Here is a 54,751-nt window from a genome sequence, read left to right as displayed (position 1 = left end):
TAAATTGTGCATGTCAAACGTGGTAAGTAAGAAGGAAGTAATCACTTATAAGTGAAAGGGGCTAGAATCAAGGTTTAAAGTGTTGATATCAAAATTACCGGATGCAATAAATATTTGAGAGTTTGAGTCATGGTTTTCAAAACCACATCGGACCGGAAAATTTGAGAACTGGTCACTTGATCAGTTCTGTTTTATCTTAAAATCGTCTTTTTGGCTAAAAGGCTTCAAACCGTTGATTTGATCAGTAAATCATTGACTCGGGTGGTCGAATTGTTCAACCCGGGAATTTGACCCTTAAACGGTTTGTTATCCAATTTGATTTTAAAAACCTTGGTTTGAGCATTTTAATGGTTTCCACTTTCCAGTGTTAATGTCCATCCTCATTTACACATCCATTAATAATCATGGTGAAAAAATTATATATATATGGGGAGAATGACCGTTCAACCCAGGGTTAGAATTTTTAGGCCCAAAGTACAGTTGGGGTGGGCGCCAGCTCAGAATTGATACCAATTTACCGGTGGGCATTGGAGTGTAAAGTAAGGGTTTTTGACCTTTTGAATGTTTGAAAATCAGAAATCTGCATTGGGCTTGTCCGTATTTCTCCATATATATTATTGTTAGAAAATCTATAACTTTGACTAAAAAGGCTACGAAATAAAAAAAATGATTTAAATACTTATAATTTATGAATATGACAATAAATAGAACAGAATAACAAAATAGGATTCAGGTAACCCATCCCATATATTTGAGAAAAGGATTAGAAGATGATGAGATGAAACTTGGTGATGGATAGTTGAAAATTCCCTTTGGAACTATTTATTTGATTAACTAGACCCTTCCTTGAAAATCCAAATAAACTTCTCTAGGCCTGATACTTGGGCCACTTCTTCCTCTTTTGTTGTAATAAATGAAGACTTTATTTATGAGTAATGGAATTGACCCTAGGGTCCATGATATATTTTTCTCTCAATTTAGAGGAGGTTGCAACTACATACACAGAGAATAATATCAGTTAAAGTATTAAGCCAACTCATACAATCCAAGCAAAGCAAAAGACTGTGGAAAGAATCAATATAATCTAAGACAAAGGAATAAATAATGGCAGGGACATATCTGCACAAGTGACGGGTTGCTTTACAAATACCACAAAGTATAACGCGTTCCAAGACAGACCCAATTCCCATGGAGGCTTCCAAATCCTACTCCATTATTGCCCTTATCCAGTGGAATGAAGAAAACGCACAAAAGGAAGAAAGATAAGAATCGCTTCCATGAGAGGCGAAGGTGCAGAGCAGAAGAGGCCTTTGTATAGTTGTATCTTCTTTTCAATGTTTATTTTTTTTCTTGGTCTTTTGGTAGCCTCTCCGCATCTCCTTCCCTTGACTTGCATTTCTTGTTTTTTGGGGTTGTGTATTTCATGTTGCATAGAAGCTTCCTAGCTCCTGAGTGGTGGGTGGGCCATCTCATCAATTATCAGCCTAAGCTCACAGCTAATCCCATGCACAAAAGTGTGGTGGTGATTAATCAGTTCAGTTTGGCATTTCTTGAAGTGATGGACCATGGAAATTTCATAGACTGAATACATTTCTGTTGAATTAATTTCATGCTTGATTGAGAGATGTCACCTTCCCCTAATGAAGCAACCAAAAGGCAATTTGATTTTTTTAATAGATGGTGGGTATATCTGAGAAGACCCATCTAGAGAAATGGGGCCAAAATTAAAAGCAAAGGGGGGATGGCTGCAAATTTACTAAAACCTAGGGCACCCAAATGTAATGACAAAATTCAAAGCACAGACACAGGAGAATAAGGTTAAAATCTCTCAGCAAAACAGAAGTCTGTAACGGTCTAACTCAAACTGCGCCATTCACTCAAGCCAAAGATACAAATATCTTCAAAAACTGAAACCCTAATATTTGATATTTCTATCGGACATTGACATCATTCTTTGATTGTTCTCTCATTGCTTAAGATCCTCAGAGGAATGCAAACCCAACACGTGTTTGGCCTTCAGACAACCCATTAAAGATTGAACCCCCATTTGATCACTCTTGACGACACAATAATTATGGCAAAAGTTGGTCCATTGGAATGTGACGCACACCTCCTCCTCTTCCCTCTTGTCCACTAACAGAGGTATAGCAGTGTGAAACAGAAGAAACTTCGGTGTGTAAAACTACGATTAATCTCTGCCCACATGTATGTATTGGACCAAATGATGCAAGCTTTGTCTTTAGTTTGTTAAAACATCTTTTGCCCTGGAAAATGTCTGTTTCACTGAGATTTTATTTGAAGAAAAATCTGCTTTGATCTCCCTTGATTTATTTGCTTGTTGGAATCTGGGTTTCTTTTTCTTTCTTTTTTTTTTTTTTTGTGTCCACGGCGTTGGGCAGAAAAAGGTTTCTCTGTTTTCTGTTTTAGGTTTACCTAATGCTAACATTGCAGGGATCGCTTTCAAGTTTCAATTGCTTGGATTGCATAGCGACACGCAATGTGCCCACAAAACATTACAAGCGGAGGCAGCTTGACCCATAGCGTGGCTTCATGTCATCCAACAGAAGTGAAACTTCAAATCATGCACCGTACAGCTTTTTTTAAACAAGTTTTTCGTGGTCTTGATCTATTTGGGTTCTCACTTTTTATCTGACCCAAATGGGTGTTCGGGTCAATAAATCCACCATTATTTAGCATGTGTTTGGATGCCTGAGCGTAATAAACGCTGTCATATAAGTACCATTTCAGCATTTTCCCTATTATGTAAATTCATATACAGGGACTTGCAAAAGTAGAATTCTGTTTATGTGTAGGCAGCTTCATTTTAATACTACTTCCAACAAATAGGCATTTATTCACTGTATTGCTTATATGGTGCCTAATGACACCTAAGTAAAGTGTCAATATAAATAGATTCATCATTGTTTTTCTCGATTTTCCAAACAAATCAATTACAAAACGTTTAGTCAATTTGTGTCCATGGTTCCAAACACATACTTGGACATTGAAAAGGGTCAGTTTGGGAAGAGTGCAAATATAAATCATGTATATCATAAAGCTTTGTAGATGGTATATCTAAATCTTGTACGTGTATACACTGGTATTTGTATTCTTTATCAAACATAGCCTGAGAATGTAAACAGTGTGAATTCAAAGCAAATCAGGTCACATCCAAATTCAAATCCAATAAAATATAAAGGGTTCAATTATGATCCGAAAAAGGTAGCATAATGATTTGAATTCGACTTGATATCTGATAAATCTTTAAAAAGGCTACTTGAATTGGAATTCGAATGAAATTTGGAATATTTGAATTCCAACAATTAATTCAAGTATCTGAATCTGAATCAAATCTAATTGAATTACTTTACCATTATAAGTTTCATAAAATAAAGAAGATAAATAGCAGGTATTTAGATAATCCCATATGTTGTAATTAATTTAATCAATTACTGCATTCAAATTATCCAAATTTGATTCGATTATGTCAAATCTTAAATACAATGTCAGACTTTTCCCATATCGTTCACACAACCTTAATTAAAATGCTATGTAGACCTTGGTACTGAGATACATGGTGCATGGTGGGATCCATCAGGACCAAAGAGAGAGTGCTTCAGGTGAACCAGGATAAATGCCATTTAATCTTATTGGACTTTTGCGTCACTTTATGCTATTCTCTGCATTGTACATGTTCTCCAACCAAATCTTGCTTTGTTCTTTTTCTGCTTCAGTGATATATGAATTGTTAGGTCGTCTTTTCGCTTAGACCACAATAATAGAAGCATTCAATCAAATTAGTTTTTTATTGGAATATTTTATTATATTTAAAAAGGCACACTTTGTACGTAAGCAAATGATATCAGCTTCTGATTGGAATCCGAGGTGATTCAAGCAAATACACGTCGGATTCCAATCAAAAGGTTCACAGAATTTTCTTACGTAAGAACGTGCTTCCCACGCCATAAAAAGATAATGCCACCTTATCTTACTATTATTATCTATCTTTATTAATAGTTTGGAACATGAGAAATACTTGGGATTTGGGAAGTCATGATTGAAATAGGTCCCTCAGAAACCGTTAGATTTCAAAAATATATTATTATTTGAACATGGTAGGTAGGGCCGTTAACTGGATTCCCATCTGATGGCTCTGGATAGTGCCAGGCCATTTGATAACAGCTGAGGTGGCTGAACATTCATTGATCTGAAACAACAAAACCATATATTGATATGGCCCCACTTTAAATTAGAGAAAAATGACAGCACCAAATCCAAAACCATAATTCTTGATTTTAGCCCTGCACTAGACATTGTCGTAACAAAAGTAAACTCTATTTCTTTTGCTCTAGTTTTTAAAGGAAAAGTTGTGGGTTCTTTAATGGCTCAAGCTGAAATTGGGTAGACTACCATACACCCAAACAGGCATACTTTTAAGGGGTTGGTTTTAGGCCAGCCTAATGTCTGAAACTGGTCAAAATCCGAAACGCCCCTTTTATTTAGAATTATGGGGGCCAGCTGATTCAATACGATATGTCCGATATAGAAATTTTAAACCTTGATTTTATTCACGAAAGACAAAAACAATAAGTCCTTCAGTACAGAAACTCCCCTAAGGCAATAATATTTAATCACATTTTAGCTTGCGCATTCCACACCTTCCTTCTTATTGCTTATAAAAAAACAGCTCAAATACAACACAAGCAATATAACTCGATTTGTTCACGACTGCCGAACACCAAAGCTTTTACTCTTGATGAAGATACAGTTTATGGAATATAATCCTCTTACTGCCAATTTTCAGCAATTGGGGTTCATGATTTTCAACTCCTAACAGCAGCCGCTCTTTGAGAATCAACTGCTTTTAGCACTGCTTCTCCCATTTCTTTGCATCCTACCAATTTCTGAAGACAAAAAATTGTTGTCAGTGATAGAAGAACACGAAAATAAAGTACTAGAGAAGAAAAAAGTAAAGCTTTTTACTGATATAGAAAAGAATGTTTGGAGGTGCTGAATGGACAAAACAAGCATGGAGCCTTGGATGTTGGATCTATGTTTAGTGTCCAAATTCTTTCAGATACTTTTTTAATCTTAGAAACTAATTCACATTTCCTTTGAATATGACACATCGCTCAAGATATAATCTTGGCTTTGGAGACCAACTAGACACAAATGAGAAAAGGTCGTTCACAATCACTCTCAAAATATCCAAGCTATATGACAAAGCAAACGTCCTATCTAATATCATTACCAAAGTAGGGAACAATCATTGTATCTCCACAATCTTTCTATACTCCAACAAACCCGATCTAGCCTATAAAAAATAATGGCAAGACCATGATAACTTGGCCATAAAATGAGAAAAGAGACCACTGCTCAAAAAAAAAAAAAAAAAAAAAGCAAAAGGAAAAGGAAAAAACAGCCCCATGGGTAACTGTCAATTTTAATGATGCTGGAAATAGTACAAGGTTGTCTTAAACCCCAAAAAGTGCGGTCAGCCTCGGTTAACACTGTCCCTCATTGCCCCTTGTTTTGCCAAACCATCTGCCAGCCCATTTGCAGATTGCGGAATCCAATTCACTGCTACGCTCAATTCCCCTATCATCTTTTTGATTTTTTTTATCAGTAAAACAGAATCAAAATTTTATTTATTATGAGAAACAACAGAATACAACAAGTTGTGAGGAAAGCAAACCCATCACAGAATTAACTGCGCCCCCCCCAACTGAAACTGCAAATATGCCCAAAACATTTGTTATCTCTGAACCCCCTGCTTAGCAAGACTGTCTGCCAAGTTGTTAGTAGATCGTCTGACCCATCTAACTTGAACACTCATGTCTTTTGCAAGTCATTTAAAGCATCGGAACACATTTCTCAACTGCCAAGTCACTCCTATTCCGTTTTTAGTCATCCCACTACAATTTTCAAGTCACCTTCAATGATCAGCCTATCAACTCCCATTTCCTTGGCTTTCTCAATCCCACATACAGCTGCCAGAAATTCTTCTCTGGCTGAATCACCCTGCTAAATTGGACCTGAGAACAATGCACAAATAACCCCACCCTCATTTCTTAAGTACTCCAATTCCTGAGGGACCTGGGCTACCCATACTGCTTCCATCAAAATTCAGCTTCAGCCAACCGACCGCACCTCTGAGACTTTTTGTTTCCTAGAGGTCTGCTATAGGCCCCCAAATCCTGAAAAAGTCCTCCACTTTGAAGTTCGTGAAGAGTTTCAAGGTCTTAATCCAATGATCCACACTAAGGGTAATGGTCTCTATCATTGTCTCCTCTCTTCCCTAAAGATTCTTGAATTTCTTTCTTCCCACATTGTCCAGACCACTACTGCTCTTGTACATCTCCACAGGATCCTGCCACTCCTTTTTTGCTCCTAAACACAATAGGGTTAAACAACCTCTCCAAACTGGCAGGAGGGAACCATCTGCAACTAAAAAGAGAAAAGAACCATTCCCAGATGCAGCAAACAAAGGGACAGGAGATTAAGAGATGAAAAGCAGTCTCACCATTCAACTTACAAAGAATACACCAATTGGGGGACAAGGACACTTTGGCCATTTCCTCTTAAGCAAGTCACAGGTGTTGATGAAGCCATGGACAACCTCCCAACAGAAGGCACTAATCTTTAGGGGAATAGGAACGAACCAATAGGATAGGAGGGAGAGAAGGGAGTAGAAACAAGAGATTTGAAGGAATTATAGGAGAAAGCCCCAATAAGATTAGGGGACCAAAATTGGGTATCTCTACCCTCCACATCAAAGAAAATAGAGCTAAAAATGTTCAATAAGTTGGATACATCAGGGATTTCCAACTCTCTAAGGTTTCTGGTAGAGCCCAAATTCCAATTCAGCCTAGAGGAAGAAGGACGATGTTGAACGAAATCAGCCACAACCCTATCTTTAAGGCTAGAAAGAGCAAAGAGGAGGGAAAGTATCTCTCAACGGAGATTCCCCAACCCAAACATCAAACATCCTCCAAAATCTTATCTTGTTGAGAGAAGCCAAATCATATTTTACAAAACTAAGAAAACAAGGGAGGATACTATGTATAGCTTTCCAAGGTCCAATCAGAGTAGCTCTATATAGACAACCAGCATCCCATCCATTCCTTGATTGTCCATGAATACTAGACACAACTTTATGCCATGAGATCATGTAGGTTCCACTAGCCATCCGATTACAACTCTTGAATCTCCTTCAACAACCAGAGTTTTGGTGATCACAGATTTTGCCTCTCTTGTGTCATGGAGAATTACACAAGTTTCTGCCTTGATTGAGTCTCCAATCTCTATAGGACCTGAGAACATTAAAATAATGTTTCCTTCCTCATTTCTGAAAAAAGGGTCCACTATACACTACCAAACAAGAAAGAAAAGAAAAAAAAAAAAAAGAATCTCATTGTCTTTTCAAGACCCATGCTGCTTATCAATAAAAAATTGATCCATACTCTGCTGTTAATTTAGATAATTGCATTAAAGCATGCCATCCTTCAGTTCTATGCAGTTTGCACCGTAAAACCCAATATAGCTGGTCCTGAAGAAGACTAATAGGAAGAAGGAACTGAACAACTAAAGTACCCATCATTGGTCACCTTACACAAAGCAATAGCCACACCCTCATGAAACTTTGTCTGAAATCCAGGAGTGGGCTCAAAGCTCCCAAAAAGTTGAACCTGAGAAACCTAGAGCCCGTTTGGGAGGGCTTGTGCGGTGAATGAACAGCATTGACAGAGCTGCTTCCAAGAAGCTGTGTACGATAGCTTCTCCAGAAAGTTGATTTTTGGGCTCATGTAAACCTATTTTTTGCTTTCCAGATTTTTACCAAACTTCATGACTTTCTGGGTTTCTTGGCTCATACAATGCCAGAAGACGTTGCATAAAAGCCCTCCCAATTGGGCACCTAAAATGCAAAATGGGAAGCCAAAAAACAGTACCAAGATGTCTAGAAAATCAGAGGCAAGATGTAACAGGAGCATACACTACCACCCAAAAGATTTCCAATAGTCAACTAGTAAGTGCCTGTCTTGGTCACCTTATGAAATTTGGCCTGAATTCCAGGAGTGACCTCTTCCTCTTCCAATAATCAACAAATTATCTACCATGCACCCTCATAGCAAGGATAAACAAGAGGAAGAGGTGATCACCCTGCTGTGCAAAGTATCGAGTGGATCATATTCGTACCCAAGGCCATGGATACATTGATAAACACAGGGTTTGAAGGATTAAAAAGCTTGGGATGATGGGCATCCCTCTGAAGCTAATAATCCATAATGGGTGTATTGTACCCATATCCATGGTCATGGATACATTGATATATACAGGGTTTGTGGGCTTTGAAAGTTTGGGATGATAGAGGTCATCCCTCTATAGCTGATAAAAAATAAAAAAAAGAAAAATAAACAAGGGTATTGGTCTCTATTAATATGCGCTGATACCCAATTTTTGGTATCTATTGGTGTCTATCGATGCTTTGATCTTTGCATGCACCTATAGAGCTTCTGGAGAAAAAAAGACCGAAGTCATACTAGTTCAGCTCAACTCATCTCAGCCTTAATCCCAACTATTTGGCGTCAACTGCATGAATTCTATCCCACCATTAAACTCCATCAAGAGCAACGTTTTCTGTCAATGATAAACAAGGGAGAGAGGCCTGCTTGTTGTTATTAGGAGAGAGAGAGAGTTTTGTGATTGAAACTAAGACTACCCATGACTCCAATTCCATATGCTCAACCTATTGTTCAGGAGTTGTGATCCCCACCAACACAACAAAGAACAAAACTGAACTTTGATGGGAGCTTTAGAGGTAATCCGGGCCCTTCAGGTATAGGGGGAGTATTCAGAGATGAAAATGGCAGAATTGTGGCTATGTTTTCAGGGCCAATAGGAGTGGGGGACTCGTTGAGAGCAGAGGTGATGGCCTTGCTTCAAGGTGTAAGATATGCCAAACAATTGGGGTTACACCAAGTTGAGATAGAGGGAGACTCTAAACTGTCAATTGATTGGTTGCAATCAGGTAAGTTGGGAGCCTTGATTTATAGACAGCCAGCCCATAAGGGAAATCCTCAATATAACAAGGGAGATTGGTGCTTGCTTCAAATGGACAAAAAGATCAGCTAATGGCTTAGCTGATACGTTGGCTAAACAAGGGACTGTGAGGGAGGGTATGTTCTGGGCAGTTTTGCAATAAAGATTACTGGGGACTCAATATCTATTTAGGGGTTGACAGTTGTACTTTATATTGTATTAATGAAGTTACCGTTTCCAATAAAATAAATAAATAGTTGGAAGCAGGACTTTTGGGCACACCGTACTTGAGCAAGAAAAGGAGACTAATTTTAGCCTAGTCCTAGATAGAAATAGTTAGAAGCTGATAAATACAAGGGGTATGGGTAGACCCTAAGGCTGGAAGACTCAAACTCAATTTTGATGGATGCAACCTAGGCAACCCTGGGGAATTTGGAATTGGAAGGGGTTGTTAGAACAGCAAGATTTGCCTCAGTTATTCTGGACCAATTAGACAGGGCATTGTACTAAAGGCAGAAATACGAGCACGCATTCAAGGTCTCAAGCTTATCTCTGTGTGGATAGAAGAATTTAATAGTGGATTGCATGGATGCAAACTGATGGAGACATCCTTGGAGTTACAGGCCACTGGTTAGACAGGCTCAAGCATTGGGCAGACAGTTGAACAGCTTGCTCAAGTGGGTAACAAATGTCATGGCTGATGCTCTGGCAAGAACATGGCTAACAAGAGATTGCCTCCTATGGAGAGCACCTGGACCGGGTATGAATGTGTAAAATTTATCATGTTAAATTTTGGTACTGTCAAGGTCTGCCTTGTACTCCAAGCAAGGGGTAAATAGAAATCAGGTTTTCTAGACTGAATTGTATTTGGGTAGGGAGGTAGTTTTTGATGTTTGGCCTCATTGGGGTTTAACTATACTGGGGTTTCTTCACAATTGTGAATTTTAATCAATGAAATGTTTTTGCTACCAATAAAAAAGGGTCTGCCTTGTACTCTCCTTTTCTGCTCTGCTTTTGAGTAGGAAGTGTTAATTTCATGATTGAATACAAATAATTGTTATTGACAAAAAATATCACAGCATCTGAGGGACAATGCAGTGCCCATCATCTGGAGAATAATCTAGCATTGCACAAAACAATTCAGGATCACAAAGGATTGGCTAAAAGTTATCTGTCATACTGCTAATGGAGTTAAATGGAGTCCCACTAGTGAGGCAAAAGAAGCCATAGAACATACCTCACCTTTTTTTCAAAAGAAAAAAAGGGCATGAATCTAAAGCATTTTGTCAATTTTCTCCAATTTAACTTGAAGCCTAAGGGTCTGTTTGATTGCTGAGAAAATTGGACTGAGAAAGGATGGGATGAGAAATGTTGGGATGAGAAGAGGAAAATTTATTTTCTCAGTTAGTTATAATGTGTTTGTTTGCTAAGAAAATTTTTGTTAGAAAATCCACTTTCTAGTGTTTGTTTTGCAAGAAAATTTATAGGAGAACCACCCCATGGTGGTTCTAAACAAACTACCAATATCTAATTACATAATTAATCCAAAATTTACTTAGCAAATATGATTTTAACTGAAAACAAGAGCATATATCAGACATTAGCAAATTTAAAGACAGAAGCACAGAAATGGAATAAGACCTGTGATGAATAGATTTTATTCAACTGGAATGAAAATTGTACTGAACTGCAGTACTAGATTATGAATATAATTTCAAAATCCCTTCTTTCAGAGTCATCAATTATGAAAATTTATATCCAAAACAGTAATTAGAAGAGACAGAACAAAAGAAATCAGAACAATTAGATATTGACTTCCTAATACAGAGTTCTGCTTACATCCTATCTACCATGGACAACCATTAATTGCTACCCAGCTACAGATAAAATTTTAATCAATTTGCACTGCGAACATTAGTACTCACTCTCACAACAACTAAATAACTTCACAGCCTGATGGTAACAACGCAGAATTATTTGTCATGCGTAGGAAACAAACGATAACACAGCAAGGAAAAGGCGATGGGATTAAAACCTTTAACATTTGCCCGGAGATAAACCTCATTGCTATCTGGGCTAAGATCAACTTCCTCTACAGGCTTGTAGATGACACGTTGGGTCTTAAAGAACGACCCCATGGTAGAAAAAGCAGAGACCCTTCAAAGCCCAGACCCTGAAACACTCAAAACAGAGGAGAGAATGAAGCAGAGAAATCAGAGGGAGATGAGCAGGCTTAAAAGGGAAGGGAAAGAGAAACCCCAACTGAAAGATTTAAGAAGTAGGGGGAAAGCGCCAGAAATTGAAGAAATTAAATGAAAGCCCAACTGAAAATGTTGGCTTGTAATTAAGGAACGAAAAGTGAACAAGCAGAGAAGAGGGAACAGGGAAGTGGTCGACTGGTCGCTTTCCAGTGCAATCGAGAAAAGGAGGATAGCGAAGAGATGCATCTTTCTTCCTTGTGGCTCGCGGGCTTCTCATCAATTTCTGGACTTGAGACTGAGAAAAAGGGCTGAAGCGTTGTTGGCCACTTACGCCATCACATGACGGGCTGTGTCGAGACCCTCTTCTCTTTGCTTTTGATTTTGGTAAGGTCGGTTGCCCGCGTCCGCGTCCAGCGGCGATTGGGAGGAGTAAGGTCGATCTCCCTCTTCTGTTATGCTCTGCAATGGTGATTTAGGGTCGGGACGCGGGCGTGGTGCGTTAGGGTCTCGGCGGAGGGCATGGAGTGGGGGTTCAATACAGAGGCGGCGCTTCCGGTGGCGATGCTCAGCAGCAACCTCCTCCGCTGAGGAGTGGGTGAATGAGCGAACAGAGAGGAGGTTATGGTTGGGATGCTGGAGGAGGATGTGGTGATGATCGGCGGTGGTGGTGGCGGTGGTGGAGGTGCTGATAACAAGAAGAAGATGGTTAGTGGTGGAGAGAGAGAGTGGAGATGATCGACTTCTCTGACAAAGCCCGAGTAATTTTCTTAGTTTTCTTTTCTCATTGGGGTCGCACTGTTTTGGTGCGACCCCGCTCACTTAATTTTGGGATCCCGCGTCCCTCTTGTTTCTCATCACAAAACACTGTTTACCAGTAAACAAACACAAGAAATGGAGAATAATTCGGGAATATTCCTTTTTCTCATCCATTTCTCAGCAATCAAACAGACCCTAAGTGCCTAACTTATGAATATAAGCAAAGAAATTCCAGTTTGTCCACTAACAAGATTTCTACGTTATTGTCTGATCTCGAGACCAAAAGTGCATCAATTCCCAATATTCCTAACCATTTATTTAATTAGAAATAAAGAATTAAAACCAAATTACTCAATTTTTGTGTTAAAATACTAGTTTCTTTGGGTTCAACCCACATGTATGCTGCCTTGAACCCTCAAAGAGGTTCAAAACCTGAACTGAAGCAAAAAAGAACTCAAAATCATGTTCACAAGCAACAAATGTTGATTATTTTCTTGTTCTTTTTCTTCGTCTCCTAGGACAAAAAAGGGGCTCAAACCCTCTATTTTCTGAAATTCTTTTCTTTTTTCCATTTTTTAAGGATATGTTGATTTTTTTATGTTTCAAATGAAGTTTAATGCATTTTTTGCAAAGATTATAGATAATTAGGCCCAGCAGCAGTTTAAAGCTCAACTCAGCATCAACTCAGGCTAGCCCAGCTGCAGGATGCACCACTTATATTTTCTCAAGAAAGCTATGTCACACCAGGCAGTGAGGTCCCAGATGTATGAATTCTGTTATAGCTTCCCCGTCCAGATCAGATCTGAGATCATGAGTTCACATAAATACCAACCTGATGGAGAAATGGCCAAATGGGATAGTCTTGAAGTTCAAATAACTCCTCTATTTCCGAGGAGGTTGGCTCTCCCTTGAAGAGAACCCTGTGTTAGGCAGTATCCTAATAGGAACATAGGAAATTACCCTAGGATTCATGGTTTTTATTAAAAATAGTCATCACCTAGCCTAGCCAAAAAGAGAGAGCATTAAAAAAACCTGAAATTATAAATTTGGAATAAATATGGAGGTTGGATGGGGTAGATTGGACACATCAGGTGACTTTATTTATTTATTTATTATTTTTTGGAGTTCTGGGGAGGTACTGGTTTAGGGAGGCATGAAAATATGCTGCTACTGAGCTACTCATAGAAGGATATTGCCGCTTGAAAATGTTGATATTGATTATGATTTTTGTTTGAAATTATATAACAAAGAAGTGTCTTTTCTTATGGGACATTGGTTTAAAAGCCTGTTAGGTGGCCTGGAAGCGTACTTATGATGGATATGCTTCATAAGGAGTTCTTGTTATTCATTGGGTTCATAGTTATTTCAGTGTCTTATTATTACCTTTGTGATCTCTTATCACCAGCTATTGTATCTTCTTATTATAGTTAAAATTTCCCTTTAATAAGAAAACAGATAATAAAGAAAGGTCTTTTCCAGGTAATAAACTTTTGTTAGTGCTTTGTTATACTAATGCTTAGACCTAACCAATCAAGGATGTTAGTAACTTAATCTTGTTTTCAAGGAAGTTAGGACTATTTAGATGAAGGGAGGAACATAATTGAGTAAACTAAAAGTACATATACCTTTCCAGATGAGAATATGTCACCCGTTCGAAATCCTTTATCCAAAGTCTCCATCACAGCATTCTCAATTCTCTTTGCAGCATTTTCTTCCCCTAGGCCATACCTTAAAAGCATAGCAGCACTAAGCACCGTTGCTAGTGGATTTGCCTTGTTCTGCATAATAGGCAAGATATACTAAATTGTCAACTTCAATTACCCCAAAAAAAAAGCTAATTTCTGATGTTGTACTAAACAGCTGAATCTCATTGTTAACTGGAAGAAAACACAGAAAATGAAGGACAAAATGAACCTTCATCTATGTGATTCAACCAATTAAGCATGGCAATGTAGGTGCGTAGAACCCTAAGTCACCACACAATTGGATGGACTGAATGCGCAGAATGGGATGGAACCATTGGAGTGCCGACTTTGACAAGCTCCAAGATTTTGAACCATGAACAGTGTTTTAAAAGTGTATGGGCCAATTTGCGCCCGAGGCGCAAGGCAAGGTGTGCACCTTTTTGAAGCAAGGCGCAAAAATACAAAAAATGCCAAGAAGATTAAAAAAGCAAGGCATGCGCCTTTTGAAAATGCTGCGGCTAGGACCTAGGCAAGGCACATACCCTAAAATGTGCCTCACCTGTTCTAGGCGCATCTCAGATGGGAAGAAGAATATGCATAAGCTCCTATCAATAAATAGGTCTATTTTGACCGGTGTTTCAAAAGCGCAAAGCACAAAAAAAGTGCAATGGCCATTTTGCGCCCAAGGCACAAGGTGCAAGGCGAGGTGTGCACCTTTTTGAAGGAATGCACAAAATTGGAAAAAAATAAAAAAATGCAAAATACAAAAAAAAAGTAAAAAATCAAAATAAATTAAGAAAATATTTAAAATAATATTAATTAAAAAAATTCAAACTTTAATTTTAAACTAAAAGTTTTAAAAAGCCAATCAACTCAAATTAAAATACATAAACATAGCATAAAACATATTCAAAGTGAAAAATGCAAAATAAAATAAAATTAGCATAAAAAACATATTCATGCATGTCAAACTTTTTATTTCTTTCCATTTGCATTATTTCAAATAACTAATGTGATGTTAAAAATATTTCATTCCTGATTCTACGAGCCACCTTTATACCAAGCCCCTCGAGGCAAAGCCCAAACAAGTCCATGTCCGCTTGCTGTGCTCGCTCACCGAAACTCAAGAATGAAGAGCCCCCTTATTTACTAATGTTGTCTATTCATTCATCCTGATAGAATATAATTTAGAAGATAATTAAAATTTTAAAATCAATTTTTTGTAGGGGTTAAGAATTTAAGACCCTAACATGGATTTGTTTGGGCTTGCCTCAAGGGGCTTGGTTGGGGGTCTGGGGGCGGAGCCCTTGGCCCAACCGCTAGGCTTAAAAATAGCAAAAAAGCACAAATTTTGAAAAAGGTGCACACCTGGGCTGAAGTGCAAGGTGCACCAGGCGCATGCCTTTCGAAAGTGCTGCACTTGGGGCCTAGGCAAGCCTTTTAAATCACTGATTTTGACAATAAATTGGTCTTATACAAGTAAAGCATCAAGAATTTTATGGACTGGTGGTGGCTAACTTTAGACAGCTATTGTGACTAAGCAACAACCACAGGATAAATAAATGCATTTTCTTGTAGCAATGAGAAATATGAATATAACAAGAGTATTACCTGTCCAGCAATATCAGGAGCAGAACCATGGATAGGTTCAAAAAGTCCAGGTCCCTGCAGGAAAAGCACGGAATCAAAGATAGTAAATCTAAATAGATAATACAAAAGGTATTAGAGTTCAGTCAATTGTCACGAGAAAAGTTGGGAGGCTTTTAGACAATGTATATAATACCAAGAAAATAGAATTTTGAAATTGTAAAAAAAATTCTAGAATCTGCAAATACCGATTCACCAAGACTTGCTGATGGAAGCATTCCTATACTCCCAGTAAGCATTGAAGCCTCATCAGACAAAATGTCACCAAAGATGTTGTTTGTCACAATTGTATCAAACTGCAATAATTAAAACTAAGCCAGCATGAGATACTGTCTTCCATCAAGTTTCAAGATCAAAACCATTTTCTATCACTGTGCACAAGACTTTTGTTATTCTGTTACTTTCATTGAACTTCCAAAACCCCAAATGTTATAAGTAGAGAAAGAACAAATAAATGAAATGAAAAGTTTTGTACCTGCTTTGGATCACGAATAAGTTGCATTGCGGCATTGTCAACATACATGTGTGAGAGCTCAATGTCTGGATATTCAGAGGCAACCATTGTCACTCTTTTCCTCCATAGCATTGATGCCTGCCAATTTCCAAATGACATAAACTTATTTAGTTTCTTTTTTGTGTTTTTTGACTATGTATTTATCATATGTTCCTACATTAGCAGTACAAAGGAATCAGTTACAAAACCATGACGGCAACCATCTTTTGGGGGAAGACGAGAATGAGGGGGAGGAAGTCCTAATGTAGGGGTGATCATGGACCAGTTTGGGCATATGGGCTTTCCGGGCCTAATGAGCAATGGGTTTGGGCCCATGATATCCAATAATAAAAAATTAATTATTTAAATTTTTTAATTAAACAAAATATAATACATGCAAAAAAACATGGCACAAGCCCAAGTTAAATTGGGCTTTGGGTCCATGAAGAAAAAAGACATGGGCCTCATTTAATTCCTAGAGTTGGTTTGGCTTGGCTTACCTATCCTTTTATAGATGAAGGCAAGGCCTTCCCCTTCCCATTCTTGAGCAATGTGGAACTTGGAACAATACTAAATAGTGAGTGCTACCATTGAGTGTTTTTCCAAGTCCCACATTGCTTAGGCAATGAGAATGAAGGCATTGCCTTCATCAATATAAAGCCTTGCCTAGGAGGACAATTCACATACTTGAGTTGGCTCTAGTGTTCACACATGAAATATAACATATGCAAAATATATATAACATAAAATATAATATATAATATGTATAATATATAATGTATATTTAAAGATATATTATATCATATTACAGGCTGGGCTTGAAGTATTTGGCCCAAGTCCGGCCCAGAATTTTTTGGGCTTGATGCAGGCCCAAGCCAGGCCCGGCTTGCACACAAAAACCTGGGTCCAGGCCCAGAAAGTTGCAGGCTGGTCCGGGCTGGGCCAAGAATGATCACCCCTATCCTAATGGTAGACAACTCATAGAATGGCTAAAACAGCAAAGGTGGGCATTTTACATGGTAATCACACCCTATAGAATATGTCTGTAACATGGAACATTGACTATATATAGACACACACTCATAAAAGATAAAAGGTGATTTATCAAATATTCAGAACCAATAGTCCCTGCATAGAGTATCCAAAGGTAGGTAACACAAGATGAACAACCAAAACCAAAATCCAATTTCAACCAATGATTTGCTGCCTGCACAGCAGAAAATGACAAGAATAAGCCAAGATGTTTTCATTATTGGACATAAACTCCAAAACACCACTGAACTGTTTTATCCTTTTGTGTTCTCTGCCAGCCACTGAGATAAGATATGTCAAGAATTTTGGCATTTTGAAAAACGCATTGGGGTAGAATTATATGGAAAGGGATTTCCAGATTTTGAAAGGTTAGGCCATTACCCAATGTATTATGCAACTCACGGAATTCTAGTAAACAAGTTTATGGAACGCTTCAAAACTTCTCCCTATAGACATGTAGGACCCATGAAAAGACACCAAGACAAAGTCAGGCATCTTTTCATGAGTCCCACCTGACCTGTAAAAAAGAAATCTAAGAGTTGCATAAACTGATTGTTTACTAGCAATGCATTATGTAACTCAGCATTAACAAATAAAAAAGAATCCTATTAGCTTTTTAGAACACCAAGTTTACATTCTTAGCTGTTCTTTTAACATGTACCACACAATGTATGAAAAGAATGTACAAGCAAAGAAGATCCCCAATGCTTAGAAAATATTCAAATAAAAAACCTATTAGCTTTTTAAAAGACCAAATTTACATTTGTTTAGAAAATATGCAGTGATAATATTTCTTAGCTGTTCTTTTAACATGCACCACATGATGTATGAAAAGAATGTACAAGCAAAGAATCCCCAATGCTACAAGGTTACCTCCAAAACATTTGCCTTGTCAACAGAACATAGTTTTCCACGTCGCTTCCGAGCAGTCTCAAATGCAACATGAGCAATACGGTCAATCTGATTGCATTTCTAACGATCTTTAGTACAAACTTACAACAGAAAGGTATTACAAAGGGGGAAAAAAGACATAAAAGAAAGAAGATTTCTGCATAAACACCAAAGGAAAAATAAGGAGTAACATAAAAGATTTATTACAATTGAGAACACCTGTGGAAGAGACATCAGATTTTACGGTTACAATGGGTCTTCACCAAGGTTTAGCATTGAGTCCTTATTTATTTGCACAAATCATGGATGAATTGACTAAACATATTTAGGAGGTCCCACGGTGCATTTTGCTTGCTGATGATATCATTTTAATTAATGAAACTAAGGCTCAGTATGGAAGGAGTACAAATACAAATATGTACAATATAAATACATACAAAATAATACAAAATGTAAGGTTTTGCACTCTACATATTTGTATTTGTACTCCTTCCAAACTGAGCCTAACGAAGGATTAAATGCAAAGTTAAGCTTAAGGACAGATTCCTTAGAAATAAGAGGTTTTAAATTAAGTAGGACAATATGTATGGGAGTGCAAATCAAGGTACACTTAGGATTGGAGACCAAGAGATAACTCAATGTGACCTTTGTTGGTATCTTGGTTTGATAATTCATAACAAGGTAGAGATTGAAGAGGATGTCACATTGGTCATCCATAGAATTAGAGCTGAACGGGCAAAATGGAGGGATGCATTTGGGCTGAGTTTTGTGTGATAGGTGAATACCACTTGATTAAAAGGAAAAGTCTATCAAACAGTTGTAAGACCAACTATGTTGTATGGTGCAGAGTGTTGGATAGGCAAGAAATATGTCCAAAAAATAAGTGTGACAAAACTGTGCATATTGAGATGGATGAGTGGAAAAACTAGATAGAATCAGAAATGAAGTCATTCATAAGAACTTAGAAGTAGCTCCAATAGGTGATAAAATGAGAGAAAGTAGACTAAAATGGTTTGGTAATGTGCATGGAAGACCATCAACAGCACCCATACAATGAATTGGTTTGTTACAAGTTTGAGGGGCTAGAAGGACAAGAGGTAGAGCAAAAAGGACATTGGTAGAAATAGTATGAAATGATTTAAGTGCCAATAATTTAACAACGGATATGGCTTTATACAGAACGGACTGGTGAAACAGGATTAAATGTAGCTAACCCCATATAGTTAGGATAAGGCTTGAATGGTGATGAAGAATTGAGAACGCTCTGATGTTGTTGAAGCATTCCAGTTCCACTTGTACATCTTTTTTTTTTTTTTTTTGACGAGTAGTTCCACTTGCACATCTTAAGCACCAAGAATATATACAATCGAAACTAGGAGAATTTTGAAAATATGATGCAAAATACAACAAAAGGACATAGCCATCTCAAGTTCTGCTAATATAGGAGCATATTCTAAAGAGTGGCATTAAATGAAATCAATAAAACTTGTTCTTTTCATATTACCAAATTTCTTTGTTCTTTTAGTGTTGCTTTTTACCTTTTGAAAAATAACCTGGCCCAAGTTACCTGGATCCCAGCATATCAAATAGGGAGAAAATGATAACATGGGCTTTATCTCAAATTCATTTCACTGTGAGGATTGAGGAGTAAACACCACTCAATCTAAATAGCAAGTGGAAACTGTCTTGCTTTTTCCATCTCAACATGAAGGCAAGCTGAAATTAGACAGTATTGCTAAAATGGGTAGTTTAATGGCAATAGCAACTTGAATTTGGAAGATTGACAAGAAAAGAAAATGAGAAATTAAATGGTATATTTTCTAGATTATCAATAAGTTTATTAGGTTAATTTCATAACAATAATAAACAAAGAAAAAAAGATCACATCCAAAATCAAATTTTTGGATTACTAGGGAAGTACCCGATCAAAGTTCAACCGTTCTGGACAATCATAAGAAATCCATATATGCATGCATTAAATTCTTCACTTACAATTTTGATCAATTTCAGATATTGAACATTATCTATCTAAATTGGATTCGGGATATCTTTTAAATGGCAGCCCCTATATGGTTGCCAAATATACAAATCTGTCAATATCTCCAGCATACAAATCAAGAAGAGAGAGACAGCCATTTCCTGTCGTAGTCTACTCCAAACTTGTGTGTTATTTGTCTAAGATGTTTTTCAACAGATTGTTCGTTTATGGGGGGCATCTCTATGATGGTAAAAGCCTGCAGTTCTTGAAACGAACATCACAGGAGTGCTTGAAAGCACATAGAAGAAAATCATTTCAGTTTAGATTATATTGTTATCTGAAACCATAACTTTTCATAGAAGTAAAATACTAATTGCTTATTTTGTTTAAAAAAATATAAAAATGTTGACTTTTTTTTAAATCATGAAATGACCTCGTTTCTCTTTTTTGTTGGCATTCCTATCATGATCCCAATTTAGATGGCAAGCCTATGTCAGCAGTAAAAAAAAAATCATTTCACTACATACAGTTACCAAACACCCAGCATATTTTCCATTTAAATATGGTCAGTACAGGACAAATAATTTACATATGAGACAAGTAAGCTGTATAAGACAATTCTGTCACCTCATAAGTAGCGTACACCTCGGTGTTGAAACCAATCTCCTCACCTTTCTCATTTGTTCCAAAACCCCTTGGCTTTCCAAAATAAATTCCTGGTGACATGAAAGAGAGAGAGAGAGAAAGAGAAGAAAAGAAATGGTGAAATTTTCAATACAATAGTTGTTATAAGTTATCTAAAAACAGCAGTATTGTCAGTAACATATAGAAACCTAACCTCCAGTAAGCTCTCTGACAACCATGAGGTCAACCCCTTCAGCCACCTCTTTCTTCAAAGTTGACGAGTCAACTAACTGGGATTTTAGCAGAAAAGAAGTAAGCATATAATAGTAAAAACAGCATGTTATTGTGAAACAATCTTCATATGTAATATATCCCTCATTATCAGGGGTGCTAAAGATAAAAAAGGGATTCTTGTTAAAAAAAAGTGAATATAATCAATATATGCAGTTTTTTAAAATCAGAACGTTTTTATATTAATTATTCTCTTACATGGCTACATGCTCATAATAATGTTGTTATTTGTCATTAAGAAATTAAAAATACAAAAGAACAAGAGAAACATAATCCAAACTAAAAATACAAGGACAATATGTGATATGAACATCCATGTTTAAATTCCTATTTGGTTGCAATTAGGATAACTTGGACCATTAGTTAAATCAAGAAGTTCTTCATTAAACTATGATTTGAGCAGATGATCAAATAGCCACACAACAGTAAATGGTGCCAAGCACCAAAGCATGCATCATCTTGTCTTTTCTGAAGGGATGAGAGATCCATCCCATGGACGCCCAAAGATTGCGGAATAAGGGGCGAATTTCAAAATTTTTTCTCTCCCTTCAACTGGAAATCACATTCCCTATTTAGAAAATCATATTTTCAAGGATCATTCTTGAACCTTAAACTGAATCAGATCTGAACCAAAAGGAGTAGGAGAGAATTATACCTGATACGGAGAAACTGTATCTCCCAACAAAGGTGTTCACGCCCAAGGAAGGAACCAAAGACTGCTCCCACTGAAGATGGCGCAGTGCAGATGGAGCAGAATCAACAGTGTTCTTCTCCAAGAACTCTGTCCTTCGCAAGGATCAGCAAGATGGTACGTGAGCACAGCTTCCTTTTAATCCTTTCTCAAAGAACTGACGTCAAGATCCAATCTTGACTTCTCCCACAACTGGAGATCGAACTGGCAAACAAGGTGGCAAGAGCAGGGAGCAGAATTCTCTCTTCTTGATTTTTTGCACTAGAGGAAATCTGTTTTCTGTTTAAAGGCTGCCGCCCCCTTCTTCTTTTATAATCTTAAAGGGATCAGCTCCTAATCAGATTAGGAGTTGCTAATCCAAATCATATTTGGGTTAGAAGTCCCTTTAAGTGATAAGGGATAATCCTTATCTTATCTACAGATCAGATCAACCATCTCCTAATCTGATTAGGAAGTTTCTAGATCTAAATCTCATTTAGATCTTGGACTCTCTAAATAGATGGGGTCTAAGCCCAATCCTATTAGCTGATCCACTTCAGAATTCGCCCCTTTATTAACTAAATAAACAGCCTAGTTCGAAATGAGCTTTAGGCCCATTAAGCTTATGTGCTCACTTAACCTTCCTGACTGCTGCCCAGTTGGGCTTCCTTATATGGCGTGGGACCCAAGCATTGATCTACACATCAGCCACATGGGTTCGGCCCAGCCTTTGTTACAAGGCCTGGCCGAATACACTGTTAAAGACAGTGCACCCCCTGAAACCCATCGAATGGGCTCTATGGGCCCAACACTTACCCTAAGTGGTCCCTGGGCCAAACCACCTTGTAACACCCAAGGACTGTGGGCAGATGCAAAATTAGCCCATCAGGTATTATCCTCAATGGTCTTACACTTAACCTCTCAGCCCATAATGATCATACACTGCCCGACAAGAGAGGACCTCTCCCTTGGCTACAAGGAACAGTGTTGCACTCTTCACTTTTATGGATCCTAGGAATTAAAACCTTTTGCAAACATTTTAGAAACTATAATATATATACTTTTATATCTCATATAAAATATACTTTGCAAAACAAATCTCAACGGTTGAAATCGGCTGCCGGCAGTCTTGGTTTCCATCAGTGAGAGTGCATCCCCGATCATTACCTTTGTCCGACAAAGGGGCTGATCCTGTCACTATGATCACCCACTCAGATGAATTCTCGGACTGTCCCAACATACCCAGGTTTTGACCCCCGCTAAGGATCTCACTGATTGGCATATCAAAGACAGCCCAATCCGACACCTAGTGCAATATCATAATCGAGTCTAGGGGTCGGGTGTAACTTTCCAATTTTGCCCATCAATCTCCAAGGTCCAGGGCAATACTGGAAATCTGGTCCAGTTCAAAGATTCAATTAATCCTACACTGTATGTGCCTAGGGTCTCACCCTGGCAGCTGAGACAGGCCACTCCAACCGACTTGGTGGCACCACAGTGTCAGCCTTGTCAAGATAGGTCTCCCTAGACCGATCCACTGGCTGTGAACATTCTAAACTAACACGAGTCTCAATAAGTGTCCAGTTTAAGGGTATTGCACAGAAACATACCAAGGGAACATGAATCAAATATGTATCTTTATTCATTTACAATAAACTCATAAAGTACATCATTCTGATTGAAGCTAAGGGCATACAAAACTGTCTAACATTTTCCTATGCATACAGAGTCTGAGTTTTAGACAATGAAATCTAAACCAGTGCATAACTGTATATATGGAATATATATTTGCTTTCCCTTTGTCCCACGCAAGTCCCTAACCGGCACAAATATGAATTTAAAACTTTGAAAAATACAAATGAACATAATATCAAGAACTACAGAGTCTACAGACAAACTAGTCCCGGTTATTTAAGAAAAACAGGAAGGAAAAATGCGACATTTATTACTTGTGGCAAAACAGTAGCTGGCCTCAAGTTTGCAAAGACCCCAAGTCCCGCCCGAAGCTGAAGCAAACCCGTTTCTGGCTTCAAATGTTTCTCATTATTGTCCCACTTATATCTACCAAAAAAAATCAAATTCGTGGGAAATTTATAATAAAACTTAATTTAAAATATTAAAACAAATATAAAACTAATAAACTCAAGGAACAACAACTGAGAAAAGAAAAATTCACCCTCCAATTGCTCCGAGAAGAACTGCATCAGATTGCTTAGCTACCGAAAGTGTTTCTTCCGGCAAGGGAACCCCAGTCAAGTCTAGCGCAGCTCCACCTACAGGCATCTCCTGAAACCTAAACTCGATTCCTGGAAAAATTAACACTCTAATAAGTTGATACTACACCTTCTGAAACTCTAAAACCCTAAACCCCAATTAAACATGGAAAGAAAAAATGAACATCAATAGAAGAAGAAGCTTCATTGTACCTTCTTGGGATCCTGCGAGCTTAAGGACGTCTTTGGCGACGGAGATGACCTCGGGACCAATGCCGTCGCCGGGAAGCAGAGTAATGTTGTAGCGTTTGTGTGTTGAGGTCACAGAGCACTGAATCCTTCCGCATTTTGGAAGGCAAGAAGGTCTGGAAGGAACTATGGCCCTGAACGGCCTCACATTGAACTGGAGAGAAGCCATGGATCGACTCCGCCGTGTCAATAGCTAGAAACTTCGACATCAGTTTTATTACAGGCTCTAGGGCGTTGTCAGTGATGTCGACGGGATCTCCTGAACCAAAATTTGTGTACAAATCCTGAGAGCACAGCATCCATCCGCACATACAGAATATCTTCCCATGAACTTCACACACGAGTTCGGGAGATATCCCCGATGGGCGGAAAGATGCTGTGCTTTAAGTTTGTACACGATTCCTTATTTCAGCAGAATAGAAAAACAGAAAAATTATATATTTTGCATGATGTGATTACATGGCATAATTTATAATGCTCTTTCTACGGATGATTTGTAATTTTTATATGATATATGTACGGGGTGGAGTTGAAAATAAAAACTGATTTATAAAAACTAGATTTGATGCTTATTTCAGTTTTAGAAGGTTAACCGCAAATTCGATTTCTGAGGTGGAGGGATCGGTAAAAATCCCCAATTTCAATGTGTCTTGAACGAGTACGGATCTCTGCGCACGAGAATAGAGGATTAGATCTTCTCCTTGTGTGGTGGTGTTCACTCGACCTATATTTTTGCCCTCTTTTTATTGATAAAATATAAGGATCTGTTTGATTATTGAGAAAATTGGACTGAGAAAGGATGGGATAAGAAATGTTGGGATGAGAAGAGGAAAATTTATTTTCTCATTTAGTTATAATGTATTTATTTGCTGAGAAAATTTTTGTTAGAAAATCCACTTTCTAGTGTTTGTTTTTTAAGAAAATTTATAGGAGAAAATGGCTGAACTTTCGGTCATTGAGAGAAAAACATGGGGTTGGGGAAAAAAGAATATAATAGTAAGAGTCTTCTATCAAACTAAAAGAGTAGGATGATCTTATTTTCTAGATATTGTTAAAGATTTGTTCAATCCTTTCGGTTGAGGATTTAACAACATTTTCAACGTCTGGACTTGCGGAATATCCTTCACCAACGACACCTTTTTTCCAGATAAGAGTCCGTCGATGCCTTTTTCTCTGATCGCTGTGAAGGCGCTCTTCACCAACGATGCCATCGCATGGCGGGCTGTGGTAGAGGCGTCGTCGTAGAAAAACGCGGCGGCGTGGGACGTGGGCGACCGACCTTACGCCATCGCATGGCGGGCTGTGTCGAGACCCTCTTCTCTTTGCTTTTGATTTTGGGAAGGTCGGTCGCCCACGTCCGCGTCCGCGTCTGACGGCAATTGGGAGGAGTAAGGTCAGTCTCCCTCTTCTGTTATGCTCTGCAATGGTGATTTAGGGTCGGGACGCGGGCGTGGTGCGTTAGGGTCTCGGCGGAGGGCGTGGAGTGGGGGTTCAATATAGAGGCGGCGCTTCTGGTGGCAACGCTCAGCAGCAGCCTCCTCCGCTGAGGAGTAGGCGAATGAGCGAACAAAGAGGAGGTTATGGTTGGGATGCTGGAGGAGGATGTGGTGATGATCGGCGACAGTGGTGGAGAGAGAGAGAGGAGATGATCGACTTCTTGCTCTAATAAAGCCCGAGCAATTTTCTTAGCGTTTTCTTTTCTCACCGAGGTCGCACTGTTTTGGTGCGATCCCACTCACTTAATTTTGGGATCCCGCATCCCTCTTGTTTCTCATCCAAAAACACTGTTTACCAACAAACAAACACAAGAAAGGGATAATCATTTAGGAATATTCCCTTTTCTCATCCCTTTCTCAATAAACAAACAAAGCCTTAGGTTAGAGATGGTGTTCTATAACATGAATGTTTTGCTTATTAAATTTCACTAATTTCTAATGAAAGAATTTCACTAATTAAATATATAGCCCATAATTTTAATGATATAAAAGCTTATGTTTTTAAAATATCATAGAAATCAAACCATATTTTAATCTGTGTGGTAAGCTAGCGTTTCTACCAATAATGTCATCTTGTCACTAACCAAGATGGTAAGAAGATTTCAATCTTAGTATTAAGGTTAAAAGGCAATACATCCACTAATACACCATACTTCAATAACTTATCTTTATCACTTGGGATTTGATAAGAATATCAAAATTATTATTATTATTATTATTATTATTATTATTATTATTATTACCATTGTTAATATCATCATACTATAAATTGCTAATGTATAGTAGTAGTTGTAATGAATAAAATTGAACATCAACACAATGATCGTGATATTTATAGAAAATTGGCCAATGAAATTTCCACATGCATCATTAATTGATATGATGTTGCATCATCAATTGATATAATGATGTTACATCACCATAATCACTCTACTAAAGGTTTTATATTTTCAGATTTTCACTTGATTAAAAGTGTTTGGTTCCTTCATTAATTAATGTTACATTATTAATTGTCACTTTTTAGTTTATATTATTCCTCTCACTACGGGCTATATTTAAGATATTAACTCCTAATCTCTTTAATAAATCCTATATTTAAAGATTTTTGTTTATATTATTCCCTTTTTTAGGTCATGTTCATTTTTTTAATGCCTCTTATTGTTTATATACTTTTAAGAGGTATCAAAAGTGTCTAGTTCCCATTTTATTTTCAGCCATAATATGCACCACATTATGTACAATAACAATAATGCTCACTTTTGTTTTCCAAAAATACCTCAAAAGGTTATTCCTTTTGTTTATGCTCTAATGGCCCACAACAACAACAATAATACTAACAATAACAATAAAAAAAATAATAATGATAATTTATTACTCTTATTATTATTATTCTTAGTATTACTACTACTATTATTATTTTATTAATTATGTATGTATTATTTAATTATTTAATAATTTATTATTTTGATTAATTAATTAATTAATGATTATCAATTTTAATAATAATAATTAATAATTATTACTAATAATTAGTAATAATTATTAATTATTACTAATAATTAATAATAACTAATAATAATTAATTATTACTAATAATTATTAATTATTACAACAACAACAACGATAACAACAACAACGACAACAACGCCAACAATGCCAACAATGACAACAACAACAACAATGACAACAACGCCAACAACGACGATGACAACAACGACAACAACGCCAACAACAACAACAACAACAACAACAATAATAATAATAATAATGATTTATTAATCTTATTATTATTATTCTTAGTATTACTGTTACTATTGTTATTTTATTAATTATGTATGTATTATTTAATTATTTAATAATTTATTATTTTGATTAATTAATTAATACATGATTTATCAACTATTATTAATAATATTAATATAAACAATTAATTATTGATTAATAATAATTATTAATTACTACTAATAATTAAATTAATTACATTATTAATAATTATTTAATTATTTATTTTGAATATTAAATAAATAAATAAATAATGTTCATTTTCTTAAAAATATATATTAAATTATAATTTTTATTAATTCCATTATTTATTTATTATTTTATATTTATTTATTTATCGTTAATTAGTTTGTTATGTAATTAAGCAATTTATCTCATTTTTAGGGTTAAAATGGTCAATTGTCATTTTTCAGAACTCAACATTTAGATTTTAGAATAACATTCTTTACATTGAGACTTTAGAACTAAGAAAAGCTCAAATTCTAATGCACCTCCAAGGTAATTTTTACAATTTTAAAAGCATTTAGATGTCAAACTTCGATGCAGCAGACATGCCCTTAGTAGGGGGTGGTCTTAGTTTAGAATCTATAATTTGAAAAAAACTTCTAGAAAGTGTCACTTTAGTTCACCATTAATGGGCACTACAATGGGTAAGAAAATTATCAATCTTCCCTTTGCTTCGTCTTTTTCTTTTTCTTTCTTTTTCTCTTTTCTTCTTCTTCTTCTTCTTCTTCTTCTTCTTCTTCTATGTCCATTAACAAACAAAAATTTCACTGATGGGAGACAAGTCTACATCCTTAATGGCTAGAATTTAATTATTGATGTTGTTGTATATCACTTAAATGTCAAACTCTACAAAATCAATGGCAAGCTTTTTGACAATCTTAAAGGAAAGAATTGAGTTTTCTTTTATGACTTGCATTCTCCGGTTGAACCAGTGCAAAATGTTTATGGTACATCCTCTTTGTCTAGTGACAATAAATTTTGGCATGTAAGGCTGGTGACAAAAGGTGGTTTGTACTTTGAGGTCTAAGGTATTGGATAGAAGGCTAAACAGAAAAGGGGGAAGAAAGGGGAGAAAAGAAAGTGGCCAGACCCCTAGAGGGGCTGCTTACATAGCCTCCAACGAGGGGTCAAGCCAATATAGTTCATCAGGATTGGAATTCCAGTGAGAAAAGGGAGAAAATGGTGGATAGCTACATAGGAAAGTGAGAAAAGACTGATATGAATGAGGGAGGGAGAGAGGAAATGGGCTAGCCTAAGGATGACCAAGCAAGAGTAGTTTTCAAGCCCCCTTGAAATGGATGAAAATCACCTATTTATAGTTTTTGGGTGCACATCTAGAAGTTTCTTAAGTTGTGTTTTCCCCATTTTCCCTCCTATTCTAGAATGTTCTTTACACACATTTAAAACATATAGTTAAATATCTTTCTAAAATCATCTTATTAATTGTCATTTCCATATTTATCCCTTTTGTTATTTAAATCACATGTTTATTTCCTTGCTTAGCTGAATTTATTTCTAGAATGTTCATTTATTATGCACGTGTTTATTCTTATCCAATAATGCTTTATTCGTTTCTAGAACATTCATGCATTAATTTTGTTATTGTGTTGAAATATTCAACGCTTATATTTAATCAATAAAATAGGCTGAATTGACTCGGGTTTGGTTGGCAACCTGAGAAAAGGAAATTTTAGAAGAGAAAATGATAGATAAAATAATCAATAAAAGGAAAGCAAAATAATTTAAAACTCCTAGAGCAAAAAAAAAAAAAAAACTCCCTTTTCTCTTTAGAGCTTGAGAAATGTGGCTCAAGCACTGTCATTACCTAAAAGAAAAGGAGACTTTAGATGTAATTAAAGAGCAAGCAATGGATAATAATAAATAAAAGGAAAGGAAAATTCAAAATTGCTAGAGCAAAAAAAAAAAAAAGAAGAAAAAACTCATTTTTTTCGGTGCTAGAGAATAAAACAATAGCTTTGAATCAGCCCTCACCTTTAGACATTGGCCGTATTAGAGAGCCAGCATGGCATTTTCTAGGACCTGATTGAGATTTTAGGATTTTAGAGCCATAGACAGAAAAAAAAAAAATAAATAAAAGGAAGAAGGGAAAGTTTTCAAGGGAGATACAAACAAGGGGAGGGGTGGACACAATGATAATTCCAAAGGAAATCGAGCCAGAGGTATATATTATGACTCTGGATCTCCTGCCCACAAGAACTCTGCCCACGTCTACCCACAATACACTAACCCCTGTGAATTGGGAACATCTCCCCTGCACAATAACTATACAGAGGATGAGATGTTCTCCATGTGTGGCTGCAATAAACATGGGCAGAGTTCTCGTGGATAGGAGATCTGGACTCATATATTATACGGATGAAGCCTAAAGGGGAGAAATAACAGAAGAAAGGAGTGGACACAACACTTGTCTCATCCATATCCCATAAGATATTAATCTTGATTCTTATAATAAATAAAAATAGTTAAATCTAAATGGATCTAAATAGATGGAAATGAGAAGACATTTCTCGAGACTCTTGATGTTCTTAGAAGAGAATGTGATCCTAATGTGGTGATTGGTGAATATGCTCCTAGGGTTCTTCCAAACTTGGCTTAGTAGGCTTCTTCACCGCATACGCCATGATTCAGTTTGTTCATTTTTGCTGATGCTTCTCTATGCATACAGTAATAAATCATCCACTCATTCCAAAAACTAATGAAACAATAGGAGTGAATATGACCAACAATGCATATACTATCTTCTCTTGATGTAAAAGCAAGCATATGGCATGAACTTTGAAAGCTGGCTTTTGTTACTTTGTACTTTGGCTCCCAATCTATTTTGAAACTTAAACTTTTGTATAAAATTTGTTTGAAACATGTTGAAATTCCGGAAGTGGCATTGCCCTAGTTCATAATTTCTAAAGGTTAAAAGAGAGTAGGGAAGAAACACCACTAATCTAGTTCGTTTTCGAGAAAGAAGATGATGAATAGTGCATTTTTCAAAGGATAATTTTGGATTTTGAAATGTTTCTAATTGTACATGAACTCATGGATCAGATAATGTACAAAATGCTAATGGCTGGATTAAAGTGGCACTTTTTGAAAGTTGAGAATGATGACTATATAGGCCATATGAAATTGACCACATGATAAAAATGCATCTAAAATTAATATAATGATGATTATGCATCATCTTTATATTGTAGAGAAAATTGGACATATGAAATTGCCATCAGCATTTGATGTGATGACGCTGCATCATGATCTCCTAGTGGATGCATTTATACTTTTATTAATAGTATGAATGGGTTCTATATTTTTCATTCTCATGACTAAAATACCTTATTTTTGAATTTGATCTCTTCTATTGTTTTTAATATCTCAAAATTCCAAAGTTTATCGAATTAGGGTAACCATGCAGCTAATCCAATTAGCCACACTGCATCTAGTAGTACAATGCACGTCAGACATTACTCTCTTTAATCCTCAACTTTCCTAGTCAAATTTGTCTGTGAAACATGAATAAAAGGATGATGATGCATCATCACCATTATATTGTGGAGAAAATTGGCCAAATGAAGTTTTCAATTTTTTTTTGGATTATGTCTAACCAGTTTAAGCACAACCCAATTTTCATTTTATTATTTGTATTAAGTTTTTTAATTGTAAGCAGAATTTAAATAGACTTGACATTATAATTTTTATTAGTAATAAAATCACTTATAATTACAATATGATTTATAATTAATGATTAATTATTATAATTTTACTATTTCTACTTATTTGTTATCTATTATTTTTCTCTTATTAGATTTTTTAGACATCTTGTTCAACTTATCTTAATTTAATATTTAGATTTTAATTTAAATAATATTAGAAGAAAAGGTTAGATATTTTTTATGAGAAACTTCCCACGATTTTCTAGCAATCCTATAAACCCGCCTTATGTTTAGACTCTAACAAAAACCTTCTTAGGGCTCAGTTTAAGATGAGTGCACTGGTTCAACCTGTTTATTAACAACTTCTAGCTAGGGAAGGTTTATGTAAGTTTCTCTAAGCCCAGAGTAGATTCTGGTTCAACCTGTTTTGACAGGCCGGACCATTGGATTGCACCCTTACTTCCCTACTGCTCTCTTTTCCACAGATGCTCCATACAGACCCGAATAAAGAATGTTAAGCCTCTGATGTGCATGAATACTTTTGTGTTATCTATACCTTTTGACAATGGGGAAAGGGGAAGGACACAAATGCTAAGCCACTGGTTCCCGGTTTTGATGAGACATCACATCTCCTCCCCACAAGGGGCCGTCCCACAACGCCCCATAGCATATTCACGCCGTGAATTGGGAACATCTCCCGATCGATGATGATATCATTGGAATTGGTACTGTCATCGATCGAAAGATATTCCCAATTCAAGGCGGGAATGTGCTGTGGGGCGTTGTGGGGTGGCCCCTTGTGGGGCGGACTCTTTTCACCATCTAATTCTGTTGGAGTCTGATAAAATTTCTAATTTTGTTGATGCTCCCTACATCAGCCCAACACTATTTGTTGAGAACAAACATGGCTACATTGACATTTAGGCAATGGTCCATGATGAAAGAAGATTTGGCCCGATCTCGTAATCACTCAACACGTAGCAAAGGCAAACAACTCGACACAACAATGCACCCAGGGCGCAAGCACCAAAGGGAAGAAACCAGCAGTCCGAACTCCCTACTAGGAGCTTGAACTCCCTACGAGGAGCCCGACCTCCCTACTAAGAGCCCGACCTCCCTACTAAGAGCTCAAACTCCCTACGAGGAGCCCGACCTCCCTACTAAGAGCTCGAACTCCCTACGAGGAGCCCGACCTCCCTACTAAGAGCCCGATCTCCCTACTAAGAGCCCGAACTCCCTACGAGGAGCCTAAACTCTCCCTTAGGCCCCGAGCCACACAAGGCAGTGACCCAAACTGGCCCGCCTCATGGCAGTTCGGGACACTCCCCTATTCGAACTCAAGACCACCTCGTTCGCCACTCCAGCACTTCGCCTCCAGGACGCCGAACTGAACAAACGTACCATACCTGACACCAAGGAGGTCCGTATCCAAGGGTAGCGCACTTGACTGACTTGGGATCTGACGCTCGACAGCTGCACTTCAATGGTCACCTACCACCGCCACCTGCCACCGTCATCGCCAATCGCAGAGACGGCTCCAACAAAAGGGAGCAGTGGTGGTTTTGTCCAGTAGAGAGGATGACACCCAAACTGGCAGGAGACCAGAGGTAATCATACCCGACCTGACAGAAGCTTAGGAGTGAGTGCACGAGGTAGCTATAAAAGGCTCCCTACCCCCAAGAACAAGGTACGTGAACTTTGCGCCATCTAGTTTTATCTTGCCTAAGAATTCTAACTTGAGCTTCGGAGCATTCATACCGGGTTCCCCCCGGAGCTTCCTCATCTTCTCTGTTTCAGGCTCCCTGTAGCTCCGTTCAGAGGCAAGGTCGTTGACAGCTAGGACCAGCCGGATTGCGCACCATCAAGTGGCGCCGTCTGTGGGAAAACGCTTCTAAAAGCCTCCCTCTAAACTCTCATAACCTCTCTTCTTCAAAAACCCCAACACTCATGGCTTCTTCCAGCAACGCCGGACGTGGCACGGAGACAAACACCACCGGGGAACAACTTCAAGTCCCCGTGGTGTGCATCGGACAGTTCACCATCCCCCTTTCGGTGGATGGGATCCCCAGCTTGAATGCGCCACAAGCATCCCCTTTCCTCTCCCTATCGAGACAACCTCTACTGAACCAATTGCCGTCCCCTTGGCAACCAGCCAAAACCGGTTGGATGACCTGATGCAATGCATGCAGGCAATGCAAGCCCAAATGCAACAATTCCAGCAACACCAGCTCCAGCAGCACCAAGTACTGCACAACATCTCCCAGTATCACTATCAACAGCAGTTCCCCCAACTACCGCTGAACCAACCACTACTTCCACCTCGGTACCCTGCTCCGAAGCCGGTTAAGGCCTCCCCACAGGATAGACGCCTCCACCAGGGAAAAGCCTCCCGGCCCCAGAACCCCCCTAACAGCCAAGCCTCGTCCCCAGGCCGAAGAGAGAGAAAAATCACCCCCGCCTCGCAGGCGGGTCAGGAACCTCGCCCGCAAGGTCAGCACCTCGGTGCTCTAGGCCCAAGTTCCCGCCCACGGAAAACCGATTCAGCGCCCTGGCAGCAGACTACCAGCATTCCGGGCCCATCGAGCTCGGCAACACAGAGGCCAGCAGCGCCAGTACCAGGCCCACTCAACAACAAAGGCGCCGGTGAAGTCGCCGAACTGCCACCCGTGTCTTGCCCGAGCTCAGAGGTAAGGAAGAGACGAGCTCGGACGAGGTGAGAGCTACCCCGATTCTCTCAGTTCCTTCCCCCCTCACATCAGAACTCCTGATGGTCCCCTTGCCCAGAGATTTCAAGCTCCCACCTTTGGACAAGTATGATGGGTCCTTCGACCCCAATGACCACATTGATGCTTTTCAGTTCCAAATGCACCTCGTCAGGGCCAGTGAATCGTGCATGTGCGTGGCTTTCACCACCACCTTCAGCGGGGTAGTTCGCACTTGGTATAGGAACCTGGCCCCCGGGTCGATAAGATGCTGGGCCCAGTTCGTGCAGGTCTTCATTGCACACTTTGTCACCAGCAAGCGGTGCCCCAGAACAGAGGATAGCATCTTCGGAGTAGTCCAGGGAGAAGGAGAATCCATTCGGGGCTACATCAAGCGGTTCAATGAAGCGTGCTTACAGATACCGCGGTTAGACCCCGCGGTGCAGCTCGCGGCGGCCAAGAGAGGAGTAATGCACAAAGAGTTCAAATGGCACATGGTAGCTAACCAGCCCGCAACCGTGGCCGAATTCCTCAAGCTCGCGAATAAGTTCATGAGAACAGAGGAAGAAATCAACCAACGGACCGAAAGCGGGAACGAGAAAAGAAAGAGGGAAGGCGAGCCCTCCAACCCAGTCGACAAAAAAAACTCGGCCTGGGAGCCGAAGCCGAACCAGTCGTTCCGAGCTCCCTTAGCAGTTCGGACGGATTACACGCCGTTAAACACGAGGCGGACCGAGATCTTAATGACGATCAAGGACGCCCCATACGTAAAGTGGCCACCTCGCCTAAAGGGAAATCCGAACGAGAAATAAAAATTTGTATTGTAGTTTCCATAGAGACCACGGTCATAGTACTGAGCAGTGTAATAATCTCTGGGACGAGATAGAGGATCTCATCCGTCGCGGATACTTAAGGAATTTTGTACAACATGATAATAATAATAACAATAAGGCAGGTCGGCAAGGGGAGCACGGAAAGGATGCCCCTGAATCTAGCAGCAGACCAGCCAAATCGTTGCAGCGACAGCCTCCGGAAGAGAGGCCAGTTCGGGGAACCATCCATGTAATTGTGGGAGGTTCGGTGGTAGCAGGGTGTACTTCGGCAGCGGCCCGGACGTCAGTTCGCGAAGCGGCCCAAGAGGAACAGAACCCCCCCAAAAGACCAAAGACTGAAGGGTCGATCTTCTTTGCGGAAGACGATGCGCGAGGGGTCCACTACCCCCACGATGACGCGCTTGTCATTAAACTAAGGATCAGCGACTTCGAGGTCAGGCGTGTACTCGTGAATTCGGGCAGCTCGGCGGACATCCTCTTCAAGTCAACATTTGACCAGCTACAGTTACAGAGGAGCGAGCTGAAGCCCGTGAACACTCCTCTAGTGGGTTTCAGCGGAGAGGAAGTCAGGCCCCTCGAAAAAATAATAGTACCTGTGGAAGTCGGCACATGGCCTTGTGCGGTCAGACTCAACCATGATTTCCTGGTGGTCGCGACCCCCTCCCCATACAATGCCATAATAGGGCGGCCAATTACGCATATCCTGCGGGCAGTGGTCTCCACATACTATTTGGCAATGAAGTTCCCAACAGACTTCGGTGTGGGGGTAGCGCGGGGCGACCAGCTCGAGTCCCGCAAGTGTTATGTTGTCGCCCTGAAGGGAAAAACCAAGGTGGCCGACGACCTTGAACTGGAGCGTTCTACGGAGCAAGGCGAGGAACGAGCTTCGCCCATAGAGGAAACAGTCACAGTCCCGACTTCGGCTATAGACCCAGCTCGCACACTACATATCGGTGCTTCCATCGAGGAACCACTACGAACCGAACTGGTGAGTTTTTTACTTCAAAATTTAGATATTTTTGCTTGGTCCGCGGCCGACATGCCCGGTATTAACCCCTGCCTGATAACTCACAAACTTAATACTAACCCTGTAGTCAGACCCGTTAGACAGAAGAAACGCAACTTAGCCCCAGAGCGCTGGAGGGCGGTCGACGAAGAGGTCAAAAAGCTCCTCGTAGCAGATTTCATAAGGGAAGTCCATTACCCGAGCTGGGTAGCCAACCCAGTGCTGGTGAAAAAGGCAAACGGCAAGTGGCGCATGTGTGTCGACTACACCAACCTGAACCGAGCTTGCCTGAAAGATTGCTTCCCCCTCCCCAGAATTGACCGCCTAGTGGACGTGTCCTCGGGACATGAGTTGCTAAGCTTCCTGGACGCCTACTCAGGCTACAACCAAATCAGGATGGACCAGTCCGATGAGGAAAAAACTAGCTTCATAACCGAGTTCGGCCTGTACTGCTACAAGGTCATGCCCTTCGGGTTAAAAAATGCCGGGGCAACCTTCCAAAGACTTGTAAATAGGCTGTTTCGGCCCTTGATTGGCACGAAGATAGAATGTTATGTAGACGACATGGTCGTCAAGACGCAGTTTTCATAGGAATTAATACAAGACTTAGATTCTGTCTTCCAAATCCTGCGTCAATTTAGCATGAAATTGAACCTTAACAAATGTGTCTTCGGTGTCACCTCGGGCAAGTTCCTAGGGTACATTGTTAACCAGCGCGGTATTGAGGCCAACCCGGACAAGATAAAGGCCATCCTAGATATGAGACCACCCCGGAAAGTAAAAGAAGTTCAGAGGCTAAACGGTCGCATAGCCGCTCTAAGCCGCTTCATGTCCAAATCAGCAGACCACTGCTTGCCCTTCTTCAAAGTAATCAAAGGCAAAGAGTTCGAGTGGACCCGAGACTGCCAGCTCACGTTCAACGAGCTAAAAAGCTACCTCGCTAGTGTGCCAACCTTAGCCCGGCTTGAGGAGGGCGAGGTCTTAGAGCTGTACCTCTCGGCAAGCGACGAGGTGGTCAGTTCGGTACTAATAAAAGAAGTAGACCGGGTCCAACGACCCATCTATTATTTAGTAAAATTTTGCAGGGAGCAGAGACAAGGTACCCGCAGATAGAAAAGCTAGCATACGCATTGGTGATAGCAGCTCGGAAACTCCGCCCGTACTTCTAGGCTCACACCGTCATCGTCCTGACTAACAAACCTCTGAGGCAAGTTTTACTCAAGCTCGAGGTTTCCGGTCGACTGACGAAATGGGCCATCGAACTTAGCGAGTACGACCTCTAGTACAAGCCAAGAACTGCTATTAAGGTCCAAGCCTTGGCAGATTTTATCACCGAGTGCACATTTAGCCTCGACGCCCCTGAGCCGGTCGAGCCCGAGATCCCCAGTTCGGGTGAGCTCGGAGCTCCCAAGCCAATAGAGTCTGAACCTCGTGAAGTAGCAGCCAGTGTAGCATCTCTCCTGGTTAGGCCAAACGCGAACTGGGATGAGGAGCCCTGGATCCTTCACGTAGATGGCTCCTCGAACCAGCAGGGTAGCGGGGCTGGAATAGTGCTACTTTGCCCGAGCGGAACGAAATTGGAATACGCACTACGCTTTGAGTTTGCGGCATCCAACAACGAGGCGGAGTACGAGGCACTGATAGCCGGGCTGAACCTAACGCGCAAGGTCGGAGCAAAGCACATAGTTATCTGCAGTGATTCCTAGCTCGTGGTCAACCAGGTTACGGGCGAATACGAAGCACACGAGCTCACTATGATTGCATACTTGGCAAAAGTAAAGGAGGCTCTGCTCAACTTCCAGTCACACTTCATCAGATAATCCCAAGGTCAGAGAACACTGAGGCCGACCCCTGTCCCGGTTAGCCAGCACGAGTCACAACGCCGTGAGAACCGTGTACATAGAGGACTTACCTTGGCCCAACATTCTCGATGGGGCAGAAGAGGTCACTCCCGTCCTTGAAGCAGAGCCAAGCTGGATCGACCCACTCGCGAGCTTCCTGCTAGATGGAACCCTCCCTGCGGACCACAATGCAGCCAAGAGGGTGCAGCGCCAGGCAGCCAAATACGTCATAATAGATGAACGGTTGTACCGACGATCCTACACGCTCCCCTACTTGCGTTGCTTGCGACCTATCGAAGCCGAGTTTGTACTCCGCGACACTCATGAAGGTCTGTGCGGCGGACACCTGGGGGGCAGAGCCCTCGCCCAAAAGGCACTTCGACAAGGATACTACTGGCCAACGATGAAGGCTGAAGCCATCGAGCTCGTCAGAAAATGCGACAAGTGTCAGAAGCATGCCAATATCCACCATCCGCCTGTTACCGACCTCAAGTACCTCACCAGTCCATGGTCCTTTGCACAATGGGGCATCGACCTCCTGGGGCCATTCCCGCCAGCAACAGGTGGGAGAAAGTTCCTAGTGGTGGCAATAGATTACTCCACAAAGTCGATAGAAGCCAAACCTCTGGCAACATTCACAGCCCGAAACATACAGAACTTCTTTTGGAAGAACAAAGTATGTCGCTTCGGGCTACCTCGGGTATTGATCTCCAACAACGGCAAACAGTTTGAGGATATCAAGTTCCAAGAATGGTGCCAAAATATGGGAATTCGTCAGAACTTCACATTGGTCGCACACCCGCAGGCAAACGGTCAGACAGAAGTAATGAACAGAGCCATCCTCCGCGGACTGAAAGCACGACTAGACCGAGCTAAAGGGTTGTGGGCGGATGAGCTACCAAGTGTTCTGTGGGCTCACCGAACTACGGAAAAAACTGAAACCCCCTTTAACCTCACCTACGGCACCGAAGCGGTAATCCCGGTGGAAATCGAAATACCTACACTGCGACTAGAAGCATATGACGACCAGACAAACGGAGACGAGTTACGCACCAACCTCGACCTACTGGATGAGGTAAGAGACCTCGCGCACATCCGAACAGCGGCCTACCAGCAAAAAGTAGCTCGGTACTACAACGCTAGAGTAAAGAAGAGGAGCTTCCACGTCAGCGATCTGGTTCTCCGTAAGATCATGGTACCCGAACCCGGCGTGGGCAAACTCGGACCAAATTGGGAAGGACACTACAGAGTAAAGAAAGCACTCGGGGGGGCATACGAGCTTGAAACCTTAGAGGGTACGCAAGTACCTCGAGCATGGAACATCGTCAACCTAAGGCAATACTATTTATAGACCACCAAGCGAAGTGGATAAAATCACCACCAAAACAGGCCGCGTGAGCTCGGTAACCCAAGTAGGAAACAGATTAGACGTATGGTCAGCTTGGCAAGTACGTTCAGTTCGGGAGAAAGAACAACCAACACTTAACCAAAAGAAAAGTCATTCCATTTCAAAGTAAGGTAGTACATTTCAAAAAAAAAATTTTTTTTACATTCCCGGAGCTACTTCTTCATTATCAGAAGGCACTTCAACGATACCCGAAGGCCCTGCCTCGCCCTCAGAATCTGGCTCACCATTAGCAGCATTGGCCATCTCCTGAGTTATGCGCGAAGTGGATATGGCACTAATATCGAGCTCGGGGTACGTATCCCGGATCATCCACCGGCTTAGCTTGAAACCCTTCATTACGAATCCACCATTAGGTCGTCAAAGCTCGGCGAGGCGATGTACTCATCGACAACCTTCTTCTTGGCATCTTCAATTCCTTGAGAAAAGATCTACGTCCTCTCCCTAATGTCCTCCTGAAGGTATTCGACTTGATGCTGCAAATCCAGCCTTAGGTCCGCCATGTGCTTCACTATGACTCCCATGGCCTCGACATCTCTCTGAGACCTCGCCTGCCTGGCCTCTACAGCACGAGCAGCCGCCTCAGCAGCTCGGGAAGCCACCTCAGCAGCTCGGGAAGCCGCCTCAGCAGCTCAGGAAGTCGTCTCAGCAGCACAAAGAGCCTCTTCAGCAGCTCACGCCTGCCTCGAGCTCCTTTCCATCTGGGCCGCCAAGGCGTGGATAAAAGAGTTCACCTACCAAAAAGAACGAGTGAGTAACAGCACGACAAGAAGGATAAAAGCAAAAGAGCTCGATAAAAAGTCTGACTTACCACCATGGCATGAGTAACAGCACGGCAGGCCACCTGGTGCAGAGGGAGATCAGTCCACGCCGTGACCTCCTCGGGGAAAATGGCCTCCTTACTCTTCTGAAGAGCGTGGGTCGGCAACAACACACTCCTGAATTCCCCTGGGGCCCCCGAGCCCGAGGGCCCAACTCGCGTATGAGTAGACCCAGAGTAAGCAGGAGCACCAGAGTAGGTGGGAGCCCCCGTGTAAGTAGTCTCAGCATACGGGCCCCCTGCCGCTTCTTGCATTGGAAGAGCCATCTCGGGCTCCCTGGGCGGATCCCCCGACGGGTAGTCCGGTACCTCGGGCTCCGCATCCCGGGGTAGCTCGGCGCGAGTTCTCTTGCCAACTCGCTTCCTCCTTTTCATGCCTTGAAACAAGCGCCCACCACGAGTCCCTCCTAAGTCCATCACACCTGCAAAAAAGAGTTCGGCATCAGAAAAATGCCAAACAGAGCAAAATAGAACCTCAAAGTAAGGAACCTACCCGAACTCAGGTCGGCCGCAATGAGCTTGGCCTCCGTTAGATACTGTTGGCACTTTAGCCCAAGCCGCGCCCATTGCCGGAGGCCCTTCACCATCTCTTTTTCAAGCGTAACACCGGAGTCAGGGGCGGCCACCCCCCACCCAGTCTGAAATGGCCATCCCAGCACACTTCGCACCCCAAAGTAGTCCCGCTTCCATGCCAGGACCTTGTTAGGAAGATCATGTAAGAGCTTAAAACCCGGGCGAGGAGACAGGTGATACGCCCGCCTATGCCCGGTGAGGAGACCCGCTTGCTTCTTAAGCATTTAGATGGAAGAGAAGATCTCAAATATTATAATGTTATTTTACATTGTATTTTACATTGAATTATATATTTTACATATAAATACAATGCTTAAGTTTATATGCATTAATACAATGTTATTTTACATTGTATTATATATTTTACATATAAATATTATGACATGACATGTATAATTTATCTTATATGTAATATTTTATATTATATAATGTATAAATAAGTTTATATGCATGTTATGTCATTTAATATATAGATATGTAATGTTTTATATATGAGTGACATTGGCACAGAATCAGGCCCGGCCCGGTCCAGGCCTGTATAGACTTGGGCTAGGTCTTATGTTTCAGGCCCGAAGCCCTAGACCAGGCCAGGCCCGGGCCCGGGCCTAACCTGTAGGGTTCCTTCAATCCAAGCATTGCTGTTGTTGCTTGAGGATGCCATTACCTAAGGTTCAGAGAACGGGAGAGAACTTAGCTTTTGTGTAGCGGTTTCCACATACGACACCAATTGATTATGTGCAATCTAACAACTCCCTTTTGGCTAATGACTCGGATGCTGAGTTGGAGAATCTCTTGCTGGAAGGTGACTCACATGTTGAGCTGAATAAGGCCGAGCTAAGAGGTAGCTCAGATGCCGAGCTAAGTTAAGGACGAACTGTACAGTTTTCTGAGGAGACCTGTAGGGAAATAGTAATAGAGTGGTCGGGTTGCTTTACCTAAGGTGGGCACTCTGATGCTTAAATCAACGAATTGGAGATTTTTTAGAGAGCTAGAGAGTTGTGAGAAATAAATTGAACATAACTTCTAAGGTTGGAAATGAGATCATTATATAGGCATAAGGAACCGAGAGCTTCTTGTAATGCGTTTGAGATTCTTGAGGAACCGCGTTCTCCATGTTCGAAGGAGAGGGATAGAGTTCGTTCAATCAACTCCAATGTAGATGATATAGAAAAACGGGTGTAACAGTTGAGCGTCATGGTCCCAAAGAAATTAAAAACAGTAACTTACTTAAGGAAGAAGTCGGCGAGCATGTCTCATAGGTCACCACCTAGACCCCAATCAGGTTGGAAAGTCGTCAAGGAGGTTGCTCCTCACGTCGAGGTCCCTTGGGCCGGTAATGACAAGGTACTAAAATTGTGTATGAGGTCAGTAGATGGGTCTCCATTAGGTTGGCAGAGATAGGTCTCCAGGTTGAAGGAGGTAGGTCACCAGGTCTCCAGTAGGTCAGTGGAGGTAGGTTGCTAGGTCTCCAATGGGTGTCTGGAGGTAGGTCACCAGGTCTCTAGTAGGTCGGCGAAGGTAGGTCACCAGTTCTCCGGAGGTAGGTTGCTAGGTTAGTGGAGGTAGGTTGCTTGGTCTCCGGAGGTAGGCCACCAAGTCGGAAGAGGTAGGTCGCTAGGTCGATGGAGGTAGGTCGCCAGGTCTCCGGAAGTAGGTCACCAAGTCGGTGGAGGTAGGTCGCTAGCTGGGACTCCATCATTTTGTCTAAGGCGAGTCATCGCCTATATTCTTATCTTATATCAATGGATTAGATATTGGCTCAATCCAACGCAATCCAATATAAGTTCATTATGGACCAGGACCAATCCAATCCTATAAATACTTTGGACCGTTAAGTCTAGATTGGTCTAATTCAATGTCTTATTGGTCCATCCAATCTGTCCAAATTGATTTTGGTTTGGATGGGGTACAATCCAAAACCAATCCATTAACACCATTACACACTAAAGTTGTGCTCCTAACTAATAAGAGGGCAATCATTTGAATTGAATGGGTGCAAAGTAAAAAATATGAAATCAATGGTCAGCTGATACATTTCAGGTGAATGCTAAACAAATGGGGAATGGCTAGTGCTTAGTGCGACTCAAAATAGATTTGTTTAGGCTCAGTTTGGAAGGAGTACAAATAGAAATATGTAGAGTGCAAAATTTTATATTTTGTACTATTTTGTATGTATTTATGTTGTACATATTTGTATTCGTACTCTTTCCAAATTGATCCTTAAGGATGGCAACGGAATGAGGTAGGTCGCCAAGTCTCCAGTAGGCTGGCAGAGGTAGGTTGCCAGGTCTCTAGAGATAGATCGCCAGGTCTCCGAAAGTAGGTCGCTAGGTTGGTAGACATAGGTCGCCAACTGGAACTCCATCATTTTGGTTAAGGCAAGTCACTGCCTACGTGGTGCCGAGGTGTCATCCAACTATTTTGAGAAGTCACGTGTCATGATATCAGTGGAGGGCCAAATCTGCCCTCATCAATTGCACCCCACTTCCGAGTTGAGGTTAGCTCAGCAAAGGGAGTAGCTTGCTACAAGCCCTTCGGCCCAGAATGACTAGTTTGATGAGTTCATAAGCGTCTATCTAGTTTGCTCCCCAAGTTAGAAGAATCTAGGGGTTGAATGCAACATTACACAGGAATTCACCATCTTGACTATCGGGGCATAGGAGCAAACTCATTTGCTCGAGGAGAGGCGGAGCAGGCACTTTGAGGACATCTATCGTACTAGGGATGCAATCGTCAATGAGTTTGAGCAATTCAGCCGAACACCTTAGGAGTGAAGTTTGTCATGCCATCCTCAAGAGGGGCTTCAAACTACGTGACTGCCTCCTTTAGTCACTCCACTTATGTAGACTTCAACGCAATGTCCCTCTAGCCAGTCCTTAAAGGAGTAGCTGACAAGGTCAATGCGGAGCTTGAAACCAAGGTGGAGGACGATTGTAAAGAAGTTGACCAAGTTTGCATGTCTATCGAGGTACTGGAAGAGAACTAGTCTTCGTTTCCTTCATTTCTCCTTTTTATTTATTAGGTCTGTGGTGGGATACCGACGTCCTTTGAGATCGATTTAAGTGTAGTAGCGACATAGTGAAAACGCTGCTGAGCTAGATAAATGGGGGCTGACCTACACAGGTTGGCCTACTTGTTGTCGATGCATTTCAAGGTCGGCTTAGGGGGGCTTAATGCTAAAAGCGGTTTGGCTTCCCCTTAGTAGATTTTCGCCAATGTGCGTGTACTGCAAGTTGACTTGTCCAGGTCACCAAACCGGTTATAATTTTGGATGTCAAAATGATACCGAGCTAAATAGATGGGGGCCAACTTGCATAGGCTGGCCTACCTATTGCCAACACATTTCGAGGTTAGCTTAGGGGGCCTTGATACTAAAAGCGATTTGGCTTCTCCTTAGAGTGCAGTTTGACTAGGTCGCCGAAGTGGATGATCATTTTGTAGTAGCACGGCTGCATCTATGCCATCATGGGGGACAACCTTCTTAGGTATGCATTCGTTGGTCAGTGCTGCACATGTACTGCACCTGCTTCTAGAATTGTTGGCCGCCTGCTCCTACTAGAGCCATGGGCAGTCACCTTGAGGGGGTTGCTTTATTGCTTATAGGTTGCCTACACTTGCGAGAACCATGAAAGGATTGGCCTATGAGGCTGGCTCGATATTCAATTAGCTACCCATTCTCATGGGAGCCATGGAGAGCTCAATCAACAGTGAGGCTATGCAGTTGGGATGGGAGATAATCTAGGCTAAACTGCTAAAGCTCGCTCGAGCTGGTCATTTAATTTCTGCCCCCCTTGTGATACGTGTGTCGTTGCTGGTGTTTGAATGGCAAGTCGGTTCCACGGTTGCACTACGTCAGTCCTCAGAGGCGCTGGCTGTCTACTTCTACGATAAGCCACAGGGAGCTCAACCTATGGGGGCAGCTCTACTAAGTACAGGTTGCAAACTCGCACGGGAACCTTGAAAGGCTCGACCGATAAGGGTGACTGTAGTCCGTTGGCCGCCGAATCCCGCAGGAGCCGCGAAGGACTCGACCATAGGAGCAACCTCACGAACAGAGCTGATGAGGCTTTGTCCAGGCTGATTATGTGTGTCGCAAGTCGGTTCGTTCAGGTCACCAAAGTGAGTCTCAATTAGGTCTCCAAAATTTTAACATGCCAATTTTCTCTTAGCACCTTGGCCTACAGACACCTCATCACCTTGGCAGGGCTGACCTGTGAGTAAGGGTGGCAACGAGCCGAGATTTTCACGAGCTGCTCGAGTTCGGCTTGTGAAAATTTCGGCTTGGCTCAGTTTCAACCGAGTTCGAGCTCAAGCCTAATTCACTGGCTCGATTATGAAACAAGCCGAATTCGAGCCTACTAGAGCTCAGCTCGTGAGGCTTGCAAGCCGGCTCGAATATATATATATATATATAATTATAGAAAATAATATATAATAAAAATATTATAACTATTAATTATTGTAATTCTTAATTTTTTAAATATCAAATAAAATATACTTATATATATATATATTTTATTTTTATAAAATATTTTTTTCTCAAAATTGAGCTTGAGCTTATGAATTTTTGACTCGAACTGAGCTTGAGCTAAAGTTCGAGCCTTGTAGAATAGTCCCGAGTCGAGCTCAAGCCTCGTACTATTCAGCTTGGTTCGGCTCAAATCCACCCCTACTTGTGAGGGTGGCTCCACAAACTATTGGCCATCAACTCCCACATAGAGCATGAAGGGCTCGACCTGTGGAGCGACCTCACAGTTAGGGAGATTCCGTCTGGGCAAGACTGTTGGAACTTGTCTAGGCTAATCATTATGATTCTCCCCCCCCTATGGGTAGGGGTGATCATTTCAGCCCAACCTGGGCCCGGGCCCACATCCGGCCCACAAATTTTAGGGCCGGGCTTGGACTTAATGCTTCAAGCCCGGCCCGACCCGCATATATTTAAACTTACACACATTTTGTGTATAATGTATACATATGTATACATGTTATTTTACATTATATTATATATTTTGCATATAAATATTATAACATGACATGTATAATTTATCTTATATGTAATATTTTATATTATATAATGTATAAATAAGTTTATATGCATGTTATGTCATTTAATATATAGATATGTAATGTTTTATATATGAGTGACATTGGCACAAAATCAGGCCCGGCCCGGCCCAGGCCTGTATAGACTTGGGCTAGGTCTTATGTTTCAGGCCCGAAGCCCTAGACCAGGCCAGGCCCGGGCCCCGGCCTAACCTGTAGGGTTCCTTCAATCCAAGCGTTGCTGTTGTTGCTTGAGGATGCCATTACCTAAGGCTCAGAGAACGGGTGAGAACTTAGCTTTTGTGTAGCGGTTTCCACATACGACACCAATTGATTATGTGTGATCTAACAACTCCCTTTTGGCTAATGACTCGGATGCTGAGTTGGAGAATCTCTTGCTGGAAGGTGACTCACATGTTGAGCTGAATAAGGCCGAGCTAAGAGGTAGCTCAGATGCCGAGCTAAGTTAAGGACGAACTGTACAGTTTTCTGAGGAGACTTGTAGGGAAATAGTAATAGAGTGGTCGGGTTGCTTTACTTGAGGTGGGCACTCTGATGCTTAAATCAACGAATTGGAGATTTTTTAGAGAGCTAGAGAGTTGTGAGAAATAAATTGAACATACCTTCTAAGGTTGGAAATGAGACCATTATATAGGCATAAGGAACCGAGAGCTTCTTGTAATGCGTTTGAGATTCTTGAGGAACCGCGTTCTCCATGTTCGGAGGAGAGGGATAGAGTTCGTTCAATCAACTCCGATGTAGATGATATAGAAAAACGGGTGTAACAGTCGAGCGTCATGGTCCCAGAGAAGTAAAAAATAGTAACTTACTTAAGGAAGAAGTCGGCGAGCATGTCACCACCTGGACCCCAATCAGGTTGGAAAGTCGTCAAGGAGGTTGCTCCTCACGTCGAGGTCCCTTGGGCCGGTAATGACAAGGTACTAAAATTGTGTATGAGGTCAGTAGATGGGTCTCCATTAGGTTGGCGGAGATAGGTCTCCAAGTCGAAGGAGGTAGGTCACCAGGTCTCCAATAGGTCAGCGGAGGTAGGTTGCTAGGTCTCCAATGGGTATCTGGAGGTAGGTCGCCAGGTCTCTAGTAGGTCGGCGAAGGTAGGTTGCTTGGTCTCCGGAGGTAGGTTGCTAGGTCGGTGGAGGTAGGTTGCTTGGTCTCCGGAGGTAGGCCACCAAGTCGGAAGAGGTAGGTTGCTAGGTCGATGGAGGTAGGTCGCCAGGTCTCCGGAAGTAGGTCACCAAGTCGGTGGAGGTAGGTCGCTAGCTGGGACTCCATCATTTTGGCTAAGGCAAGTCATCGCCTACGTGGTGCCAGGGTGTCATCCAACTGTTTTGAGAAGCCACATGCCATGATATCGGTGGAGGGCCAAATCTGCCCTCATTAGTAGCCATGCGAAGAAAAAGAAAGTTTCCATTGAATGAAGAGGGCAAACTCAAAATTTCTGGCAGGGAGGTCTTTGTTTAGTGATACTTTGAAACCACATGGCTGCATAGCAAAAAACTAAAGCTCTATCACACCAGAGAGACTAGTGCAAAACAAATAGCTTCTCTAGTAGTTCTTTTGAGGTACAAGAGAACAAGACGGAGAAATACAGAAAAGGAAAATGGAAGGTAAGAGGCGTACACGACTTCTAAGATTTCCGCATTATTAGTGCCTTCTAGTTTTGTTTTGATGCAGAGACAAGACTTGGAGGCATATATTCTCTTCTATATTCTACTTTCTTTCCTCTTGCAACCTTGCATCGGGAATATCTCCCCATGAAATAAAACACATGAGTAGGGAGATATTCCCAATGCCAGGTTGTAAAGGCTACTTGAACGGGCATTGCCCTGATGGACGAAGATCGACTTCGATCAGGTGCTCACACCATCCCAACAGCCTCTTGCAACTTTGCATTGGGAATATCTCCCCATGAAATAAAGCACATGAGTAGAGATATATTCCTAATGCAAGGCTGTAAAGGCTGCTCAAAGTGGCGTTGCCCTGATTGATGCTGAACTCTTTCCTACGGTGCTAGATCTCTAATTTCTTTTGATCTTCAACCTGGGATCTTTTACTATTTTCTTGCAAGTTGTCTGCTCCACGCTAAAGTAAAAGTTTTCCTCTGTACGTGTCATCCAAACATGGTGGATCTGATGACAATCAAAAGTCCTTGGAACGAGTCCAGATCTCTTGCCAATAAAAGACATTCCAACACTTGTGATCTTACACTGAATATCTCACACATGGTGGCTCCCAATCTTGGTGAAATGTGTGGTGTCAGATCATATTGGTAGGGTGTTGGAACTTTGTAACTTGTTTTGTTGGCAGAAGATCCTAAGTGCTTTGGAAGGGCTCGGATTCAACTTGGAAGGATGCAGAGGTACCTGCAAGAGAGAGGACAGCCAGAGGCCTGGGGTGATACCTCAGGACTCTGATGAACAACTCAGTAAGGGCCAAGTTGTCCGAGGTATATTAGGCAATAGTAAATGAAACTAAAAGTGTGTAATGATATGAAACCTACCACTCGGAATTTCCTACTCACTTTTCCTACCCATTTTCTATTCGTCGTGAATTGGAGCCGCACATCTCTATTGTGAATTAAGAGATGTGTGACTCCAATTCATGGCGGATAGGGTGTGGGTAGGAAAGGTTTGTAGGAAATCTTGGCTCGAAATCTAGTTTCATAAAGGTTGGGGATGTTCGTGCCAATCTACACGTGGTGATAACGAGTAGGACACTTGGAAGCAAGGTGGGACATGCTCAGGTTACTTGTATGCCACATTTAACTGTGTGTTGAAGAAGCCTGGGCCCACTAGATGGGTAGGTGAGACAAATGCATCACCAGGTGGTTGTCCCTGTGTATATGTGGTGAGCTCGGGTGTATTTTTTTGGTGCAGCTCGTCTTGACAAGATGTGCTTCCTTATTAATGCAGAGATAAGTGTATTTCTTCATTGAGCTTGGAAGGAGTACAAATACAAATATGTAGAGTGCAAAATCATATATTTTGTATTATTTTGTATGTATTTACGTTGTATATATTTGCATTTGTACTCTTTCCAATCTCAGCAACGTTACTGTTGATAGAGTAACTCAGGTAGGATGAGTGTTGGACTCAGTCCAGATCAGGTAGATACATTGATTTCAGCACGTTCAATGAGTACTTAGAAAATTTTTTGACACCTGTCCCTAAAATTACCTCCAACCTATCCTTGAAAAAGATTAAAAACTGTTTTTGACAGTTGTTATAATTTTTTTCAAATGCTCATTGAACATACTTACTATATTGTGCCTACTAGATCCGGTCCCAGTTGGACCGTCCAAAATGAGCACTGGTTATCTGAAGTTGCCACGTGTCTTGATCTCACTGACCGGGGTCACTTCCACTCCATCAGGATCCAAAAGGAAAAGGTAAAATGGTGGAGTAACAAGACAACCAACTCAGATGTTGTTGATACAGATATAGCTATTGTGAATGGTGGCCATCTTGAAATAGAAATGCAAAAGCGTGAAGAAGCAGAAAAGTTGGAAGCCTTCCTAGGTTTGCAGGTACAAAGCTCAAGCCCTCCCAAAAACATGCAAAGATGATTAGGAATTTACGATGCAGTTCATATTAATTTTACTTATAGTGCGCGGTTGAAAATTTATTTGGAAGACTTAATGGAGAGGGAAGTGCTTTGAAAATATGACTAGGTAAACTTTTAAGTCCAATAGTTCAGCTTGTGGAGAAAGCTTAGTGTTTTTGCTTGATGTCCCTGCTTAAATCGATTTTCGATTTTCTGTTAAACTGTCAGCTCCTCAACAAGTGCCTCCATCAGATTTCCTATTATATATTGATATTTTTATCATCCTTACAAATTGACACTCCACGACTGTGTAAGCAGAAGCAGAAGAATTGAAGCTTCAGGAAGATTGCAAACAGAATGGTGGGTCATGAAGCACAAAATATGCCCACTAATAGATAAAGCACAAAATCTATTCACTCCCTCATGTCTAGTGAGGCGGTTCGGACAGGGTTCAATCTATGGTAAGCTGAGTTATTGTGTCGAGCTGTGAAGCCGAGCTGAGAGTTGCTGAAATGAAAGAGATATTAGAGTGCTTGGGTAAATTTTACCTAGAAAGACACTTCGATGCTAAAGTTAGTGAGTAGTTCTCCTAGAGAAATTGAGAGAGAGTGAGAGCTTATTTGCACATACCTTTTCAGAGTGTCTCGGGGTTCCTTTTATAGTTATTAGGTGTCCAGGTGTCATTGATCAACGTCTTTGAGTTTTCTGCAGAGCTGTTTCCATAGTTTGAGGGAGTGCTGGGCCGTTGGTTGCTAAATTTGTGCGGTAGTGACAGGTTGCCTGTGGGTCTCGTGGCGTGTGGTTCGGTAAGCTGTCCCAATAGTTTCAGTAATGGTACTAAATTGGATATGGCACGCGAGACGGTTTCGGGCGAGCTGTCATTGTCGGTGGGCCGAGCTCGCTTCAGCTCAGCCATGCACCTGTTATAAACTACCACATGTTGAGCTGGTGAGCTGTCTTGCTGAGTTGGACGCTGTGTTGCTAACAGCGTCCACGTGTCCTCCATCAAGTGGGTTGACCAAAATGCCCCTTATCAGTGGGCTCTGATCGATGGCTTACAAAAAGCTGTCAACCTTGGTATAAAATCCTTCTTGTCTACACTAACTCAACAAGAAATGTGAATAGTACATATAATGATGATGAAGGAGATTGGATGTGAGGTAGGGATACTTGGTGGACCTTAGATCGCACCATGTGGCACTAGCCATATCAAATTCTGGCCGCACACCACCAATTGCTTCCAACCACACCTAAGGCAAGGTTATCTATAAAGGGGGCACTCACCTCAAGGTAAGAGAGGAAAGGAGAACCATTCTTGGCTGTCAAGGACTAAGCTATGAGCTCTCATCTCTTGCTTGGTCTGACCCCTTTTTAAGCACTCGACTAACTTGGACCATCGGAGTCTCCGCCCCTGGGGTAACACCCAGGGCCTCTGATGTGTGCTCTTCTCCTGTTTACAGATTGGACCTATTGGCCTCAGACACTAGCAAAATCGCCTTGTTGCCCTTGTTCTTATATTTGGTAGCGACAATTGAAACCGTATGTGGGAACATTTTCAAAACTTCCCTCTAAAAACAACAAAACTTAATCCATCAAGTTTCCGATATAGATGATAAGTAAGACAACACTCCTAACGCTTAGAACCTAGTCACAATGAACCAATTCAAGATGGTCCTAGACAGGTTGGACAACCTAGCCGAGTGGTTGGATGAGGTAGGGCGTTCGACAGGAGGCCGCCCCATTGGGAGCCAGGGGAAACACAATGAACGATCCACCCATGAACCACCGAGCCAACGCCTGATTGGCCAGGGGAATGCCGACAGGCTAGTAAGTCCCCGTAAAAGACCTCTTGTCTCCCCAACCAGAGAGGCAAACCTGTGGGGTCCCTCACGACTTATCAGCAAAGAGTTGCTAGATATTACAACTCCTGGGTCAGAGAGTGCCACTTCAAGGAAGGTGATTTCGTCCTTAGGAAGGTTATGGTTCCTAAGCCCAATGTTGGAAAGCTTGGACCTAACTAGGAAGGGCCCTACAAGATCAAATAGGTGGTGGGCCCCGGTACCTTTTGGTTGAAGTGCATTAGTGGAAGACTAGTACCTTGTACATGGAACCCCGAGAACCTATGAATGTATTATTAGTGATGTAAACATGGGTAGTGAAAATTTTGTGAATAAAAAGTGTACAAGTTCCTAAGTTCCTCCTCACCTTGGCTTGATTCACCCTAGTGTAAACGTTCTTGTTTACAAGTTCCTCTCAATTATTGATAATGATTTTCATTTAAAAAAAAGTATTAACTTTTGGTAGACAATTGTGTATTATTTTATTTACTGATTTATAATAATAATTATTATTACTTATTACTAAAAATTAAATTATTGATTGATTGATTGAATTAATTAATTAATAGTTATGAACTTATGTAATCAATTCATAATTAATTATTTTACTTAATTTTAAGAATAATTGATAATATGTATAATGTATAAATTATTAATAAATAGTTAGTTAGTTAATTAATAATTACATAATTTTTTTTGTTTTAAATATTAATTAATTAATATTCATCTTCCTAAAAATATTTAATAATTTATATTTTTTGAATTCAATTATTTATTTATTATTTTATGTTCATAGTTAATTGTTAACGAATTTGTTTAGCAGTTAAATAAACTATTTCATTTATAGGGTACAATGGTTAATTTTCATTTTTCCTGTAGTGAATCAAGAAAAACTTACCAACTCCAATACTCCTCTAAAAGTAATTATTATAATTTCAAAAGCATTCGAATGTCACAAATGGTTAATTTTCAATCCCCCTTTCTTTCTCTTGAACTATTCATTTGAGATCTAAAGAACCCATGCTACCTCCTCACTATCATCACTTTTAGCAACAAGTTCCATCATCGCAATGCATCCTCTAATGGGATTCCATTATTTTAGTTTGTTTGAAAAATGCACTTGAAGATTGTAATAAACAGAAGGTTGTGGACAAAAAAGCAGCAACCTACTAGAGGAGGTTGAATTTTTCCCACATTCAGAGCCCATCTATCTGTATTCTTTTTCCTTCTTCTTGTGTTATTGGACAGTAACCTTATAGGAAATTAGAGACAAACAAATTGGACAATCCAAAAACCACATCGAATCATTAATTTGCAAACAAACAAATCTGAAGAGAGTACTGTAACTAATTTCTTTCTCTATTTAAAATTTCTAGATTATTTCTCTTCTTGTTTGGACATTATCGAGAAGAAGCATGGATGATATAAAGGGATAAATGGTAGACTCTTAGGAGTGAGAAGAAGCATGGATATCACTAACTATGTGATATTTATTAATTTATCAAATAGTGCTTCCACACATTATTATTTACTACACATGAACTTTAACGAGCCTCCTCTCTCTTTAGTTTTATTAATAGCGACATCCTCCTTCAGCTGGAATGATATGAAAGGGTTTGGAAGCTTCTTGCATTTATTATAGTTACGCTCATCGAATCTCCACATAAAGTCCTACAAGGAAAATCATAATATTAGCACAATAAATATAATAATAACTAAAAAAGGAAGCCATATTCTTTGTTTTAATCAATTTCTTTTCTATCTTAACATGCTTAGCCAAAGTTATTATCAAATCAAAAGCCTGATATTAAACCACTGAAATCCAAAGTAGAGGTAAAAGATGAAAGTTAGAAATGCAACCAACCAACCTTGACATAAAGCTAGTCTTCATACTAAACTTTCTGCAACGGCATGAACATTTAAGCGGGGATGGATGTGAATGACGAAGTCGCATATTTCGTGGGATAGCGAATATATGCATTGATGTTGCATACTCCATATGGTAATTTATGGTTTCTTTCCATTAACATATATCCTGAGATGCCCCAGTTATTTCCATATGAGTTCTTAATTATCCAATAATCAGTGCCAGAAGACGTGGTCCCATAACCCACGATCAAAACTGCATGATTGACGTTTGATGGATTGTTTGTTGGGCAGCTTGATCCTTTGTAGATCCCCTGATTGGTGAGCACTCTAACCGATTAATTTGTGATTATCGGACAAAAGTTTAAGATAATGAAAATGGGAACTGTTGCTTCCCTCTAGATTATTATTATTATTATGTATTCAAATATTCGAAATATATAGAATGCAGTAGTAACTTACTCCTCTGTATTGACTAAAATCTGCTGGAGCTAATATCAATGCACTAACAGGTTGTTGAAAAACTGCACAAAGAATGGATTCTTCATCATTATAAACCAAACTATATCCATCAATTGTTGCTGCTTTAACCTGACCAAAATAGTGAAAAAAAGGGGAGTCGTTAACTTAGTATATCTACGCCACTTTGATGTATTATCCAAATAAAAAAACCATACAAAGAAGAAATTTTAAGTGTTATTGGTTTAAAGTGATAGTTTTTCATTATCTAATCTCTCTCTTTCCCACACACACACACATTTTAACACAACCGTACAACATTGGTAGGAAGAACAATAGATGATGGATCAAAAAGAAAAACTAACCACATTATTTTTGCAAATCCCTTTTTGTCCAATGTAGGGATAATTGTCTTCACTAGATATACCCCCATTACCGATGACCCACTGGAAAGCCACAGATATCCAACCTCCTCCACAATCACCTTTGGGACTACAATCCAGTATTTGTTGTTCTGATAGACTTATAAGGTTTCTAGTGACGATATAGTTTATTCCTTCTATCGCGCCTGCAGATGAGAATGCCCAGCAGCTTCCTACCAAGAAAGATACATCAAAGACTAATTAGAAGAAGACATGGGAACAAAATACTTTAATTAAATTCTAAGCATTTCTAGCACCTTTCGTGAGTAAAATTTAATATACAATATGCAACTAAATATACTAACCACAATATCCCTGATTTTTAACCTCGGTTACAGCTCCCTGAGTTCTCCAATCAAATGTTGAGGGAGGAGTGCATGAAGCCTTAACCCTCGTTTTATTTGCTTCAAGCGACATGAGTTGTGTAGTATTCAATTTTGAAAGATAAACCTCACTGAACTCTTCAAAACTCATATCGGAAAATTGTGTGAGTCCCAAAATATGATCAGATGGCCCTCTCTTGGAGTTCCAATCGATTATGTAAGCCAGCTTACTTTGAAATATCTTGAATCGCCTCTCCTTTTCTTCTAGGCTTGCATACGCCTTTCCATGCTTATGTATCCATCGCTCAAAGAGTAGAGAAATTCCTTCATCCGAGAATATTTCATCAGGATCATAACCCAAAATGGAGTATTGAACAGGAACACCTAAATTAAAGTTGAATAGGGACAAGAGCACTAAGAAGACAAGTATCAAGTTATTTTTCATGACACCCATTGTAAAATGATAAGCAACTAACAGAAGAAGAATGGTTTTTCTTGTTGTAACTATATCTATCTATCTATCTATATATATATAGCAATGAGACTAGTAGATAGGAACTCTCTGCGAGGAGAGTGGATTCGCTAATCTTGATGGTTATGTTACGAGTTGTTGTTGGGACCAATAATAATGTCCCATCCAGGCCATAAATCATTTGATGATTCACTCAACCTATACGATTACCTTTTTTATTGATAAAATATCAAGGTTGGAGCTGGTGTTCTATAACATGAAAGTTTTGCCCATTGAATTCCATAAATTTCCAGAGAAAATTTTTCACTACTTAATCTATTGGCCATAATTTTAATGATATAAAAACCTATGTTTTTGAAATGGTGTAAAAATGAAACCTTATTTTAATCCAAGTGTCAGTCTAGCGGTTCAACCAAAAACTTCATTTGCTTATTGCCAATGTGTAGTAGTGGTACTGTTTGTTGTTGTAATAGTAGTAGTGAGCAAAAATGAACATCAATACAACGATGATGGTATCTAGAGAAAATTGGAAAAATAAAATTTCCACATCCAACGCCATTTGATATGATGTTGCATCATCAGTTGACATGATGATGTTACATCATCATCACTTGTTTATGCATCTATATTACTATTCAAGTATGAACGAATGGGGTTTTAGATCTTCAAACTTTCACCTGAATAAAATACTTTAGTTTTGAATTTTGCCCCTTTCCATTGTGATGGTGGAAAATTTATCTTATTCCCTATCATTATGACCTTTCATTGAGGTATTAACTCCCTAACTCTTTCAATCAATACTATATTTAAAGATTTTAATTTGTTTATATTATTCCTTCTCTAAGGCCATGTACGTATTCTCTTAATGCCTC

General features: G+C 40.4%; 2 protein-coding genes across 2 annotated transcripts; both read right to left on the bottom strand.

Annotated features, from left to right (window-relative positions):
* Positions 1-4,541: 4,541 nt before the first annotated feature.
* On the bottom strand, positions 4,542-23,976 carry LOC104588498 (3-isopropylmalate dehydrogenase 2, chloroplastic-like). The gene is made up of 11 exons (XM_010246443.2): positions 23,734-23,976; positions 23,484-23,613; positions 23,257-23,368; positions 20,561-20,636; positions 20,350-20,438; positions 17,727-17,813; positions 15,804-15,920; positions 15,517-15,624; positions 15,293-15,346; positions 13,622-13,774; positions 4,542-4,904 (listed from the first exon to the last, which is right to left on the bottom strand). Exons 1-11 carry the CDS (start codon positions 23,936-23,938, stop codon positions 4,824-4,826), a joined length of 1,212 nt encoding a protein of 403 aa, XP_010244745.1. The 5' UTR covers positions 23,939-23,976; the 3' UTR covers positions 4,542-4,823.
* Positions 23,977-51,807: 27,831 nt separating this feature from the next.
* Positions 51,808-53,924, bottom strand: LOC104588497 (zingipain-2-like). Its single transcript, XM_010246441.3, has 5 exons — positions 53,390-53,924; positions 53,028-53,257; positions 52,666-52,794; positions 52,206-52,517; positions 51,808-52,008 (listed from the first exon to the last, which is right to left on the bottom strand). The coding sequence occupies exons 1-4, from the start codon at positions 53,859-53,861 to the stop codon at positions 52,257-52,259; spliced, it is 1,092 nt and encodes a 363-aa protein (XP_010244743.1). The 5' UTR covers positions 53,862-53,924; the 3' UTR covers positions 51,808-52,008; positions 52,206-52,256.
* Between the last annotated feature and the right edge of the window lie 827 nt (positions 53,925-54,751).

Source organism: Nelumbo nucifera, chromosome 8 (genome assembly GCF_055504915.1).
Source record: "Nelumbo nucifera cultivar China Antique chromosome 8, China Antique-T2T, whole genome shotgun sequence".
Lineage (NCBI taxonomy): Eukaryota > Viridiplantae > Streptophyta > Magnoliopsida > Proteales > Nelumbonaceae > Nelumbo > Nelumbo nucifera.
The sequence above is the reverse complement of the archived record's forward strand: the minus strand, read 5'-3'. Positions and strand labels throughout refer to the sequence as shown.

Coding starts and splice junctions, on each gene's coding strand:
- LOC104588498 (XM_010246443.2), bottom strand. CDS start 23,938: ATGGCTTCTCTCCAGTTCAATGTGAGGCCGTTCAGGGCCATAGTTCCT. Junction 23,369..23,483: donor CTTCTCGGAGCAATTGGAGG/GTGAATTTTTCT, acceptor TTTTTTTGGTAG/ATATAAGTGGGACAATAATG. Junction 15,921..17,726: donor ACAAGGCAAATGTTTTGGAG/GTAACCTTGTAG, acceptor GGAAATTGGCAG/GCATCAATGCTATGGAGGAA.
- LOC104588497 (XM_010246441.3), bottom strand. CDS start 53,861: ATGGGTGTCATGAAAAATAACTTGATACTTGTCTTCTTAGTGCTCTTG. Junction 52,795..53,027: donor GGATTTGCAAAAATAATGTG/GTTAGTTTTTCT, acceptor TATTTTGGTCAG/GTTAAAGCAGCAACAATTGA. Junction 52,518..52,665: donor ATTTTAGTCAATACAGAGGA/GTAAGTTACTAC, acceptor CTCACCAATCAG/GGGATCTACAAAGGATCAAG.